This window comes from Nicotiana sylvestris, chromosome 11, assembly GCF_000393655.2.
Source record: "Nicotiana sylvestris chromosome 11, ASM39365v2, whole genome shotgun sequence".
In the NCBI taxonomy this organism is placed as follows: Eukaryota; Viridiplantae; Streptophyta; class Magnoliopsida; order Solanales; family Solanaceae; genus Nicotiana; species Nicotiana sylvestris.
The window spans coordinates 152,334,077-152,405,196 of record NC_091067.1 but is presented as its reverse complement, the minus strand read 5'-3'; the positions used below and the strand labels follow the sequence as shown (position 1 = coordinate 152,405,196).

The 71,120-nt window shown below is 38.6% G+C and overlaps 7 protein-coding genes across 7 annotated transcripts; 5 read left to right on the top strand and 2 right to left on the bottom strand.

Annotated features, from left to right (window-relative positions):
* The first annotated feature begins 31,212 nt into the window (after window positions 1-31,212).
* On the top strand, window positions 31,213-31,863 carry LOC138881862 (uncharacterized). The gene has a single exon (XM_070162150.1). It carries the CDS (start codon window positions 31,213-31,215, stop codon window positions 31,861-31,863), a length of 651 nt encoding a protein of 216 aa, XP_070018251.1.
* Window positions 31,864-34,979: 3,116 nt separating this feature from the next.
* On the bottom strand, window positions 34,980-36,005 carry LOC138881861 (uncharacterized). The gene is made up of 4 exons (XM_070162149.1): window positions 35,922-36,005; window positions 35,628-35,819; window positions 35,238-35,456; window positions 34,980-35,132 (listed from the first exon to the last, which is right to left on the bottom strand). Exons 1-4 carry the CDS (start codon window positions 36,003-36,005, stop codon window positions 34,980-34,982), a joined length of 648 nt encoding a protein of 215 aa, XP_070018250.1.
* A 2,902-nt stretch (window positions 36,006-38,907) lies between these two features.
* On the top strand, window positions 38,908-44,377 carry LOC104244836 (uncharacterized). Its single transcript, XM_009800338.2, has 7 exons — window positions 38,908-39,031; window positions 39,133-39,249; window positions 41,467-41,955; window positions 42,458-42,597; window positions 42,713-42,833; window positions 43,204-43,344; window positions 44,020-44,377. The coding sequence occupies exons 1-7, from the start codon at window positions 38,957-38,959 to the stop codon at window positions 44,098-44,100; spliced, it is 1,164 nt and encodes a 387-aa protein (XP_009798640.1). The 5' UTR covers window positions 38,908-38,956; the 3' UTR covers window positions 44,101-44,377.
* Window positions 44,378-45,509: 1,132 nt separating this feature from the next.
* On the bottom strand, window positions 45,510-48,045 carry LOC104244837 (ubiquitin-conjugating enzyme E2 19-like). Its single transcript, XM_009800341.2, has 6 exons — window positions 47,745-48,045; window positions 46,597-46,624; window positions 46,279-46,506; window positions 45,971-46,034; window positions 45,808-45,867; window positions 45,510-45,725 (listed from the first exon to the last, which is right to left on the bottom strand). The coding sequence occupies exons 1-6, from the start codon at window positions 47,861-47,863 to the stop codon at window positions 45,682-45,684; spliced, it is 543 nt and encodes a 180-aa protein (XP_009798643.1). The 5' UTR covers window positions 47,864-48,045; the 3' UTR covers window positions 45,510-45,681.
* A 3,775-nt stretch (window positions 48,046-51,820) lies between these two features.
* LOC104244838 (ubiquitin carboxyl-terminal hydrolase 24) lies at window positions 51,821-58,189 on the top strand. The gene is made up of 7 exons (XM_009800342.2): window positions 51,821-52,113; window positions 54,707-55,327; window positions 55,416-55,603; window positions 55,848-56,107; window positions 56,325-56,470; window positions 57,369-57,545; window positions 57,628-58,189. The coding sequence occupies exons 1-7, from the start codon at window positions 52,099-52,101 to the stop codon at window positions 57,814-57,816; spliced, it is 1,596 nt and encodes a 531-aa protein (XP_009798644.1). The 5' UTR covers window positions 51,821-52,098; the 3' UTR covers window positions 57,817-58,189.
* Window positions 58,190-63,432: 5,243 nt separating this feature from the next.
* LOC138881860 (uncharacterized) lies at window positions 63,433-64,299 on the top strand. Its single transcript, XM_070162148.1, has one exon. The coding sequence runs from the start codon at window positions 63,433-63,435 to the stop codon at window positions 64,297-64,299; it is 867 nt and encodes a 288-aa protein (XP_070018249.1).
* A 329-nt stretch (window positions 64,300-64,628) lies between these two features.
* On the top strand, window positions 64,629-65,921 carry LOC138881859 (uncharacterized). Its single transcript, XM_070162147.1, has 2 exons — window positions 64,629-65,214; window positions 65,683-65,921. The coding sequence occupies exons 1-2, from the start codon at window positions 64,629-64,631 to the stop codon at window positions 65,919-65,921; spliced, it is 825 nt and encodes a 274-aa protein (XP_070018248.1).
* The last annotated feature ends 5,199 nt before the right edge of the window (window positions 65,922-71,120 follow it).

The following is a 71,120-nucleotide window of genomic DNA, read 5'->3' as shown; positions in this document are numbered from 1 at the left end:
TAGAGACGAACTTAATAGAAAATATAGTCATTGTAGGTTTATCCTGTAAAAATAAAAATGAGACGAGCCTCGCCAAATAAAACGTATAGATTGCGGGGCCCTCACAAAATGTATGGTTTAATTAGAATTCGGAAGGACCGTTTAGCGAATTTCACGGTCTTCCCCAAAATAATAACGCGATAGTCTCTTTAGGCGCGTGTTTAATATTTTACTTTCTTAAGCCTGGGTGTGCATTTCATGCGACCCGAATCCAAATCCCAAAACATCAAATAAAACGTGTTCCGGATTGTGGGTGCATTTCATGTAACGCAGTCCAAAGACGTGTTTTAAGCGATGTTCATATTTCTTTTAAAAACAATAATAATAAAGCGGTTAAAAGATAAAATTTGCACATAAGTTCATATTTGTATAAAATCAGACAATCAAGCCGAATATAACAGTTGAGCGACCGTGCTAGAACCACGGAACTCGGGAATGCCTAACACCTTCTCCCGGGTTAACAGAATTCCTTATCCGGATTTCTGGTACGCAGACTGTAATATGGAGTCATTCTTTTCCTCGATTCGGGATTAAAATTGGTGACTTGGGACACCCTAAATCTCCCAAGTGGCGACTCTGAAATAAATAAACCAATCCCGTCTCGATTGTCCTTTAATTGGAAAAACTCCCTTGCACCCTCGCGGGTGCGGAAAAAGGAGGTGCGACAGCTCTGGCGACTCTGCTGGGGAATTTACCCAGAACCACTGGTTCAGGGTTCAAGAATTCGAGCTTAAAATAACTGTTATGGTTGGCTTTATTTATTATCTGATTTTTACATGATATATGCTTAATGTGCTAAATGATGCTTTTACCGCTTTAATATTATCTGAATTGTGTATATAAAACTGCTACGAAACCCTTCTTCTTTCTGAGTCTTCTAAATTTATGGTGTACACGTGCGCGTGGCCCACCTTTCTGTTAGAAGTCATACCAAATAAGACGAAGTTGGGACAAGTAACTAGGCCGGGCAGACTTTCGTGCTCCCGGTACGTTGCCCCCATTTCGGCTCAAGCTGTCCACTTGGGTAAGCCAGGGTTAGAACATATGCCTCAGGTTTTTCACTTAGAATAACTCAGCTACATGCCGGATCCCTAGTAGGAACGTTTGTTTTCATCACGTGCATTTGACTTTGGAGGCTCAACAAAGGGGTTGGGTCTGTCTAGGACAGGTGTACCAAAAATGAAAATGACCATCCTGATGCATCTTACTTGCTCCTACTTGCGCATTTATTTGATTCGGACTTGTGTGTTGACTGTCTTTTGAATATCAAGAACAATATTTTGAAATGAAAAAAGAAATAGCGGTTAGGGAATTGATTGTTTATTTTTGAAAAAAAAAACTCAATGCCTAAATATTGTCAAACCTCTACCGAAATTTCGAGAAAATGAAAAAAAATGTTTTATTAGTTTGTTTTACTAAAAGCAAAGAAAAAAAGTCGTTGTTCTGTCTTATTTTTTTAAAAAAAAAAATATATAAAAAATATATAAAAAGGAAAATAGTTTGTCTTCCCCTGAAAATGACAATGAAAAAGAGTCTTACTTTTAAAATAGTTTTATTTATTTGTTTCTGAAAAATTCAAAATGAAAATGAAAAGAGTCGTGCTTTGAAAGTGGTTTTGTTATTTGTTGCTGAAAAAGAAAAAAAATCCTGTTTTAAAATAGTTCGGTTAATTAGCCCGAACTACGCGGGTTTGATTCTCACTGGATGTGAGATACGTAGGCAACCCTCATCGGGTCCAACCCCCATTTTTGCTAAAATAGCCAAAAACCAATAAATAAATAAAAAACATGTTAAAATTTTAATTTTTTTTCATAAATAAGTCGGGCAGTGTCCAGCCTCCACTTTTTGCTAAAACAAAATAGCCAAAAAAAATATGTCAAATTTTAAGAGTCATAAAGAAGTCGGGTGACGTTGTTTTATCAAGACATAGCCGAATGTTTCCGAATGGGACGCCAGAAGGCCGACTTTGCATAAACAACCACCTTTTGGGTCATGTTTAGGATTTTGGTCTAGTTGACCCACACAGCCTTAAAAATCTTCGTCCCCGAGGCGCTGAAAGGCCGTGTTTGCAACACCAGGTTTTTATTGTAATTTTAAAAAAAATAAAAATAAATAGTCGGCGGTCAGGTGAATACCGTTTGAATTTTGTCATAATAAGCCGAGCCAGCTTCGGCCGCGTCTTAAACCGTTCTTGCCGAAATAGCCTCAGAGTATCTTTCAGTTGTCGAAAGGCTATTTTCGTAAAAGAACGGACAAGTGTGTAAAGTGTCATAAAATAATCCTCTCCGGCCTCAAAATTTGGACGGGGCCACATTTGCAAAAATAACCGTTTGGTTGCATTTGTCAAACGGAGAAAGGAAGCTGGCCGTTTGTTTTGGAGTTTGTAAAACTTTTGATTATAATATGTGGGTCGTTTGATTTTCTAGTTTGTAGGTCATTTTTAAACCTTTGAAACCCAATATGAAAATTGAAAAAAAAATGATTAGTATTGCTTATCTTTTATTGGTCCGAACTACGCAAGGTCTGATTCATGCGGGGGCATGATACGTAGGCAATCTCTATAAGATTCGACCACCACAATAAAATATATATAATAAAATAAAATAAAATATAAGTGAATAAAATTTTCAAGAAAACTGGGACGACACAAGCAGTCGAGCAAATGCATAATAGAAAGGGGATATTTGTCTAGGAGCATTGCATCTCAACGTGTAATTATATATGTGTTAAATTCTCAAAACTAACAAGTTTGTTCATTTCCAGAATTCAAGCAGTTAGTTTCTCTAAAGAGTATACTGGCATATTATCATTATCACACGAGATCAAAAGGACGAATACCCGAAAGTATGTCTATCCCAGATGTTGACACAGGTATTGAGCTAGAGGAGATGGATGTCGGGAAAATGAAAGAAGAGATGTTTAAACTCAAACAGCAAATGGCTGAAATGTACCAGGCTTGGTCTACAGGGCAGTTACCCCTATCTTACCCAACTAACCCTGCTCCATCAATGACCCAAACTCAGGATAATATTACCACTGAATTATCCCCAAATTTCCCCATTTACCAACACTACCGAGGAACCACCTCTCAAACACCGCAGTCTCCACCTCCAAAACCAGTTTCATACTTTCCTCCACATGTGACTCCTGTTTTCGTAGCACCTCCCCCGGCTACATTCCACAAATCTCCTAGTGAGCCTACATTCCAGGCCCAGGACAACCAATATTACCCCCCGGAGCCCACCCTCAAAGCCTCCGAAATCCATTCAACTGCTCCTCGTTTTGATATCCCAACCGAAATTGACAAGCCAGCCAAAAATGCTGAACAAGAAGAAATGTTCAGGAAGGTCAAAAGTCTAGAACAATCATTCCGAGACATGCAGGGATTAGGTGGGCAAGTCAGTGTAGCTTACAAGGATTTGTGCTTGTTCCCAAATGTACAATTACCAGTTGGTTTCAAGATGCCTAAATTTGACCTATACAATGGGCACGGCGACCCAGTAGCCCACTTAAGGGGTTTCTGTAGCAAGATGCGAGGAGCTGGGGGAAAGGATGAATTATTGATGGCTTACTTCAGTCAAAGTCTAAGCGGATCAGCTTTGGAGTGGTATACACGCCAGGACCATGGGAGATGGTACACCTGGGATGACCTGGCACAGGCATTCGCATACCATTTCCAATACAATCTGGAAATCATCCCAGATAGATTATCTTTGACAAAATTTGAGAAGAAACATAATGAAAGTTTCAGAGAGTATGGTTTTCGGTGGAGAGAACAGGCAGCAAGAGTGGATCCTCCTATGAAGGAGAGTGAAATGGTAGACTACTTCCTCCAAGCCTTGGAACCAACTTACTATGCCCATTTGGTTTCAGCGGTAGGGAAATCATTCAACGAGGTAGTGAAGATGGGAGGTATGGTGGAAGAAGGCCTCAAGACAAATAAAATTATGAGCTATTCAGCAATTAAGGCAGCTACTCAAGCTATTCAAGGCAGGGTAGGAGAAATCGGAAGAAAGAAGAGAGAGGAAGCAGCGGTAGTTGGTTCAGGAATTTGGTCGGGACCCAGAGGTTCACCGCCTTACTATAATCAACAACGACCTCGCCAATCAACTTACCACCACAATTCATCCCAACACTACTATCACCTTACAGAGCCCCATTCTTCCATTAACCAAGCCCAAACATATACTCAGCCTCCGGTTCGCTCGCAATGGCGCGCACCGGCTCCCCAGAACACACATACACCACTGCAAAACACCTATTCACCACCAAGAGCCTACAAGAACCCTCCAGGGGTAGGTTTCCGGGGAAATCAGGCTTTCAGAAATGAAAAAATACAAAGAACATTCACTGAGTTAGGGGAAACCTATACTGCCGTGTTCCACAAATTAAGGCAGTTAGGCTTGTTGAGTCCTGTTGAGCCCAGATTGCCAAATCCCTTTCCCAAAAATATGGACCACTCGGTAAGCTGTGAGTATTGTTCGGGGGCTCTCGGTCATGATACCGAGAAATGTTGGAAGTTGAAACATGCAGTACAAAATCTTATTGACACCAACAAGATTGAGGTTCAGACACCAGAGGCACCCAACATCAATCAGAACCCGTTGCCGGCACACCTTGAAACCCACATGATTGAGCTAATGCACGAAGGAGGGAAGCTAAAGAAACCCTCACAAACAGTGATGATGATCCGTGTCGGTTCAAAATAAATGTTAACCAGTGGGAAAACGGTGGTATAGTTGGAAAAGGTGGATAACAAGCCAGTTATGGTGTTGGGAAAAGGGTCCAATGAGGCAGATGTACAGTTTGTGGGGTTGAAAGCAAAAATCAACAATTGAATGGCTACTCCTCTTCCTATACGAAGGGAGTCTTGGTAGTGGGCTCTGATTTTCTTTTTTGTTGTCTGGATTATTCCAGGGTTGTAATCCAAATCTTTCTTGTGCTCGCCAAAGTGTGAAACCTTGCTATCCCATATTTTAATAAAGTGAAAGTTTTTTTCCTCATTCCTTATTTTGTTTTAATTTTTCTTCTTATTTTTCTCTTCTGAACAGTTCTCTTTCTACTGGTTCTAATGACATGGCATGCACGACGGATCTTCAACCTAGTCTAAAAAAAATCAATCTGATTTCGAACTTATAGTACAAGATTGTGATGATAAGTCGGAATACGATAAGGATGAAGCCTTCGAAGAAATTAACAGAGAGTTGAGCCAATTTGAAAAAAAGAGCCCAACTCAAATGACACGGAAGCCGTCAATCTAGGGGATGCAGATGACATCAGGGAAGCTAAGATAAGCATCCACATGGAACCAAACATCAGGGAAGAACTAATCAAAGCACTTACTGAATTCAAAACATTTTGCATGGTCATACGACGACATGCCGGGCTTAAGCACCAATCTAGTGGTTCAAAAATTGCCCACTGACCCGGCATTACCCCCCGTCCAGCAAAATTGAGGAAGTTCAAAACCAACGTGAGTGGGAAGATTAAGGAAGAAGTGACCAAACAGCTGAATACTAAGGTTATTCGGGCCGCTCGATATCCTGATTGGTGGGCTAATGTGGTGCCAATGAAAAAAAAGAAGAAGAAGAAAACGACGGAAAATCCGAGGTGTGTGTTGATTATCGCAATCTAAACAGAGCAAGCCCGATGACGCTTTATGATCAACAGATATCGAAGGGAAATGCGTCGACATGGCTATCAATTCTGACGCAGTTAAGATATATTATGATTTCTTGTAATTATAATTGTTGTTTGTTTGTACTTAGCATTTATCAGAGAATGAAATGACGGAGGCAATTCTTTCTTCTATCCAAACACTTTGACCTTTGCTTCCCCTTTTGAGCCTTATTTACTCTTTCATACCCCTCTTTTGGAATCAGTAATGAAAACGAAAAAAGTAATGATAATAAGAACAAAGAAAAGTCAAAAAAAAAACAAAGGAATGGGAACTACGTTTGACCTGATTCCTCAAAGAAGGATACGTAGGCGCCTCACGGCTCGGTCATAGTGTAACATAGTGTGCATAAGGTAACATATTGTGACAAAATAAAAATCCCCAAGCAAGAAAAACTGGGGCAGAAGTTGGCGCTTGTAATTTTGGCAAGAAAGTTTGATTCCAAGAGTTGTACTATTTTACCCCTAAAAATTATTTTTGAACTTTTGATACCCCCTTCTCCTTTCAGCCATACACAAAAATCCCTATTGATGTCCAAAAAAGACCTCCCGATCAGTATCTGAGAAGTGCTAAGTCAATGCAAATGGAAGTCGGGAATAACACTCTGATCCCCAGCAAAGAAGAAGATCATAAGCTGGAACTGAATTGATAGCCGAAAGAATCCCCAACAGAGAGAGTCATATCGGCAACACTCCAATTCCCAGCTGAAAAATAAAATAAAATGAGAGAGTCTTATCGGTGAAAACCTTCACAGGCACCATAAGGCGACAGGAGTTGAGAGAAATGAGAGAGTCTTATTAGTGAAAACCCCTCGAAGGGCACTATGAGGCGACAAAACAAGATTGGCGGGAAGGATCCGCAAAGAGTTGAGTGCCTGTTTATCCCCAGCAACATGAGGCCGTCTGGAAGGTTGATTGATACAAATAGACTGGGTTGATTAATCCGGAATGCGCGACATGATCGTTGGAATCGGTTATATCATTCAGATAAGTTCTTTTCTTTCCTTTTCCCTAGCATTTGTTCAGAAAGACTTCTTCTTTTTTCTATTTTTTGAAATCATCACTTTTTCATTTCTTGGTTTAAAAGACTTACCTTCCCAGCAGTTTGTTTTTGAAAAGGATTTTCAGAGCTTACTACCAGTTGCCAAAATGATGCAAAGCAAAATGCGAATAGGACACGCCAAAGATAAGGCGATAAAGAGAAAAGAAGTTGGTCGCAAGACCAAATGATGAAAGGGGCCTAGATCCCAATAGGACCAAATTTCCAGGGGAAGTTGGAGAAAAACAGGAAAACAACAGTTGAGAAAATTGTGGACCTAATTCCAAGAGGGCCCCCGACAGATCATCGAGATGTAGGAGCATCCCCAACAGATTTTCGACCAAGTTCCAAGAGGGTCGGACAACATAGAGTGGGGAAGGGAGAAAGGGAAAAAACCATCCCAGTAGGAGTATCATAACCAACCACCGGGTTTTTAAACTAACAAATTTTGTTTGGTTTGAAACAGGTAAATGGAATGGCAGTGAAGACCATAAGGGAAAATGCAAACTGGGGCAGAAAATTTTCTTTTCAGTTAGAAAATTTTCTGGAAATCAGGTACCCATTTGGGGAAGAATAAAGATAGCACCAAGGAAGTGGTCTTTGAACCAGGGTTTCCCCCAACATAATAAGCTTCCAATGGAGGAAGTTGATCCCCAGCAGACAAAACAAAGAGATGACATTTGTGCTCAGAAAAGCAAAGAGCCATTATCCTCCCCAGCAACTTCCAGAAGAATGAAGCATCGATTTGAAGGGATAAAATTCCCCAGCAGCGTTATCCTCAACAACGTTATCCCAAGAAGATAACACTTTTATCCCCAGCAGTGTTAAGAAAGAAAAAAAAAGAAAAAAGAAAAAAAAATTGAATTTGAAGGAAGGAAAGAAAGGAGACTCCCCCAGTGGTATTATCCCCAGCAATCAGGCATCCACCTGGAGAACAAGGATGAGTAGTTGAAGTATTAGTAATCAGGCATCCACCTGGAGAACAAGGAAGAGCAATGAAATATCAGAAATCAGGCGTCCACCTGGAGAACAAGGAAGAGCAATGAAAGAAACAGCAATCAGGCATCCACCTGGAGAACAAGGATGAGTAGTTGAAGTATTAGTAATCAGGCATCCACCTGGAGAACAAGGAAGAGCAATGAAATATCAGAAATCAGGCGTCCACCTGGAGAACAAGGAAGAGCAATGAAAGAAACAACAATCAGGCGTCCACCTGGAGAACAAGGATGAAGAAAAGAAATAGCAATCATCTAGAGAACAAGGATGAAGAATTGAATTAACAGTCAGGCGTCCACGTGGAGAACAAGGAAGAACAGTTGAAATATCAGAAGTCAGGCGTCCACCTGGAGAACAAGGAAAAGCATCAAAACTGGGGCAGAAGATTTTCTGCCATGGTCGAAAATTTTCTCAGAAGAACAAGGAAATCAATTCAAGTTTTAAGAGATAGCAAGACAACAAGATTTGGAGAAAAACAGTCGGAGGTAAGACAATTCCAAGATGTTGAAAATGGGATCATCCGCCCTCGAATAGGATATTTTGGGATCATCCGCCCTCGAATAGGATATTTTGGGATCATCCGCCCTCGAATAGGATATTCTGGGTTCATCCGCCCTCGAATAGGATATTCTGGGTTCATCCGCCCTCGAATAGGATATTCTGGGTTCATCCGCCCTCGAATAGGATATTCTGGGTTCATCCGCCCTCGAATAGGATATTCTGGGTTCATCCGCCCTCGAATAGGATATTTTGGGTTCATCCGCCCTCGAATAGGATATTTTGGGTTCATCCGCCCTCGAATAGGATATTTTGGGTTCATCCGCCCTCGAATAGGATATTTTGGATTCATCCGCCCTCGAATAGGATATTTTGGGTTCATCCGCCCTCGAATAGGATATTTTGGGTTCATCCGCCCTCGAATAGGATATTTTGGGTTCATCCGCCCTCGAATAGGATTATTTGGGTTCATCCGCCCTCGAATAGGATATTTGGGTTCATCCGCCCTCGAATAGGATATTTGGGTTCATCCGCCCTCGAATAGGATATTTTGGGTTCATCCGCCCTCGAATAGGATATTTGGGGTTCATCCGCCCTCGAATAGGATATTTGGGTTCATCCGCCCTCGAATAGGATATTTGGGTTCATCCGCCCTCGAATAGGATATTTGGGTTCATCCGCCCTCGAATAGGATATTTGGGTTCATCCGCCCTCGAACATGATATTTTGGGTTCATCCGCCCTCGAATAGGATATTTTGGGTTCATCCGCCCTCGAATAGGATATATGGGTTCATCCGCCCTCGAATAGGATATTTTGGGTTCATCCGCCCTCGAATAGGATATTTTGGGTTCATCCGCCCTCGAATAGGATATTTTGGGTTCATCCGCCCTCGAATAGGATATTTTGGGTTCATCCGCCCTCGAATAGGATATTTGGGTTCATCCGCCCTCGAATAGGATATTTTGGGTTCATCCGCCCTCGAATAGGATATTTCGGGTTCATCCGCCCTCGAATAGGATTTTATTTTTTAAAGTTGTTGAAATCAGGAGCCCCCTCTGAAGAACAGAATGGCGATGTATTGGTTGAAGAGAGGAATGACATTCATTTTTAAAGTTGTTGTTGAAGTTGGGAGCCCGCCCATAGAACAGAGGCATACATTTCAGTCTTTAATTTTCAAGCATTGAACTTGGGAGCCCGCCCAGATAACAGAGGCATACATTTCAAGTCTTTAATTTTCAAGTATTAAAATTGGGAGCCCGCCCAGATAACAGAGGCATACATTTCAAAATCAAGTCAGAGGACAATAAAACAGAGGGTTACAATAGGAATCCCCAGCAGGAAACAATAAAATTCCCCGGCACCGGGAAACAGAAGGTTGCAACAAGAGGTCACAGTACAAACTCAAGTACATGTGTCAAAAGAAGTAAAGCACCGAAAGAAATGCAAGCAGACAAGGAAGCAAGGCAACAAAAACAAATTGTACTCTAGCCTAGCTTCTTGTTTTTTTAAGCACGGTGTAACAAGGAGATCGGTAAGCAGTAGTAATAGCATGCAACAACAGTAACATTGCAGTCCAACGGTAGTCCCAGCTACCAAAATTTCTCGAACTACATTGACCTGATTCCTGTTTAGCCCAGGATATGTAGGAAACCTTTGAAGCAAAGGTTCGGTCAAATCTTTTTCAAAAAAATGCTTCAACGGAGTACTCGGATGGGCAAAAATCGCTCGCTTTATCTTTGCACGAAAACCCTTCGTGTCTCCGGGCAAAGAGGGGCAGCTGTAAGCACGTGATTTTTGCCCTATATGAGAATTACTCCCAAAAAATTCAAAAATAAAATGATTTTTCTTTGGTGTACAATTTTGTGATATTTTGAAGAATTATTTGTATTTGTCTGTGCGTGTTTATTCGCTAAATTAATAAAAAATACAAAAATATGTCGCATTTTGCATGTAGGATTTAATTCTACAATTGTTAGTAATTAAAATTGTTTTACAAAAATTAAAAATTACAAAAATAGGCATCGTTTGCATTTTTAGCATTTAATGTCCAAATATACAATTTTATGCTTAATTAATACTTAATTGTGCGTTAATTGTTATTGGGAGTTAATTTGCGCCTTTATAACTTAATTTAGTTCTTAATAATAGTTTAAGTATTTTTATAATTTAGTTTTAGAAAAATAAAAGAAGAAAAGAGAGCGAAAATATAAAGAAAGTCGGAATTGGGCCTCTTCTTCAATTTCAAGCTATAGGCCCAAAAAATGGCCCAATCTTCCCTACGACCCAGTCCATTTCGAACTGGGTCGACCCAGTCCATTAACCCAACACCCCTTCTTCATTTTTGTCCAACACAAAACAAAACCAAAAAAAAAAAAAAAGTGAATTATCACTATTAATAGTTTTATTTTTTGTTTTTTTATATATATAAAAAAATCCGAAAATATTTTATTTTATTTATTATTTTTATTTAAAAAAAAAATATATATATATATATATATATATATATATATATATATAGTAATTTCGGAAATGATTTTAAAAAAATAAAAAATAAAAAAATAAAAAAAAGTAAAAGAATGTAGAAAATTTAAAAAAAAAAGTAAAAAGTTTTAAAAAATTTAAAAGTAAAAGAAGGTTGGAATTAAAAAATAAATATAAAGATATCTGAAAATTTAAAAAATTTAAAGTAATTGAAAGTAGCATTTTTAAAAGAAAAAGAAAAGATAGTGGTTTATTTTTTAAAGAAAAGTTAAATAAAGTGAGATTCTCTTTTAAAAAAATAAAAAGTGGGATTTTAAATAAGATAAAGTAATTAAAGTTGGAATTTTAAAAATAAAAGTAAATAAAGGTGGGATTTCTTTTTCTAAAAAAATAAAAGCAATTTGTAAGTGGGATTTCTTTTAATTAAAAAAATAATAAAATAATAAAAAACAAATCTGAAAATTTCGAAAATTTTGCTATAAATAGAAGAGAAAATTTAGGAAGAAGGGTGGAAAAAAGAGAGGAAAAACTAGATAGAGAGAAGAAAAAAAAGGGGGCGGAGTGAGAAGTATACACCCGATATACATTCTGTATACACTGAATATACAGGGGCAGAATTCATTTTGGAGAGTTTTGAAGTTGAAAAAGAATAGTTACTGCTTCATTGCCTCGCTTAAGATCTGAAATAGTCAGAACCTTCCTGCCTTTTACTTCTTCACTATACTTGGAGTCGTTTATAGTCTCCTGGGTTTTCTGCTATTCCTACTGTACTGGTTTGCGATGTTGCTGAATCTGCTGTTGCTGTGTTATTACTGCTGCTGACTTCTCCTTCTTTTGTTCTTGTACTGCTGTTTCCAGGTACACATTTGTACAATCTCGGCTTGAAGCAAAAAATGAAATATTAATCAGGCTTTGTTCCTGTTGAATTCCTCCTGTTTAGATTTGTGGTTGAATATAATTTTTCTTTCTTCGTATAAAGATGTAGTTGAATGATTAATGAATAATGAGGTTGCATATGTATACTTTCTTCATCTAATAATGTTATTTTAAATTACGGAGAATAATTAATCTGTTTTTGATATTATGGTCAATCTCATGTTCTAGTATTATTGAATAACAGAATATAAAATGAAAGCAGTTTTTCTTTGTACAAACTCGATCGCAATTTTCCATTCGCATTAGCCGTAAACTAATAACTAATAAGTTACGTTTTTCAGCATGTAAATAATTAAGAGATTTTCTTTTAGTTTAGAGACGAACTTAATAGAAAATATAGTCATTGTAGGTTTATCCTGTAAAAATAAAAATGAGACGAGCCTCGCCAAATAAAACGTATAGATTGCGGGGCCCTCACAAAATGTATGGTTTAATTAGAATTCGGAAGGACCGTTTAGCGAATTTCACGGTCTTCCCCAAAATAATAACGCGATAGTCTCTTTAGGCGCGTGTTTAATATTTTACTTTCTTAAGCCTGGGTGTGCATTTCATGCGACCCGAATCCAAATCCCAAAACATCAAATAAAACGTGTTCCGGATTGTGGGTGCATTTCATGTAACGCAGTCCAAAGACGTGTTTTAAGCGATGTTCATATTTCTTTTAAAAACAATAATAATAAAGCGGTTAAAAGATAAAATTTGCACATAAGTTCATATTTGTATAAAATCAGACAATCAAGCCGAATATAACAGTTGAGCGACCGTGCTAGAACCACGGAACTCGGGAATGCCTAACACCTTCTCCCGGGTTAACAGAATTCCTTATCCGGATTTCTGGTACGCAGACTGTAATATGGAGTCATTCTTTTCCTCGATTCGGGATTAAAATTGGTGACTTGGGACACCCTAAATCTCCCAAGTGGCGACTCTGAAATAAATAAACCAATCCCGTCTCGATTGTCCTTTAATTGGAAAAACTCCCTTGCACCCTCGCGGGTGCGGAAAAAGGAGGTGCGACAGGGTCTCACTTCCCATTTTGCAAAAACGACCAGGAAAAAATGACAAAATATTGCTACTTTCATAAAAGAGTCAGGCGATGCCATTTTGCAAAAATAGCCGAATGTTCCCTAAAGGGACGCCGGAAGGCTGTCTTTGCATAAACAGCCGCCTTTGGCCATTCTTCTTACCTTTTGGCCAGTTAAATCCCCACAGCCTTAAAATCTTCATCCTTGAAGAGTTGAAAGGCCGTATTTGGAAAATCAGTCTTTCTTTTCTCAAAATTAGGGAAAATGGGAAAATTAGTTTTTGAGTCAAATAAAGATTTTGCTTTTGTCTAAATCACCTTAACAAATGTGAAGAATGAGCACGAGTAGGAATTCATATGGGACCATTATAAACAGGATCCCTTTGGGCTTACGCATGTGGTGGAACGACTTGGAAGAATCAGGGCGAAATACAGTCAAGATATACTTAGGAAACTTGGTTGGATTACTGGACATTGATCCACGAGGGGACATTATAAGGGCGTTAATTTCATTTTGGGACCCATCACACAATGTATTTCATTTCTCAGACTTTGAGCTCACACCGACACTAGAGGAACTGGCAGGGTACATCGGATGTCCTAAAATCCCTATGAGAGAGCAATATCTTATTGCACCAAAGACCGTGACCATACACAGGTTCTTAGACACCGTGAAGATCCGCAGAATTATACACAACCCAGAATTATCAGAGGGTTTTTGTAGTTTGGCATTCCTGTACGACAGGTACGGTCATCTTGGAGGGTTCAACAATCCCGAGGGCAAGATCTGCAGCGGGGAAAACCGGCTGAAATGGGAAAGACATAGGTGTATTGCTTTTATGGTGGCCTTTCTGGGTTTTCTGGTATTCCCTTGAAAGGATGGGAAAATTAACATAGAAGTAGCTGGGGTCATCAGCACTTTGCTCAAACAAGACAACAACACTCTGGCACCGATGATAATAGCAGACATCTTCCGCGCTCTCACTGTTTGCAAAACCGGAGGAGGTTTCTTTGAGGGTTGCAATATACTACTGCAAATGTGGATGATAGAACACCTATGTCATCGCCCTCAGTTTCTGAAATATGGGTCATCACAAAAGACTTGTATAAAAAAGTTTTCCACAAGGGTTGACGGGTTCAGCCTGCCAGAAGGGGTCGCTGAATGGGTCACTCTGCTGCGTTCCGTCTCGGCAAACCAGATAGAATGGGCATTTGGGTGGCTACCCATAGATGAGATCATACACATGTCAGCCGCCGAATCTCATTTGTTGTTGATGGGTCTCCAAAGTATCCAGCCCTATGCGCCATACAGAGTATTGAGGCAGTTGGGGCGATGCCAAATAGTCCCAAAGGAAGAGGATCTTAGTGGCCAGGTGGTCGAAATCGGGCCTGGTGGGCAGTTCCCTGAAGCAGTCGTTCGGAGAATCTGGAATGAATGTCAAACCCTGAAAGAAGATACTCGTGTACAAGACCGGGCAAAAGGTGAAGTGTCGCCAAAATACCTCACATGGTACAGAAGAGAGCTTGAGCACCAGAGACCAACTAAGAGAGCTCACGTCCAAGACTTTGTAGAATCATCGCAAGCACAATGGGGTTGGCTAGCAAAAGAGAAAGAATATCGGATCGAGATTGGCAAGCTAAAACAACAAATTGAGGGGCTAAAATACCAAAGCAGGGTGCAAATTGATGCTGATACAGGAGAGAAAAGCAAGTTGACTCAAGAAAATAAGGCCCTGAGAGCCCGAATCCGCCAAGACAGAAAGAATGCTGGTGACCAACAGAAAAGTCGGTCCAACAAGAGGTTGATAGCAGAGCTGAGGAGTCAGGTCAGCAAAAGCCGAGAGGACTTGGAGAGATCCGAGGCTTGCATAGCGAGAATGCAGGTCAGATGGGCAAAAGGTACAATGGCACGGAGAAAGCATCTACAACAAGTCATAAGGGATTATGAAATGAGCATTGGACTATTAAGAGAAACAAACTCCACTCTTCAGGAGCGGGTCTTTAAACAAGCCCGAGATACCCAAGCTGACAGAAGGCGCTGTTATGATGTGATGGCCAGAATGGAAAAACAAATGGAGAGGTTCCAGGATCGACTCGCCGATAATGCTCAAGCACTGGGACTAAAAAACCGGCGAATAAAGCAATTATTCAGGGAAAGGGACAACATCCGAGGTAGGATTGACGAGATTGGGCACTACATCTACATAAGATGCTTAGCATGTGAGCAAATGCCTCGTGATACCCTACTTGCCTCCGTCATGGGATACGTCCACCGGATCATGAATGAGTTGAAAAACTTACAAAGGGTTCTTACACCAAAGCCCGCGGAAAGGCCGAACGATGCCTCGCGAGCACCAAAGTTGAAATCTTTAATGTATCCCTAGTTCGAGTCTTTTTTGTTGACTTTATGGGTCCGTTATCTTTTCATATGCTGTTTTTTTTTCTTTTCATCGAGTCAGGTTAAGAATTTTGGAATTTGTATTTTGCTGTTCTTTGTTTAAAATAAGTAGTTTGTAATAGCAAATTTTGGTGATGAATTGAATGATTCCAAAAAAAAATTGTGTCTTTACTTTGTGGCAGAACTATGCCCGGTCTGATTCACGCGGGGACGTGATATGTAGGCAATCCACATAAGATTCGACCACCACTAAAAAGAAAGAAAAGAAAAAAAAAAGAAAAAAAGAAAGAAAAGAAAAAGAGGAAAAAAGGAAAGAAGAAAAGAAAAATAATAGAGAGGAAATCGAAGGGTTCCCAAAACACTTTAAAGGCACAAATAAAGCAAGCCGGGATGACGCATGCGGTTGAAGCAAAAACATGTTAGAAATGGTTAACTGCTTAGGAACATTGCATCCCCAACGTGCAATTACCAAATCTGTTAAACTCTAACGCTAACAAGTTTGTTGTTTTCCAAAAATACCAGACAGTTAGTTGTTAAAGCGTTCTGGCATCACATCATTATCAAACCAGATCCAAGGGACCTGTACCAATAATCATGACTACTTCAGAAAATAGTGTCGAGGAAGAAAGTCCAGTGAGCTAGTTGATGAAAGAGGCAATGGAGAAGATAGAGAGGATCGGATTGGAAATGAACGCGATGCAGTTAGCCTTGGCTAAAGTACAAAAGAGCCCTGAACCACCCGTTACTCCTACACTAGGGCATATGCCGGAATACCCTCACCCCGGCCCTTCAACAAGCCTCCCGAATCACCACTATTATCAGGGGAGAAGCCCCTATGATTCCCAAGCTCCACCACCCCATCAACATTTCCCACCACCAAATGTTCCCGCTTTTATGGGACCCACACCAGCCACACTGCAAAGATCAACTAGCGAGCCGTTGTTTCAAGCTCACGATGCGCAATACTATCCCCCTGAACCCACATTCAATGCACCAGAACCCCATACCTATAATACACACTTGGAGGTCCCGGCGGAGATTGAAAAGCCAGCTAAGGTTCTAGAGCAGGATGAGGTAATGAGGAAGTTCAAAAGCCTGGAGCAATCCTTCAGGAGCATGCACGGATTGGGCAACCAGGTCAGCGTGGCCTACAAGGATCTATGCCCTTTTTCGGACGTCCAACTCCCTGCAGGATTCAAGATGCCCAAGTTTGACTTATACGAAGGGCACGGTGATCCTATGACACATTTATGGGGCTTTTGTAGAAAAATAAGAGAAGCAAGCGGCAAAGATGAGCTACTGATAGCTTACTTTGGTCAAAGCTTAAGTGGATCAGCATTGGAATGGTATACCAGACAAGATCCCAGCAGGTGGTACACTTGGGATGATCTAGCTCAGGCTTTCGTAGGTCACTTCCAATACAATCTCGAGATAGTCCCTGACCGTCTCACATTACTGAGGACTGGAAAGAAGCATGGGGAGAGCTTTCCTGAGTTCGGTTTCCGCTGGAGAGAATAGGCAGCCAGGGTTGATCCTTCCATGAGAGAGGGGGAAATGGTGGACTACTTCCTGCAAACGCTGGATCCAACTTACTTTGGTCACTTGGTGACGACGGTTGGAAAATCCTTCAATAAAGTAGTAAAGATAGGGGTTATGATAGAGGAGGGGCTGAGGTCCGATAAAATCCTGAATTACTCAGCGCTCAAGGCAACGACCCAGGCTATTCAGAGCGGCACGAGAGGTGCATTGGGGAGGAAAAAGAAAGAAGAAGTTTCCACGGTTGAGGCAGGCAGTTGGTCCAGGTCCGGCAAACCATACTACAACCAACCCAGACTCCACAATCCAAATTATCCATACAGCCCGCCACAACACTACTATCCACCTCAAGAACCACACTTCTCTGTGCACCAAGCCCAAACATACACTCAGCCTCTGGTTCGCCTGCAATGGCACGCGCCGGCTCCCCAAAACGCATATACACCTCCACAGAACACATACCCTCCACCGCAAAATGTCTATCCTCCACCAAGGGCCTACAGGAACCCTCCAGGGGTAGGCTTTCGAGGAAATCAGGCTTCTAGAAATGAAAGGCTACAGAGGCAGAAAGCCTTTACTGTGTTGGGAGAAACCTATATCGCCTTGTTCCACAAGTTGAGGCAGTTATGTTTGTTGAGTCCTGTCGAGCTTAGGTGGCCAAACCCCCTACCCCAAAATGTGGACCAATCGATAAGCTGCGAGTACTGCTCAGGAATGCTAGGGCATGATACCGAAAAATGTAGGTTGAAGCGTGAAAACAAGATCTTATTGACGCCAACAAGATCGAGGTCAGACGTCAGAGGCACCCAACATCAACCAAAACCCATTGCCAGTGCACCACGAAGCTTACATGATCGAGCTGGTGCACAAAGGAAGGGAGCCCAAGAAACCCTCACAGACAGTGATGATGATTCGTGCCACTCCAAAATAAAAATCGACCGGTGGGGAAGCAGGGGTACAGTTGAAGGGGGAAGATGTCAAGCCAGTGGTGATATTAGGGAAGAATCCATCCACCACAACAAAGAAACCAGAGCCAGCCAAATTGGTAGTATCGGGAGCATCATCTGCACCCGTAGTTGTTGTGAAGGGGGTCTGTAGGGAACCAGTCATTATAAAGCCGGTAGTCCAATTGCCAGTGATTGATAGCAAGGCTGTGCCTTGGAAGTATGAAAAGGCAGTGGTAGTGTACAAGGGAAAGCAAGTGGAGGAGGATAGTTGTGAGGCGCATGGACTGACTCGATCGGGACGGTGTTTTACTCCCGTGGAGTTGAGAAGGTCCAACCCAGCAGTAACAAAGAAACCCGTGTCAGAAGAAGAGGCGAAGGAATTCTTGAAAAAGATGAAAGTGCAGGATTACTCCGTGGTCGAACAATTGAAGAAAACACCGGCCTAGATCTCGTTGTTATCACTATTGATCCATTCGGATGAGCATCGCCGGGCCCTGATGAAGATACTGAATGAAGCTCATGTGCCCAATGAAATTTCAGTGAACCACCTTGAAACGATTGCCAACAAAATTTTTGAGGTAAACAGGGTAACGTTCTCTGATGACGATCTGCCAGTGGAGGGCACGGAACATAATTAAGCTCTCTACTTGGCGGTCAAATGTGAAGATTCGGCAGTTACTCGGGCATTGGTGGATAACGGTTAAAGTGCCAATATTTGTCCATTATCCACACTGAACCAGTTGAAGATTGACCATGGTAGAATCCATAAGAACAACATTTGCGTTCGAGGATTTGACGGAAGTGGAACGGACACCGTGGGGGATATTATACTCGAGTTAACCATCGGCCCGGTCAAGTTTACTATAGAGTTCCAGGTATTAGATGCCGCGGTATCTTATAACCTGTTGTTGGGATGACCGTGGATCCACGCGGCCAAAGCAGTACCATCCACATTGCATCAAATGGTCAAGTTTGAATGGGACAGACAAGATGTCGTGCTGCATGGGGAAGACACTGCGTGCACCATGGGAGGTGCCATTGTACCATTCATAGAAACCAACGGTGACAAAGGTCCATGGGTTTACCAGATTTTTGATGCAGTATCAACAAACAAAATTCCCGAGGGTAAAAGAATTCCACACCCCAGGGTAGCTTCCACAACCGTCATGATGGTTTCATAGATGTTGGGTAATGGGTTTGTGCCAGGAAAAGGCCTGGGGTGAGCTTCAGGAGATTGTTCAACCTGTCTCCTTGCCCAAGAATTTAGAGACCTTTGGACTGGGGTTCAAACCTACTGCGGAAGATGTAAAGCGAGCGCGGAAAATGAAGAGGAGAGTTTGGGTTCTTCCCAAACCAATTCCGCGTCTCTCCAGATCCTTTGTCAGAGCAAGTGCCAAGGGGTCACCGGTCCCGAAAATTCTCGGACCATTGATTGGGACGGACGGGGATTTGAATCAGAACTTCAAGAGGTTGTTCGCTGATGTCAATGTGATAGAAGTTGGAGAGGGTTCTAGCAGAGTAGACATACAGTTTGTGGGGCCTGAGGCCAATACCAACAATTGGACGGTTACTCCTCTTCCTACCCGGGGAGTCCTGGTAGTAGGCTTTGATTTTTCTTTCTTGTTTTTCGGATTATTCCAGGGTGTAATCCAAATCTCATTTTATTTTGTAAAGTGTGAACCCTGTTATCCCGCATTTTAATAAAATTCTCTATTCTTGTTTTGTTTTAATTTTGTTTTATTCTTTTCTTTTCTGAACAGTTCTCTTTTTACTGGTTCTAATGACATGGCATGCACAACGGATCTTCGACCTAGTCTAAAAAATCAATCTGACTCTGACTTAATTGTACAAGAGATCGGTTATGATGATGAGTCCGAATACGATGAGGATGAATCCTTCGAAGAAATAAATAGAGAATTGTGCTAGTTTGAAGAGAAACCCAAGCCTAATCTGAATGACACTGAAGCTGTCAATCTAGGGGATGCAGATGACATCAGAGAAATCAAAATCAACATTCACATTGAGCCAAACATCAGGGAGGAATTAATCAAAGCCCTCATTGAGTTCAAATATGTTTTTGCGTGGTCATATGATGATATGCCGGGATTAAATACCGATCTAGTGGTTCACAAATTGCCCATGGACCCGGCATACCCCCCTGTCAAGCAAAAAATGAAGAAGTTTAAGACGGATATGAGTGTGAAAATCAAAGAAGAAGTGACCAAGCAGCTGCAGGAAAAAGTTATTCGGGTCACTCGATATCCCAATTGCTTGGCCAATGTGGTGCCAGTGCCGAAGAAGGATGGGAAAATCAGGGTATGTGTCGACTACCGCAATCTCAACAAGGCAAGTCCTAAGGATAATTTTCCATTGCCCAATATCCATATCTTGATCGATAATTGCGCTGGGCGTGAGATCGGATCCTTTGTGGACTGCTATGCAGGATATCATCAGATCTTAATGGACGAAGAAGATGCGGAAAATACGGCTTTCATTACGCCATGTGGAACTTACTACTACCGGGTAATGCCACTTGGATTGAAGAATGCTGGGGCAACATACATGAGAGCAATGACTACTGTGTTTCATGACATAATACACAAAGAAATTGAAGTGTACGTAGATGATGTGATCATAAAGTCCTGGCATCAGGAAGACCATGTAGCAGACCTAAGGAAGTTCTTTCAAAGACTCCGAAGGTATGATATTAAGCTCAACCCGGCCAAATGTGCCTTTGGGGTTCCATCAGGAAAGTTATTAGGATTCATCGTCAGTCGACGGGGTATTGAGTTAGACCCGTCCAAGATCAAATCCATCCAGGATTTTCCACCACCAAAGAACAAAACGGAGGTGATGAGTCTGTTGGGAAGACTAAATTACATCAGCAGGTTCATCGCTCAACTCACGGCGACTTGTAAGCCCATATTTCGGCTGCTGAAGAAAGATGTTGCGGTAGAATGGATAGTTGAATGTCAAGAAGCGTTTGACCAAATCAAGGTGTATCTGTCAAATCCACCTGTGTTGGTCCCGCCTGAGCCGGGGAGACCATTAATTCTTTATCTAACAGTCTTGGAGAATTCGTTTGGCTGCGTGTTGGGGCAATACGACATTACAGGAAGGAAAGAGCAAGCCATCTATTATCTTAGCAAGAAGTTTGCAGTATATGAGGTCAAGTACACTCAACTCGAAAGGACATGTTGCGCCCTAACTTGGGTGGCTCAGAAATTGAAGCACTATTTGTCCTCGTATACTACTTACCTCATTTCCCGTTTGGATCCATTAAAGTACATTTTCCAGAAGCCTATGCCTACAAGGAGGTTAGTAAAATGGCAAATTTTACTCACAGAGTTTGATATCGTCTATGTGACGAGGACGACCATGAAAGCCCAAGCGCTGGCCGATCACTTGGCTGAGAATCCTGTTGATGAAGAATACGAGCCATTGAGGACGTATTTTCTGGATGAGGAAGTAATGCATGTTGGTGAGCTGGAATTACCCGAGGAATCAGGTTGGAAGCTTTTCTTTGATGGAGCCGCAAACGCGAAGGGAGTTGGAATAGGAGCGGTACTTATTTCTGAAACAGGACGTCATTATCCTGTTACAGCCCAGCTGCGTTTCTATTGTACCAATAACATGGCTGAGTATGAGGCATGCATTTTGGGTTTGCGACTAGATGCAGGCATGGATGTCCAGGACGTTTTGGTCTTGGGAGACTCGGACCTCCTGGTGCATCAGATTTAGGGTGAATGGGAAACACGGGATTTGAAACTCATACCATATCGACAATGTTTGCACGATTTGAGCAAGCGATTTCGATCAGTGGAATTCAGACACAACCCAAGAGTTCATAATGAGGTTGCCGATGCATTGTCCACCTTAGCATCAATGCTACACTACCCCGATAAAATTCATGTTGACCCATTACACATTCAGGTTCGAGATCAGCATGCTTATTGCAACATGGTAGAGTAAGAAGTGGATTGCGAGCCATGGTTTCATGACGTAAAGGAGTACCTCAGGATGGGGATATACCCGGAGTAGGCCACCGGAGAACAAAAAAGAGCCATTTGGCGATTGTCAAATGGGTTCTTCCTCAGTGGAGGAGTGTTGTACAAAAAAACCCCAAATTTGGGATTGTTGAGATGCGTAGACGCCGGTCAAGCCACGACAGTTATGGCGGAGGTGCACGCTGGAGTCTGTGGGCCACATATGAGCGGATATGTATTGGCAAAGAAGATCATTCGAGCAGGGTATTACTGGCTCACTATGGAGCGTGATTGTATCAATTTCTTGCGGAAATGCCATCAATGTCAGATACACGGAGATTTGATTCATTCTCCGCCAATAGAATTGCATACAATGTCAGCGCCATGGCCATTTGTTGCATGAGGCATGTATGTCATTGGGCCTATTGAGCCGGCAGCGACCAACGGCCATAGGTTCATTCTAGTGACCATCGACTACTTCACTAAGTGGGTTGAAGCTAAAACTTTCAAGTCGGTAACCAAGAAGGCAGTGGTGGATTTTGTTCACTCCCATATCATCTGTAGATTTGGGGTCCCAAAAGTGATCATCACGGATAATGGTGCAAATCTTAACAACAATTTGATGAGGGAGGTATGTCAACAGTTTAAGATTACACACCGCAATTCCACCCCATATCGTCCCAAGGCGAATGGAGCAGTTGAAGCAGCCAATAAGAACATCAAGAAGATACTAAGGAATATGGTAGAAGGATCTAGACAATGGCATGAGAAATTACCCTTTGCCTTGTTGGGTTATCGCACTACAGTTCGAACTTCAGTAGGTGCAACTCCTTATTTATTGGTATACGGAACTGAAGTAGTGATACCATCAGAGGTCGAAATTCCGTCCCTCCGGATTGTCACTGAAGCCGGGATTGACGACGATGAATGGGTCAAAGCTCGACAGGAGCAGTTGAACTTAATAGATGAAAAAAGATTGGCAGCAGTGTGTCATGGCCAGTTGTATCAGAAGAGAATGGCAAGAGCATACAATAAGAATGTGCGCCCCAGAAAATTTGAAGTAGGGCAGCAAGTATTGAAATGGATCCTCCCACACCAGATCAAAGCAAAAGGCAAGTTCGCCCCAAATTGGCAAGGGCCTTATGTTGTGACCAGAGTGTTATCCAACGGCGCTTTATGTCTGACAGATATCGAAGGAAGGTGCGTCGACATGGCTATCAATTCTGATGTAGTCAAGAGATATTATGCGTAATTTCTTTGATTATAATAGTTATTTGTTCGTTTGTTTGTACTTGGAACTTATTGGATAATGAAATGACGGAGGCAATTCTTTCTTCTATCCAAACACTTTTAACCTTTGCTTCCCCCTTTAAGCCTTATTATTCTTTCATACCCCTCTTTTGGAGTCACTAATGAAAAAATAATAATAATGAAAAATGAAACAAGAGAAAAGTCACAAGAAAAACAAAGGAATCGGTGGGAACTATGTTTGACCTGATTCCTCAAAGAAGGATACGTAGGCGCCTCACGGCTCGGTCATAGTGTAACAAAAAATAAAAATCCCCCAAGCAAAGAAAACTGGGGCAGAAGTTATGTTTAAAGTTTCAAAAGAGTTTTGATTCCAAGAGTTGTAATGTTTCACCCATCAAAGTTATTTTTTTGAATTTTTGATAGCTTTTCTTTTAACCCCACACAAAACCAATATCGATGTCCAAAAAAAGGACCTTCCGATTAGTATCCGAGAAGTGCCAAGTCATGCAAACAGAAGTCGGGAACAACACTCTGATCCCCAGCAAAAGAAGAGGATCATAAACTGGAAATGAATTGACAGCCGAAAAGAATCCCCAGCAGAGAGAGTCATATCGGAAACACTCCAATCCCCAGCTGAAAAATAAAATAAAATGAGAGATTCTTATCGGTGAAAAACTTCACAGGCACCATAAGGCGACGAAAGATGAGAGAAATAAAACGAGAGAGTCTTATCAGTGAAAACCTTCACAGGCACCATAAGGCGACGGGAGCTGAGAGAAAGGAGAGTCTTATTAGTGAAAACCCCTCGAAGGGCACAATGAGGCGACAAGATGAGATCGGCAGAAAGAATCCGCATATGGCAAAAGTTAGGCGTCGGGTTATTCCCGGCAAATGAGGCCATCAGGAAGATTGATTGATACAAATAGACTGGGTCGATTAATCCGGAATGCACGACATGATCGTTGGGACCAGTCATACCATCCAGATAAGTTCTTTCCTTTTCTTCTCCCCCAACATTTGTTCAGAAAGATTTTTCTCTTTTTCTATCTTTTCATTTCTTTGTCTAAAAAGACTTTTTCCATAAATTTGTTTTGAGAAGGATTTTTCAGAGTTTACTACCAGTGGCCAAAATGGTACAAAGCAAAATGCGAAGGGGACAGGCCAAAGACAAGGCAATAAGACAAAAGGCGTTTGTTGCAAGACCGAATGACAAACTGGCCTAGAAAGTTAAGGGGAACATGGAGAAAAGCGGAAAACAACAGTTGAGGAACTTATGGACCAAGTTCTAAGAGGATCCCCAGCAGAACTTCGATAGATCACTGACCAAGTTCCAAGGTGGTCAGACAACACAGAAGGGGAGAAGGAGAAAGAGAGAATTGATCCGCAGCAAAATAACCCCAACAGTCCTATCCTCAATAACGTTATCCCCAGATGATAACATTTTACCCCCTGCAGTACTGAGGGAAAATAAAATTTTGAAGGGAGTAGTTTTGGAGTCGAAGAAGACTCCCCCAGCATGTTTTGAAACAAAAAAGCAGGGAAGGGATAAATGGAAAAACCATCCCCAGCAAAAATAGTATCCCCAGCAAGTAACGTTATCCCCAACCAGTTTCGGGAGCGCAGAGCAAGGGAGAAGGAATGAAAAAAAAAACCATCCCCAGCGGGAGTGACACGATCACTCACCGTGTTTTAAACTAACAAGATTTTCTTTGATTTCTACAGGAAAATAAAGGTTGATGATGGCAGAAAGACACGCCACAAGGAAGATCACCAAAACGGGGGCAGAAAATTTTCTGCCATTTGTCAAAATTTCTCAGAGGAACGAGGAAACAAACTCAAATATTTTCATGTTTTAGATAGATAGGTGCTCACCTGTATAACTAGAGGAATACTGTCATGTTTTAGATAGATAGGCGCCCACCTGTATAACGAGAGGAATACTTTCATGTTTTTAGGTAAATAGGCGCTCACCTGTATAACTAGAGGAATACTTTCATGTTTTAGATAGATAGGCGTCCACCTGTATAACGAGAGGAATACTTTCATGTTTTAAGGTAAATAGGTGCCCACCTGTATAACTAGAGGAATACTTTCATGTTTTAGATAGATAGGCGCCCACCTGTATAACTAGAGGAATACTTTTTCATGTCTGAGATAAATAGGCGCCCACCTGTATAATGAGAGGAATACTTTTATGTTTTTAGATAAATAGGCGCCCACCTGTATAACTAGAGGGATACTTTTCATGTTTTAGATAAGCGCCCACCTGTATAACGAGAGGAATATTTTCATGTTTTTAGATAAATAGGCGCCCACCTGTATAACGAAAGGAATATTTTCATGTTTTTAGATAAATAGGCGCCCACCTGTATAACGAGAGGAATACTTTCATGTTTTTAGATAAATAGGCGCCCACCTGTATAACGAGAGGAATATTTTCGTGTTTTTAGATAAATAGGCGCCCACCTGTATAACGAGAGGAATATTTTCATGTTTTTAGATAAATAGGCGTCCACCTGTATAACGAGAGAAATATTTTCATGTTTTTATATAAATAGGCGCCCACCTGTATAACGAGAGGAATATTTTCATGTTTTTAGATAAATAGGTGCCCACCTGTATAACGAGAGGAATATTTTCATGTTTTTAGATAAATAGGCGCCCACCTATATAACGAGAGGAATATTTTCATGTTCTTAGATAAATAGGCGCCCACCTGTATAACTAGAGGGATACTTTCATGTCTTAGATAAATAGGTGCCCACCTGTATAACTAGAGGAATACTTTTCATGTTTCAGATAAATAGGTGCCCACCTGTATAACTAGAGGAATACTTTTCATGTTTTAGATAGATAGGCGCCCACCTGTATAACGAGAGGAATACTTTCATATTTTTAGGTAAATAGGCGCCCACCTGTATAACGAGAGAAATACTTTTCATGTCTTAGATAAATAGGCGCCCACCTGTATAACGAGAGGAATATTTTCATGTTTTTAGATAAATAGGCGCCCACCTGTATAACAAGCAGAATATTTTTCAGTCCTTACATTTCAGGTCTTGAAACCAGCAACTCACCGGAAAGCAGAAGTTTGCAACAAGAGATCCTAACGCAAATTCAAGCGCATGAACCAAAAAGAAGATAAGACAAATCGCGAGAGAAACGGCCTTTGAACATCAAATTATGCCCAGCATAACAAATCTGATGAAGAAAGCCGTATCCCCAGAGAAACCACCGAAAAGCTTAATGAAGGAAGCCATATCCCCAGCGGACCGAACCTGACAGTGAGAACTGACATTCAGAAAAGCAAAAGGCCAGCGCCATCCCCAAGTTTATGAAAAGGAAAAGCGGCGAAAGATGCACAAGCCGACAAAGAAGCAAAGCAGCAAAAACAAGTTGAAGATAGATAAGATCTTATGATTCATAGTCTAGCCTAACTTCTTGTTTTCTTTTGACACGGTGTAACAAGGAGATCGGTAAGGCAGTGGTAACAACACACAACGGCAGTAACAGCAGAACCACAATTCCCCGGTAGCCCCAGTTACCAAAACTTCCCGAACTACATTAACATGATTCCCTTTTAGCCAGGGATATGTAGGAAACCTTTGAAGCAAAGGTTCGGTTAAACCTTTTTCAAAAAATGCTTCACAAGGAGTATTCGGATGGGCAAAAAATCGCTCACTTTATCTTTGCACGAAAACACTTTGTGGCTTCGGACAAAGAGTGGAAGCTGTAAGCACGTGATTTTTGCCCTATGAAAGAATTACTCCCAAAAAAATGAAAATAAAACGATTCTTCCTTTGGGTAAAATTTTTGAGAATTTGCGTGACATTTTGGTAATTATTTTTGTCCGTAAATGCTTACCCTTGTTATAGTTAATTGAAAAATATAAAAATATGTGGTGCATGCATATTTAGGATTTAATCATGCATTTAGGAATTAATTAAACCATCATTTTGCCCTAAAAAGGAAAAATCAGAAATACATAAATATATATACCTTTTTATTCTATTTGTTGTCTTTGAGTGATTTTGTTTTTAAGGTTTTAACTTGGGTATTAATTATTGTAAGTGTTAATTAACATTTGTGTAGTTTTATTTTTAATTTTAGGAATTGTGTTTAAATTAAATTAAAAGAAGAAAAGAGTTGGGGGAAAAAGAAAACTCGGATTGGGCCCAAAAATCAGGCCCAAAACCAAGACACATACCCAGTCCAAACGCCTGGTGCCCGGTCCATTCCCATAATCACTGGAACGACATCGTTCTGTGGCAATCAATCCCAGTCGTCGACCTTACATGATCCAATGCCTCAGAATCCGTCCCCCTTACCCGTTCCCTGAACCCGACCCATTGCCCGGTTCGAACTGACCCCCTACTTAAACCAAACGACGCCGTGTTGGTTAACCCCTCTAATCCTAGCCTTTGATCTTGATTGATCTAGCGGCCAGGATTGAACCACCCACCCCGTATAAGAACCCCAATCCATCACCCCACGCCCCCAAACCAAACCCCCCTCACCTACTGTTCACTATCGTCCCAGAGACGACCCTTACAAACCCTAGCCGCCTTAGGATACCCCCACCGTAAACCCGGCAACCACGATGTCGATGACCACCAGACTAACACCCCTGAATCACCACGACCCCCTCTCTCCAAATCCATACTCAGTTTACTTCAAATCTTCCCCAAACGTCTCGAATCTTCATTCAAAGGTTTGGGCAAAAACCATATCTATACCCACCGACCCCAAATTCATACCACAACACCTCATGACCTCCCTCACACCCTAAACGCCATTGGTTCCGTTCGAATCTGACCGGAGCTGAACGAATCCCAAATCGAACCACAAAGAACCCTAAAAAGACCAAAAGTTGACGTCTGTCCAAATTAAAAGACGATGTGGGGTCTAATCGACATTAGTCGAAGTGTTCTCAGTTGAGAACACTCGATTAAGGTCCATTCGACCTCAAAAATGGTCAAGTCCGAGTTCGATCCTGGGTCAGTTTTGATTTCGAATCCCTGAGGTAATTTTTCCCTTTATTTTGTTCTCCTATGAATTTTATGTTTTTCATGTTTAGTTTGGTTTGTTTTTTATTTTTCTGTCAAGTCTGTGAATCCTGAGGTAATGTTTAGTTTGTTTTATGTGTTTTATTGATTGTTTGCTGTCTATTATAGCTTGTATAGTCATTTAAATAAGTGTCGTCAATTAATCTGTTTAAAATTTAGAGGAAACAGGATAGTAGTTCATTAATGTCCTCCATGTATGTTTGCCAGCCCTACATCTGTATGCTAACTTGTAATGAACCTGTTGAATATGTTCAGTTTTGTCTTTGAACTAGACTGCTCATTCATTCAGTAACCCCATGATCTTCATAGTTTGCCATGGAAGCCTGTTCATTACTGCTTTGATCTTAGCCTATTGGTTGTTGCCTGTTTGCATTTTGACTCTGAGTTGGTCAGGTTTGGCTCCCAATATGACCAACTCATTTGGTCTGATTGACACCTCTTTGTGATCTGATTTTAAGTTGAACTTAGGTTGAGTATTGGATATAGCTGTAGAAATCTAGGAGATCAATTAGAAATCAGTGTTAAGTTCAAGCTTATATAGTTGGTAAGTTTAGACAAGTAAGGCTTAGGGTAATACAGTAATATGCCAGAGTTAACGGGTAATTTTGGGAGTTTAGTAGGATTTTAACAGGTTGTAAAGCTAAGGTCTGCCTAGGGGTCATTTGTTAAACTTAGTTTAATTGTCAGTGGGGTACATAACATGAGGGCATGGGTTTATTTGAATACTATAACCCCTCCCATGACTCTTGATTAAAACAAATAGGACAAGCATGGGGAACAATATAGTGGGCATCAATAAAAGACATTTAGGCATGGGGAATTAAGGGGTATGGGCAGAATAAAGGCTGAAGGTATCAAGGCAACTTGGTTGGCCTGCTTTGCTTATAAATAGGCTGATTTAGGACAAAAAGGGGGTTGGACATTAAGTTTTCAGAGAGTGAAAAAAAAAAACAAGGCTGCTCTTTAAACCTTTAGTAGGTCAGTCTATCTTCAGAGTGATATAGAGTGAGATTGTGCTGGAATTTGAACATAATTTCTAGAGGCTACTGTTTTCTTGCATCTGGTCCCTTCTCTGCTTTGCCTGTACTTGTTTTGGTATTGTTGGGCTGCAAACTGAATTTCTTGCTTGGGTTTTAAAAATCTGTTGCTGGGTTTTGTTGCTGCTGATTGCTGTTTTTCTATTGTTGCTGTTTGCTGTGAATGCTACTGCTCAACTGATCATTCCCTTTCTTCTTTTGGCTTTCCCAATACCAGGTACACCACTGATAGTCTGATACACTGTCAATGTAAGCTGAAAGTTGAAACATGAATATAGAAATGAAGAGCTGAAGTTGCCTCTTTTCGAATTTGCTTCAGTTGTATATTGAACCTTGAGTTGTATATATAGTAGTTCATATCTTCTATTAGGATAATGAAAGCAGTCATCATGCATAACTAGACATCCACATATGGCAACTTAATGTCTCATTATCTATGTATGTCAGTAGCGAGAAAAGAAGTGATGGTGTAGTAAGCAATATCCTGATTTTTCAGTTGTGTTTGTGGTTAAAATATCTTCTAAACGCATGTTAAGTGTTAAACTGTCCATTGCTAGATAATCTCACCTTATTTAGCAGGCTGCCTCTTTATAACTTGCAACAATACCATTAGAGTATATAGCACCAGTTTACATTTCTGTCTTATAAATGTTGGGCCTGAGTCGAATGAACTAACCAGACCCTTATCGGAAAAGAAGTGGCCCAGGTCCAGTCAATACAGTATGCGCTGGGCCTGGGCCGATAATATCCAAACAACTGCCCATATACGCGTTCATGTTTCGGATTTTGCGAATCATATTCGGAGCCCAACTATAACTAACTTGTAAGCATGTAAATAAAGTTGGACCCTTTCTCTTCTTTCATTATTAGAGACAAACTTAATAGAAAACATAGCCACTATAGGACGACTTTTTAAAATAAAATGAAGCGCGCCTCGCCAAATAAATCACACATCGCTGGGGCCCTCAATAAATACATAACCATTGGTTAGACTTTGGAGTTGGCCGTTTAGTGAATTTTCACGGTCCTACCAAAAATAATGATACGCTAGTCACTTTAGGCGCGTATTTAATAATGTTATCTTTTCAAACTCGGGTGCGCATTTATGTGACCCAAATCCAAATCTCAACGAAGTCGAAATGTGTCGCTAATCACGGGTGCATTGATTGTGACGTGGTTCGAGATGCATGTCCATGACGTTGCAAATTCCTTTAAAAATAATGAATGAGACAAGCCTCGACAAACAAGAATACACAAGTTGCGGGGCCCTCAATGGATAATTATTTCGAATGCTTAGATTTTGAAACAGGCCGCATAACGAACTTTACGACTTTTTCTCAAAATAACAACGCGTTAGTCTTTAGGCGCGTATTTAATAATGTTATCTTCTTAAACTCGGGTGCACATTTATGTGACCCAAATCCAAATCTCAACAGAATTGAAATGTGCCAACAACCACGGGTGCATTTATTGTGATGTGGTTCGAGATGTATTTCCACGATGTTGCAATTCTCGATAAAAATAATAATAATGACAAAAACGGTTAAAAGTTAAAATTCGCACATAGGTTCAACATGTATTAAATCAGATAATCAAGCCGAATATGACAGTTGAGCGACCGTGCTAGAACCACGGAACTCGGGAATTCCTAACACCTTCTCCCGGGTTAACAGAATTCCTTATCCGGATTTCTGGTTCGTGGGCTGTTAAACAGAGTCATTCTTTTCCTCGATTCGGGATTAAACCGGTGACTTGGGACACCCTAAATCTCCTAAGTGGCGACTCTGAAATAAATAAACAAATCCCGTTTCGATTGTCCTTTAATTGAAAAAACTCTTTCACCCCTTGTTGGGGCGGAAAAAGGAGGTGTGACACATGGTAGTGTCAGAAATAACGGTAAGTGGTGTACTAGTTCAAGAAGAACAAGATACGCAATTTCCTGTCTATTACGTAAGTCGGACCTTAGGGGATGCTGAAACTAGGTATCCACACTTAGAAAAATTGGCACTTGCATTAATAAGCGCATCAAGAAATTAAAGCGATATTTCCAGTGTCACCCCATATGTCTGATAACCACTTATCCACTCCAAAATATTTTGCACAAGCCTGAGTTATCGGGCCGATTGGCCAAATGGGTCGTCGAACTTGGCGGGTACGATATCGAATATCAAACCCGAACAACCATCAAGTCTCAAATTTTAGCAGACTTCATGGTCAATTTTACACCAACCCTCGTACCCAAAGTGGAAAATGAACTTCTGTTAAAATCGGGTACATCATCGGGGGTATGTACCCTCTTTATGGATGGTGCCTCAAATGTGAAGGGGTTCGGGCTTGGTATTGTTTTGAAGCCACCCACGGGTAACACTATTAGGCAATCTATCAAAACTTCTAGGTTGACTAACAATGAGGCCGAGTATGAGGCCATAATTGCAGGTCTCGAGCTAGCTAAAATATTGGGGGCAGAACTCATTGAAGCCAAATGCGATTCTTTATTAGTGGTGAACCAAGTAAACAAAAGCTTTGAAGTTCGAGAAGATAGGATGCAAAGATATTTGAACAAGCTACAAGTAACATTGCATCGCTTCAAGGAGTGGACTCTAGACCATGTACCTCAAGAACAAAGTAGTGAGGCAGATGCGCTTGCAAACTTGGGGTCATCAGTCGAGGAAGATGATATTGTCCCGGGGACTGTCGTCCAATTGTCGAGATATGTGGTCAAGGAGGGTCATGCCGAGATAAATTCTACAAGTTTGAGATGGGATTGGAGGAATAAATACACTGAATATTTGAAAAATGGGAAGCTCCCATCAGACCATAAAGAATCAAGGGCTCTACGAACCAAGGTTGCTCGGTTCACATTGGATGAAGATGGAACATTATACAGAAGGACGTTCGATGGACCACTGGTGGTATGTTTAGGGCCGGGGGACACCGATTACATTCTATGAGAGATCCACGAAGGCACTTGTGTAAATCACTCCGGCGCCGAGTCTTTGATCCATAAAATTATTAGAGCGGGGTATTACTGGGATCGCATGGAAAAAGACACTAAGGAGTTTATTAGAATGTGATAAATGTCAAAGGTTTGCACCGATGATTCATCAGTCCGGAGAGCAACTTCACTCAGTCTTGTCCCTAGGGGCGGCCAGACCCTAAAGCAAGTGAACCCCAAGAATTTAAGGGCCCCAAAATTACTATTTCTCTATATATAGTATATTATTTATATAGTTATGTCCTATTATTGATAAATTTATTTCTTTATTGTCTTATAAATTTTTAATAACTTAATTTCTTCCTCTAATTAATATCACCAAACTAGTTTTTTGTCAATCTTATTTTACATTTTTACTGAATTATATTTCGCTATTCATTAGTTAGTCACATAACTATATCTAATAATTTAACTTATCATTTATTTTACTCACATAAATTATACTCTTTCAGTCCTAATTTATATGAAAATGTTTGACTGGGCATGGAGTTTATCAAATAAAGGAAAATTTTTGAAACTTGTGATCTAAAACAAATCATAGAAACTTGTGTGGGTAGAAATCATCTAATTAAGGGTAAAAAGAAAAATATAAATTTGGATTATTACAGAGATAGAAAGGGGGCGGACAAAAAAAAAGTAGTCACATAAGTTGTGAAGAAGGAAGTATGTTTTTTGGGTTCTCTCATTTAAAAAATGATGCTCATATATATTAAGGCCTCTTATTAAAGCTTTGCTTTAGACCTCGAATGTTGTTGAGCCACCCCTGTCTGTCCCCAAGGCTTTTCATGAAATAGGGAATGGACATCGTCGACCCTCTATCAACGGCCCCAGGTAAAGCTAAATTCATTTTGTTTATGACTGACTACTTTTCTAAATGGTTCGAAGCACAAGCCTTCGAGAAAGTCAGAGAATCTGGGACTACATCGTGTGTCGATTCGGGATACCTGCCGAAATCGTATGCAACAACAACAAGTAATTCATCGATAACAAGGTAACAGAGTTCCTCGAAGCACACAGAATAAAAAGAATTTTATCAACGTCGTATCATCCGAGCGGAAACAGATAGGCCAAATCGATGAAGAAGACTATCATTCAAAACTGAAGAAAAGGTTGAATGATGCTAAAGGGAAATGGAGAGAAATTCTTCCCGAAGTTCTTTGGGCATATCGAACGACATCGAAGTCTAGTACAAGGGCAACCCCGTTCTCTTTAGTATATGGCTCCAAGGCCTTGATTCCATCGGGGAACCCAACGCCAAATTTCGACATGCATTGGAGGAATCAAATCACGAAGCTATGAATACTAGCCTCGAGCTATTAGATGAAAGACGAGAAACTACACTTGTTCGGATGGCTGCACAGAAGTAAATAATCGAGAGATATTCTAATATAAGGACCAATTTTCAGCACTTCGAAATCGGGGACTTAGTTCTAAGGAAAGTCACCCTCAATACTCGAGACCCAAATAAAGGAAAACTAGGCCCGAATTGGGAAGGACCATATCGATTCATCGGAGTCATAGGGAAGGGATCCTACAAACTTGGCACAATCGGAGGCGAGAAATTGCCAAACAATTGGAAAGTATCGCTATTCAAACGATATTATTGCTAAGGAACGACCATTCGCTTTTTTCACGCTTGTGTTTAATACTAACTTATTGCAGGGTTTCGATCGAAGACATCGAAGAGAACCTTTCTACACAAAGACCTTAGGTTTTAAAGTACGCGTTGCACTCTTTTTTCCTTAGGTCAGGTTTTATCCCAAATGGGTTTTCCCGGCGAGATTTTTAACGAGGCAACAACTATGTGCTACCTAGGGAGAATTCAACAGTATCCAAGGCTTCTTTTCAATCAACCTCGAATACTGGGGGCATCACCCTCAAATGTTATATTTTTGAGAAAAATACTTCATGCCAAAGAGGGCCTTGATAGGAAAATCTTGTAATGGGCCAAACGGCCAGATGAACCTTGTCCATATAGAATAGTCGAGCCCCGAAGACAAAACATGTACGCATGTATGAATTATGCAAAGAAGCATTTTTTTCTATATCAAACACTTTGTGTCTAAAAAAATTTGTTATTATATGGGTTGCATACTTATGATTCTATGAGAAACGACTCAAGGGCCAAAACTCAAATATACCTCGAATACTCAGGGACTGTTATTAGCATTCAACACATTCGAACTATCTAAACTCATATTCATAAGACCTCAAAGAGGCACCCCTCGATGTAAAGGCCAAGGCCATCATACTCGGGGACTAACATTTTGAACAAGTTTGAAATATTATCAGGAAATAAGTCCAAGAGACACACCCAAAGGCTATGGTCATATTAAAGGCTACGGCCGAAATAACGCGGCTCGAAGACGTCTAAATTCCGCAATAAAAACAAGCCTTCAAATTCTCAAAAACCGGTTAAATAAAGCCTACCCTCGGCAAAATAGTCAAAGAGTTTCGATAAAACCAGTCCTCAAAAAACCTTAAAAGGCATCGAATTATTAAAATATAAACCTGTGCTAATGCACTAAAAACAAAGGGTTTTGATTGACACCGAACCCTTAAAAAACCCAATGGGTAAAAAAAATACATGCGAATGCATAAATAAATTTTTACTAAGTCTTTTGAGCCGAAAAGGAAAAATAATAGCCATCTCCTAAAGGCCATATCGACCCAGTCTAAAAGAGTCTAAAGGCCAAAACAAGTAGAGTTCGAAACGTCGCTCTCACTCAACTCAGACCAAAGGGTTTCGCCATTCCGAGCTCGAGTAAAATTGACTCGAGTATAGCTCGAGGATCCGTAATAAAACCTTAAGGGGTGTCCCAGTATAAGCTCGAAACTTTCCTATTGATTACTAAAAAGTCTAAGGGTTTATTTTACCCTGAGTCGATGCTCATTCAACTATCATAGTTATAACATCAAAAACTAATTCTTCACAAAACGAAAACAAAGTAAACTTTACAACAAATAGGAGGCAAGCGGAAAGGAAAGGAATTCTTTATATACATGAAGAATATTTACAATGCCCACATGGAGCCTTACATAAAATAAAAATAAAAATAAAATCTTAAAGGCCTACTCTATTTTAGGAGCTACATCTTCAGGAGCCACACCGTCAGGAACCTCCTCCTCGAGGGCTTCATCCTCGTCTCCTCTGCTCTCGGAACCAATAGCAGAGTTTTCATCATTGGAGAGCAAAGTTGTATCCTCATCCTCCAGAGCTTTTGCCTTTTTAATATTAGCTGAGAGGTCAAAGCCATGAGCATGCACTTCCTCGAGGGTCTCTCTCCGTGATTGTCACTTGGCATGATCGAGAACACGTGACAATTTGACTTCTGTAGCGATAGAGATTTCCTGTGCCCGAATGTTGGAAGCCTCGGTGTCAGCTCTATAGGAAGCCACAAACGCCTCCGCCTCGGATTTAGCCTTTGCAAGATCGGCAGCCGATTTAGCTTCGAGCTCATCAATCTTTTGGCTCCTGGCCAGGTTTTCCCCCTTCGAATTTCGAAGCTCACATTTGACCAAAGCCAACTGGTCCAGAAGCGTCTCTTTCTACATAGCAAGGCAGTCCATACTCTCTTTCCACCAATCACAGTCGGCTTTGACTTGATCGACCTCCCCTAGAAGAAGATCGATCCTCTACAGCTTTTGCTGTAACTGAGACATCGAAGTTTTAACCTCCACAGTTGGACCGTGACTGTACATTTACAAAAGGTTAGTTACCTTCTTGTCTAGCTCATCTCCTTTCTTATGATCCAAGGCTAATTCCGCTTGGAGATTTCGCAGTTCTTCTTCTTTCTGCACATAAAGGCGTTTAAGAGCCTCTATCTCCTCAATGAGCTTTTTGAGGTCAGCCTCACACCGACTTAGCTCGGCCTGGGATTTTTTGAACACCTCCCAATAAAGTTTCGTAGCCTAAGAAAAAAGGAAAGATATCAATAGAGAAGAAATGAAAACAAGCATAATAATGAGGATGAATTTTACCTAGTTCTGAAGACGGTGAGCCTCGTCAAAGACCATCAGCGGATCTAGATCAGAGACATCTTCGACCCCTACAAAACATTCATGAAAAATATCATTCCCTTCATGGGTCATCCCCATGTCGGGAGTCTTTATGGCCCGAGTATCTCGGAACTGCCCTTCGAAAAACACTGGGCCAGGCGGGGATTCATCTATGTTGATTATCCCAAGTGATTCACTTGGGACATTCTTTTCTCTTTGGGGCCTTGGAATTAGTCTCTTTGGGCTCGCCTGTCGGATGTCCTCCAAGGCGAGGAACGCTTCCGATGGCTCAAGGACTTTACTCGAACTCCCCTCCGAGATTTCTTCGGTCTGAGATTGAATCGCATCAACCACCACCGATTCGATGGCCTTTAAAGCTTCAGTGTTCCCCCTATTCCGAGCTACTAATGGGTAGTCGACGTCTTTTACCTCTTCCTCATTATCCTAAAAGTGTTGGACCGCTTCCGCAAATAGGGTTGTGGGATCGGCCCTTTGCTTTCGAGCCTTACTTTTCTTGGGCTTCAAGGAGCTTGCTAGCAAAGCCCTTTTCCTTTTCTTCTCCTTGGCTGGCTTTGGGATTTCCTCTTTACCAGGCGGAGGGCGACCTCATAGCAACAGTGTCTCCGAGGCTTGTGTAAGAGGAAAGTAAGTATTTTACAGAAAAACATCAACATAGAGACAAGGGAACTTACCATGATTTTTAGCCTCCCACGACCCCTGGCCAATTTATGCCAACAACGTTCTGCATGTGAAAAAGTAAAGGCCAACTGTGGAACCCAACCTGCGAGGTGCGGGACCGCAGCAGGAAACCAAGGAGATGTTATACCATCGAAAAGGAATTAGATTGAGGAAGAATAGAGAAATAAGAGTAATAAGCGTCATCAAAAGGACTTACGCTTCGTGTTCCATTCCTCGGGGAATGGCATCCTTTCGGCAGGAATTAAGTCAGAGGTCTTGATTCAGACAAACCAGCGCATCCATCCCCGGTCCTTCTCCTCATCAATACTAGAGAATAGCGATTTTGAGGATCGATGCTGGAGATTTATCAAACCACATCGATAGAGGCGAGGGCTGTATAGCCTGATCAGATGGTCAAGGGTAAAAGGCAACCCCTCGACCTTGCCCGAGAAGAAGCTGAGCAATTTAACGATGCACCAGAAAAAGGGTAGATCTGGCCAAGGGTCACCCAATATTGGTGGCAGAAATCGAGAATGACTGGATCTACATGACCCAGTATTGGATCTACAGGACCCAGTGTGAAAGGATAAGTATATACACGCTTAAGTATCCTTCCACATGAGTGGTGATATCCTCCTCGGGGGAGGGAATCACCACCTCCTTATCCTCCCAATGGTAGTCCTTTTTCACTTGCTTGAGATTGGCTTCAGATATCGAGCAGATGTATCGGATATAGGCTCGCATCGGCCTGGAACTGATGAAGGCTTATCGATTTTGAAATCGAAGGACAACTCACATGTCCCAGGAATACATTCCTCGATACGAAGTGGCGCCGTCGTTCTACCGCTGGCTGGCCGTGATGATGAGGAGGCTTTTTCTTTCTAAGGTATGATTTTAGATGTTTTAGCCAATTCTGTTCAGAAATTTAAGAGAAGAGAAAAAGTTGTTGTTGCAGCATGAACAAATTAAAGTTGGATTTAGAGAAGATGAAGAATATCATTGGCCCAACACCTGAAAAGAAACCCACCAGCGATATTATTCTCAACGAATATCCTATGTATTTTTAATTCGTTCGTCCTTTAGTTTCTATTTCCTATGGTCTCACAAGCATTTCTGGTTCGCCATGTGTTAATTTTTTTCTTCTAATAAGTCGATAAAAAAACTCGAAGAAGAATTGGTGAAAAATTTTATTTGGTAACTACCAAATTAAAGCACCGTCTATTTTTTGATCTGAAATAACTCCAGTAAAAATTAAATTATTTAATTTCATTGAACGATAGGAATATGTGCTATTAGAAAATAATTATAATAGGTCGACAAAATAGATTATTGCAAATGACTAAGTATTAGAAACTACTTAGTCAGTGTATACTGACTAAGTATATTCTATTACAATAATTTTACATGATACACTTATTGAATTGTAGAAGTTTTATGATTGTTCTTTCTCAGGTAAATGCATAACGTTGAAATATATACAAAATAGACTTTTACTATACAATTTAAATATAATGGACGTCACTATACAAAATAGTCTCTCACTATACAAAATATATTAAATAAACTGTCATTATACAAAATAGACTGTCACTATACAAAAAATATACAAAATAGACTATCATTATACAATTTATATACTAGACCGTTACTATATAAAATAGACTGTCATTATACAAAAAATATACTAAATAGACTGTCATTATACAAAATATGTACAAAATAGACTATCACTATATAAAAATATACTAAATAGACTGCCACTATACAATTTATATACAATAAACTGTCACTAAATATATACAAAATAGATTGTCACTATATAAAATAGACTGTTACTATAAAAAAATATACAAAATAAACTGTCACTATGCAAAAAATATACAAAAATAGACTATTATTATACAAAAAATATACAAAATAGACATTTCGTATATGACCTGCATTACATATTTCATTCAATTCTTAGCTAATACTTATCATATCAAAATACAATTTAAAAAGGCAAAAAATGGCTGCTCTATCACGTAAGGGGGGGGGGGGTCAAACCTATGACCTTTAGCTTGGATGCCGACGCTCTATCCACTGAGCTACAGCCACTTGTGTTATAATGTTTATTACTTTCGGCCACTATATGCAATATGTTTGGGCCGAAGGGCCTTTTTTTTATAAGTGAGCTAAAATATGGGCTATTAAAATTTTGAGGGGCTATAGAGCGTAGTTTTCTCAATGTTCAACATTAATTGGTCCTTTATCTTTTGTTGGGCTTTGGCCCATTTCATCTCTAATTAAAATTCTTTAAAACCTCATACGATATTTTACTCAAGTCCCTCTCTTTCTCCTGCAGTCACTGTTTTAACTCTCTTTTCTCTTCAATGGCTACAGACAACAAATCAAAGCCAAAAGCTACCAACAAAACAAAGAACAAGCAACGTTATCGTCCCAACAATGTAACCCCTTGATCCTTTTCTATATATACATATTATAGTGCTGTAATTTTTTTAAATAAAAGTTAATTGGTGATAACCATGAGTTTTTGTGCATAAAATAGAAAGCAGTGAAGAAAGGTGGATACCCTTTAAGGCCAGGAGTACAAGGTTTCTATATAACATGTGATGGTGGAAGGGAAAGACAAGCCTCTCAAGAAGCTGTTAATGTTATTGACTCTGTATGTTCCAATTTCCCAAAAAGTTCATATCTTTTATAATTATCTTGAAGTTATTGTACCTCTTTTACTTTTGTGTGTGTGATGATATTCATTTCTGCATTACTATTAAAAAAAGATATTCTTTTTTTTTTTGGGTTTCTCACCTGGTATTAGTTACCTGGTTTGGGGCCTGACTCATCCAAATTCATTCCGTTATCGCCTAAATGAAATTGTAAAGTCCCTAGAGGAGCTTACGATTTCCTATTTGTAGTAGGAGCATTCGATTTATATGAATGATTTTTCCACAAAGGACTCTGGAATCGTGACCAAGGTAGTGGTACCTTCCTTTTTGTGGAATATCCTTCCATTCTTGGAGACAAGTCTACACTCTTTTCAATCTTAGTAGAAGTTTTAGCCGATGAGGAGAGCTCAGTGGGAGCTAGAGCACCACTCTCAGCTTCTGTCTTATCGAAATCATCGAAAAACCATAGCTCAGTGTGCGCGTACGACTTTTCATTTCCTGTTCGGTCTTTCAATAAGTAGTCAGCTGCGGGCGTAGTCAAACTTAACGTTGATTGAAGCAGCTATTTGAGAGAAGACACCAGTCAGACCTGCAAGCACTAGGTAGTATGATCCGGATTTCCCAGAGAGTGCCTTTTCGGGTCCTCACCCCTTCCTTTAGAAGAGAAAGCCTTCATACTATATTCGACTTGCATGTGTTAAGCTTATAACCTTTCATCACATTCAGTCCGGAAAGTCTCACATTGGAGGTAAAACGCTAACTATCAAAGACGACTCTATTCCTAGGACTCAAATCCGTGACCTTTGGTTGAGGATAGAGGGGTAGTTACCACCCTGCCACAACCTTTGATGGTAAAAGATATTCATTTCTGAATTCTTGGTAGTTAAACTTTTTGAAGTTCTGTTTTACTTGTGAGGGTTAATTTGACTAGTTTTGGCGGATAATTAAGACATGATGATTTATGTTGTTCAGAAATGAAATTTAAATTCTTTGAACTACACTACACTAGACTATTGGAAGTTGGTATTTTCTTTGAATGAACATCACACTTACCTCCTTTATTGACAAAGTACACATAACTACATATATCCAGACATTTGGCCGTTCATACATCCGTTTTCCAATTACTTTCTGTAAATATTTCTTCTAATTCCAACCAGTGTTATCAAAGGCGAAAAGCGCGAAAAAGCACTAAGGTCTATTAGGGCTTTAAGCGCAAAGCACAAATAAAGCGTGGGCTTTAATGAAGAAAGGCGCAAATGGAGAAAAACTACAAATATGTATGTGTAATCCAAGACTAATATCAATAAGCATGAATACCAAATATAAGGACAAAGAAATTGAAGAAAATTTACGATAAAGTAAAATATCAATTGCTTAGTTTTGCCTCCTCAAGATTACGCTCATTGGCAAGGAAAAGTATGCCTTAGAGCCTTGATGACAACATTCCTGCTAAGCGAGGCGAAGCGCTCAACATGTTTTGAGCCTCGCTTTAGGGCTTAAGCGCGCGTTTGATAACACCGATTCTAACTTTGAAGCTAGATTGAGAAAGAATAGAAAAAGTGAGTTATTGTGTAATAATGATTACTTCCTTTATTTTGGACTTCAGTATGTTGCAAGGGTTCCATGTTTGTTAGTAAGACAAATTTTAATGTTGAACACCAGAAAGGACAAGCTCATAAGGTAGTCAGCACACTTGTGCACTAGAAATTTTTGTTCATGAGACTTCCAATTCTTATGATTTACTTGTTATCTAACAATACGTACTACGCCTCAATTCCAAACAACTTATGATCGACTATATGAATCCTCGCTGGCCATGTTTCTCCATTTTAAGCTCAACTCATGTCATTATCATACCAAATAAAAATAAAAGTGAAAACTAAGTTAAATATATATAAATAATAGTAATAATAATAATTATAATATTAAAAGTTCTCTATATTTTTACTGGCATATAAATCTATGAGAAGGTCAAAATACTCCTAGAAAAGAAATAGGTTCAAAACCAGCATGCTAACAAGACAAACCTATTTCCAGAATATTTTTGGCCTCCAGTATGACTTCTGAAGCCTTTGTTCAGATTGGAAGCTTGTCTCATATCTTGATTCGTGGAGAAGGACAAAACAATAGAAAGCATCCGCCGCCTTCTTTCTTTGTTCGGTTTATGTAGGTTGTCGGAGGCGCGACCCATGAATTTTTCCCCTTTTGTGCAGTTTTACGATGAGCTGGTACAGGGGACAGGTTCAAGTTTAGGACATGGAGAATTATCAGAAGAACCTAAAAACAAAAAGATGGTTTTCACATATTCTGATTCTTCTAGTAGTGATGATGATGATGGTGGTGAAGGTGATGAAGACAAAGGAAATGATGAGAACCAAACCAAGGAAGAGACTTCAAAAATTGAGCAGAATCAGGAGAAAACTGATGAAGAAATAGGTAGCTTGAAAAATGGTGGATCAGGGCCTGAAAACAAGGACAACATCTCTGCCGATGAGCAAATACAAGGAGATGCTGATAAGAAAGAGGAACTAGAGATAACTCATGAACAGAAAGATAGTGAAGAGGGGGAGCCACCTGCAAAGAAACAATGTGTGGAAAGAGAAGCACCAAAAACTGGAAATAATGTTGTTGGTAAGACAGAGGAGAAATCTGTAGATAAACTAATTGAAGCTGAGCTTGCTGAGTTGGGAGACAAAAGTAAGGTAACTAGATATAATTATTTCTGATTTTTTCAACTAAGCTACTACTTTAGTTCCTGTGCTAGGTAAGTATATTACTCATGGCTATTTAGTTTATTTATGTGTGAACAAGTATCTATGTTGCATGTCTCCTGCTCATCCATGATAGATGTTTGTTAGGGCCATTTCTGTTTGAGCACAATGGAATAAAATGCCTTTATAATCTCACACTGAAAGGGTGAGATTTTTTCCCTCCCCTTTGAATTGTGTTTGACATAGGTTTATTTACTGGTATAAGAACTGTGTCTGTCTGAATGCTGTTGTACCTTACTTGTGTCCAAATTTACTCTCTCAGTGCAACATTTTTACTTACCTTCTCGAAAAGAAGAAAAAGACACTTTCTGTCATGATTTTAATGTTGCTTCTCATTTGAGTTAATGTAAAAGCACCAACTCTAGTGGATATAGTTCTTCCTACTTGTTTCTGGAGATATTTTCGTAATACATTGTTTTCTTTCTGAAAACAGAGGCGTTTTAACTACCTAGACTCGGGTTGCAATGGTGTTGTTTTTGTTCAAATGCGAAAAAAAGATGGAGATCCCAACCCTAAGGAAATCATTCAACATATGATGTCCTCGCTTGCCTCGACGAAGAGACACGTATCGAGGTTCTTTCATCTGCTAAAATTTATTCTTTGACAGATCTATAAATACATTCACTTTATGCGATATAGGTTATTTTCCTTAATATCTCTTGCTCAAGAATGTCATAGCCTTCAACAGGTTCATATTGAGAGTGTTACCAGTTGAAGTAACATGTTATGCATCAGAGGAGGAAATTGGAAGAGCAATAAAGCCTCTTGTTGAACAGTACTTACCTGCTGAAACCGACACTCCAAAGAAGGTCATCTTCATACTTCCAAGTCCATTGTTTTCACTATAAAGCTTCTTCTCTTGGCATGTGATTGAAACTCTATCTAATGTTTGAATGCATACCTAGCAATGATAGTGAAACTTTATAAAATACCACATTTGCAAGAGATCTTGCACTAAATTGATCCAGGATCTTTCAGCTATATGATATCCTCTTTGGACATGTTTTGGTTTCAATGTATTTTGTGAAATATAATTATCTGCAACTTTTGTTGACTCAAGTGTCAGAGATGTGAAAATAGGATGAAATTATGTTTTGTGAAATGCATTTATGTTGCAGTCAACTCATATTTTTTGGGAGAGTGAATTAAGGCTCTAGCCTAATCAATTTTCTCTCACAGTTTGCAGTGCTTTATGAAGCTCGAGCAAATACTGGAATCAATAAGATGAAAATCATTGATACAGTGGCTAAATCTGTTCCTTCACCTCACAAAGTTGATCTTAGCAACCCTGAGATAAACATAGTGGTTCAAATAGTCAAGGTACACATCTTTGCTTATAAATGTGTTCTATATTTTTTATTTTTTTTTGCATTTCTCTATCATACAAACAACTCGGTTCTTTTGGCCCTGGTTGTACTACTTCTATTTTCTCTTTTTATTGATATGTGGAAAGCATTCAGCATTAGATACTCTACGAGTCAGCTAAACCAAGGAAGAAGAAACTGTCAAAGGAGTGTCTAATAATCCCAGAAATTCCTCAAGAGAGTTTAGCTTTACTATGTGCAACCGAATGTTGTGCCAGAAAGCTAGATCCGTATAGTCCATGACTTGGGGTTTTGTTGAAGGTATACTAGCCTTCTTCCTACCCTGTAATGGCGTCGTCGATGAAGCCTCTTTTGCTCAAGGCATTATAGCCATTCAGGTGGAAAGAAGAGTATAATTTACATTCCAGCAATAGCATTATATATCATTAACTAGGTGTTTAATCTGTTCATCTATCCTGATGCACATGCGGAACCTATTCGCGAGGTTTAAATTCAATAATGTTGAGATTGAATCGTATCAAGAATCTTTGATAGGAGATAACTGGATATATCATTAGAGAAAAAGCTACTCCTAATAATTAGTTCTTTACACCCTTGATGTCCATTACTTCTGGTTGAAATGTTAAAGAAAAATGACTTGTCTGATCGTTGTTTTCTTCATATTTTGCAGACTGTGTGCTTGCTTGGAGTTGTTGAAAAGTACAAGGAATTGTCCAAGTATAACTTGAGGCAGCTTACCTCTAAGAATTAATTCTACTCAAACATCATATAGTCTTTTGGGTTAAATCTGTTAGGTGCTTTTCAACTCCTTGGTTCTCTCTTGAGGAGATTTATGCATTCAACGATCGATGTATTAGGCCAGGTTTATAGTCTTATATGTTAGAATTCGAATGCTGAGGTCTTTTGAAGTCTTGTTGGAACTGCCTTTTAGAGAGTTATCATGTTTTTAGCTTTAACTTCTGGCAATAACATCGTGGTTTTCGCATTTGCTGGCTTTACTGTATTAATCAAAGTAATGTTTTTAACTATGTTCCTCTTGTCAAATTTTGGCTGAAATAGTACTAATGCAAGCTAATTTATAAGGATTATTGTTCCTATATTCACTTGGTTTGACCAAAGTTGGACGAAGCTACAATTATGGGCAGATTCCTCCATAGCAATTGGCATAACCATCCATGTACCTATTATTTTGTTTAACCGTACGTCTGTTACTGTTACGCATCAATTTCAAGTAAGTGGGGTTGACTATCAATTCTCGATTTGGATATCGCTCAATTTAAGCTTGTCTCAGTCCAATAGTTGGCTATATCAATTCTCAATTTGGATGTCGCTCAATTTAAGCGCATCCTCCAAAAAAAAAAAAAAGGTTATTATACACCCCAACAAAGGTAGCATTGAAGATGGTGGTTTTTGTCTCGGTCCAATAGTGAATGCCTTGAGACAATATGGATATATGAATTCTCAATGTGGATGTCGCTCACAAAAAGCCTTCCTCGTCATTAAATACCTTTGCTCGCGGCAATTGTGACCTCTCGGCAAAATCGATGATTGCATCTTTGATGCAGTGCTAGTACATCTGAGATTTCTTAATTGGCTAAAATAGCCCCAGGCCTAAGGAAAAAAGGATTATCTCGGACCTAGACGGAGGTATTGTCGATATGCTACCGCCTGTTTGCGGGCATTCCATTATCGTGAAATATTCTCCCCCATGGCACACCCAAAATATGGGGCCAAAAATTGCAGAGGAGCAGGTTTGAAAAAATAGCCAAACTGAACTAGTTGAAGCTAGGCAATCGAAGACCAGATGATGGGTAAGAGAGACTCTGTGGCTGATCCAAAATTAGAGGGTGTAGTGACCTTGCATTCCCTATTACACAATACTTCCTTTTGTGCTCATTTCAAATCTAATTCCGGTTGGCAGAGGTTTGGCGCAAAGACATGCCTAAATCAAAACTCGATTGCACGGTGATTCCAAGATGGAGTTGAGTAAACCGTCTCAGGTCGCTATAGAAGATCAAAAGAATCTTAGTGAAACTTCAGTCCATTGATCAGATAGAAGAAGGGCCATGGTAGACAAAGAGGATATGTGCAAATTGCAATAGTAATGTGCGATCTGTTAACAATATTGTCTTGTCACCAAGGAATTGGAGAAAGAAGAGATAAAAATTGAAATGATGCTCTATATCTCATATTTTTTTTGTAAAAGTACAGCTTTTCCTCTTTCTCATAAGAGAGGATTATCCAACATCAACAGGAAAAAAATAGCAATGAAACAGTTCCAACTAAATTTGCTCCATATGAAGAAAAATGGAATCCTGCACTAATAAGCTAGCTACGCACTAGGCTTGTATAGCTTCTCAACCATCTTTCTGTATTCTGCAGAAAGAAAAAAAGGACTTGTTTTAACATTGACAAGTTATACTCATAATTTCAACTTACAAGAAGTTTAAGGATTTACCTTCTTGATTGCACCAAAGAGCAGCAGCTTGAGTGTTTAGAGGTGAGCTTATGTTTGGCTCTGATATATTCAAAACAGGATATCAAGAAAAAGATATTAGAGAATGTTTAAGATGAGATAAGATCAAATTGGAAAATGTCTGGAAAATTGCATAGTACTTTACCTCCAAGCAAACTCTGAATGGAAATCAGTATAGTCCTCACATCATAAGCAGATGACCACTTATCCTGCAATACATTGTTTTCCACACATCAGATCAGATGTTATAACATATGCTAAGCCAAACAACATCTCGATGCACGAGATGAGTCATAGATTTGAGGCTGATTCAGAATTTAAATTGGAAGGTTTTTAGCATACTCATTGTACTCATTGTATATCTATGTTTTGTGTAGAAAATACTAAGTTCAGATCAAACAAATTAAACACAAAGGCTGCATCTGGCTATGAATGAGACAGTCGAGACGTTACCTGAAGAATGTCTAAGCATATGTTGCCATAGACATCAACATTGGGATGAAAGCAACCAGTCTCAAATTTAACCTTTGGTGCTTTGAAAGGGTAATCAGCAGGAAATGAAAGAGAGAGCTTGTATTCTGTTCCTTCAAAAACAGTATCTTTGCTACCAGTTATTGTCCCTTTCCAAACAAATATGTTGTCTTCTTCAGGAAATGCAGATATCCCAGAATCACCACTCATCTAAAATATGAATTGAAACTCCTTTAAGTTAAAAGGATATTTCTCATAAAGAAGTAAAAATCAAAAGTATAGATATCTTAGATTCCTTACCATTAGAGCCATCAATTCAGACTGCAACCTGATTATATACAACAACAAACACCTCTGTCAGAATACTTAACATGAAATATAAACACTGAAACATTAAAATAAGTAGTCAGAAATCTAACTATTGTATACAAGAAATATGAGAAACAAGGAATATTGATATCCCAACTTGTGCAACATAGGCTTGAGAATCATGAGTTGGAACATTGACAAATCAATCAGCCTAAACACATCGATTCTTCTCAGGAACTACTTGGACACCGCCCTTTCCCAACATTGACATATCAAAAAATCAAGTACTAGAAACACCACCCTTTCCCAATAACGACAATAACGACAACGATTCCTCAGTCTCAAACAAATGAATCCTCACTTCTTCATTTAAGCTCAACTCATATCATGCTATTCCCCTAGAAATGGTATTCATAACCTAAGAACTTCATATGAAGAAACCAGTAGCTCAATATCAAAGGAAAACCCGCACTTATAATCTATGCTGCTCGGACTCTCCGAAAATGTTGCCGGATGCGTGTCAGATTCTTCAAAAGTAGTGCATTTTTGGAGAATCCGACATGGGTGCGGCAACATTCTGGAGAGTCCGCGCAACATAGCTTATAATATATCTTGTGAGTAAAACCCCTTAAAAATCTTAGCCAATTTACCTACTAACTGAATCAATCACCCTCCACACAGATCAAAAACATCCCCAAAACCCCAGATCAAGAGAGCAAAATACATGAGCACTAAAAACCACATCAAAAATACGGGTATACATAACCAAAATCCACTATTTCAAGAAATCACTAAAAAAAAAATCAAAAAAAAAAAAACAGATTTTAAAAATCGATATGACTGATCCACATACGTATCAAATCAGTAATAATATTAAAATCCAAATAAGGGAAATTGGAAATGCTATAAACACGAGAACCACATCACAAACATACCCAGATACATAAATCATCAAACCCTAATTGCAGAAATGGCACAGTTTGAAGATCAAACTGAACGATTTACACAGGGGATTCAAAACTATACTAAAACCAACCCCAGATCAAGAAATTTAAACACATAACAACAAATATCACATCCCTAACATACCCAGATGCATAAAATTAATTTTACACCAAAAAAAAAACTTAAATATATACCTTTTAAGAACAGACTGGGTATCAACAGTTTTTGCAGTCGGCAAAGTCTGTTTAGGAGAAGGCATAACTTGAGCAGTTGCTTGAGTATTGCTGTTGTTTCCACTGTTCATTGTAGCCATGTGAATTTTTAATTCTTTCTAATTTCAAGTTTTTTTTTTTTTTTTTTTTTTTGTAGAACAGAAAAAGGAGACGTTTTTCTTTCTTTCTTCTTCTTCTTGAGAATTTTTGAGAAACTGAAGGGGAAGAAGAAGAGAGAAGGGTTGAGATAGATTTTGATTGAGAAGATGAAGGGATTTTGTGAAGAATATATATAGAGATTTTGGAAAATAGAGTTTTTTGAACGTTAGGGTGGGCGGCGCAAAAAATGAGTGTTTTTATTCTAACGGCTAGTTTTATAACCTAATTCCTTTATTAGGAGAAAAAAGGAATAAATTTATAATGTTTATTCACTTAATCTAGTTTGCCTAAAATGCAAATTTGAAATCAAAATTGTCTAGGTTTTAAAAAATTAGTATGGCATAATCTCTCATTTCTGAAATTGTATTGCAGAGTCTTGACAATTTAAAGCAGGTTGAGATCAATTATATAAATTATTATCGAGTTTTATGCTTAAGGTCGGATATATTAATCTTTATTGTTCATGCCGCTTTAGTTAAACCCCTTTTGATGCAAGACTATAAAGATGATTTCAGTAGAATTTGAAATTCTCTACATTTTCTATTGGCATATAATATTTAGCAAAATTAAAGGCTCATGAAAAGCATTAGATTCAAAGTAAATATATTAGCATGACTAAATTCACGTGTCCAGGTGAATACGTCCCGACTTATTTTGTATTGTACGGATTCATCATAAATTAACTAGTTTTACGTTGGCTATCAACCTATCACAACTCTCGTACTTTATTCTAGACTTGAGACCAACAATGTGAGCAAACTCACACCGTCATACAAACCTAGTTAGTTTTTTGGCCAAATACATATACAACCCATTCAACTTGGCACCATTTTTCATTTTGGCACTTTGTCTCTGCCTTATTCCATTTTGGTCATTCAACTCTATTTTATATGTTCCATTTTGGCCCTCCAACTCTATTTCTTATGTTCCACTTTAACACAAAAGCTAAAATCAGTGCAAAAAATATAGCACGTGTGTATACACAAATCTGAGGTGTAATAAATATCCAATTAAATGTTGTCACCTGGTTTTTTCATCCATATCAAACGGGTCAATACTAAAATACCTTAACCTGACCATATTTTCTATAGGTTTATTTCATCTAAACGGGTCAGGTATAAAATCGGCAGATGAAAGGTTTGGAACTTAGAGAATGAAGATGGGGCAACAGTGGATGAAAAAATACGGTCGGGTTCGGGTATTTTAGTATTGACCCAGTTGACATGGATGAAAATATTAGGTGACAACATTTAATTGGATATTTATTACACCTCATATTTGTGTATACACGTGCACTATATTTTTTGCACTGATTTCAACTTTTGTGTTAAAGTGGAACATAAGAAATAGAGTTGGATGGTCAAAATGGAACATATAAAATAGAGTTAAAGAGCCAAAATGGAACAAGACAGAGATAGAGTGCCAAAATGAAAAATAGTGCCAAATTGAGTAGGTTGTATATGTATTTGATATATTGGGAACATTGTATAAATTTTTCACATAAAACTTTTACATAGATTCATATATTGGGAACATTGTATAAATTTTTCTTATCAGTGAAAATATGTCGATTTGCTCCTACAAGGTTCAAAATTGTAAGTTTAAGACATACTTTGATGTTGTATCTAGTTATGACTGAATAAATCAATAAACTCGGAACCAAAAAAATAAAAAAATCAATAAACTCAAATAATTATCTCAAATCTCATACATTACATTTACCATGGGTAGAAAGTGACTAGTATAGGTTTAGACTAACGTTATCGATACTTATGATTAGTATATATAACTTAAACCAATTTCAAGAATTTAAGAACTTCCAATTTAGATAACTTTAATTAAACCAAATATTTTCTAATTGTTCCTTTTTGGAGCTAATTTTGCCAAAAATCCAATTTCAAGAGACATGCAAATTTAGAACCAAATATGTAATTGAGTATGATTCAAAACGTAAAGTTGTTGAAGGGAATGACATGATCAAGTTTTGGCATGATTTATTGATCCCAGTACCAAATACCACTTAGTTTTAAGGTTATTCTCTACTTTTAATCAATGCCTTAATTGCCAATAAGTTACTAATTTAATTCACATTAGTACCCTGGAATCAAGTTTTAGTATAATACAAGTTGTTTGTAATGGAAAACAATAGAAGGACTGAGTAGCTATATTTGGGATAGTTGAAAGGGGTTAACTACTGCACAAAGATAATTGGAGGTGGAGAGTTGACACAAATAAATAGTTGAAAGACCTCTTTGACACTTTTCCTTTAAAACAAGGGCGGAGCTAGGAATGGCAATAAGGTGGGGTAGGATGCGGGGCGGGTTGGAGCTTAACCGGCAAAATTTCAACCCCTTCCGCCTTGCATAGCAGTTTTTTCTATTTTCAATCCACTCCGCCCTTAAAAGAAAAAAAAATTGCTAAAAAATACAAGTTTAATATTTCACTTTTTTTTAGTTTCTTAAATCCCTCGTATGGATTAAATAATTGCAGAGTCATATTCTCCAGCCACACTATATTTTTTGCTTGCCTTATTTTGTACCGTCTATAGTGTTTTCATGGAATAATCCGCAACGAAACCCGCCCTGCCCCGCATTAGTCTTTGAAAAAATAGTTTTAATCCGCTCCGCTGCCACTGCCTCATTGTCATCCCTAGGCGAACCTAGAATATAGCTTAATGGTTTTATCGAACTTTGTTCCAATATTTAAATTGTACAAATTACTAATTTAGAATACAATAACTTCAAAGAACTACTATTTTAAACCCATAATTTTTAAATTCTAACTTCACATCCGCTAAAATATAACCCCTGTTGATACATGTATAACTGCATAGGAAGTGTAAATTATAGTAGCAATTGTATTGAAGTTTAATTATTAGCTAAAGAATAGTATTATTCATTTCAAGGAAAAAAATTGTTTCTTGCAACAATTTAGAGCACGTAATATTTTATGCATCAAGTATCGATGAAAATAAAGTATTCACAGTATCATATAATAACATATTAATTCTAAGTGATAATACATAATTGATAATACACTATTGATGCAATAAATATTAATAGATCTTTTTGCCTTTAAACATTCGGTATGTGAAAACTTAATGGCTCGATTTATTCAAATTAATGTTGCAAGAGTATTACTTTCACTTTTACTTCCCAATTTATATGATACTTTTTGCTTCCGAAATTCAAACTATATAGAGCTTGTTTGGACATAAGAATTTTTTCATTTTTTTTCCCGAATTTTTTCACTTTTTCCGAAATTCATGTTTGGCCATAATTTTTTTTTCCACTTGAAGATGAATTTTGGATTTTTTCGAAAATTTGAAAAACTTCAAAAAACTATTTTTCAAAATTTTTACCCAGATCACTCACAAAAATTCAAAAATAACCCAAAATCATATTCATGTCCAACACAACTCTAATTTTTAAATACCATTTTCACTTGAAAAAAATTTCACCTTTTTTTTTTTAAAATTTTACAATTCTTATGTCCAAACTCCAAACGCCCACATAGTAATTTCTTATCAATATTTTTTTTAATTATATTGACACGAGAATAATTGTAATTTATAATAGACTTTTTGTATAGTTTTTGAATATTCAAATTTAAAATTTTAAAATGTTGAATTATTAGTTCAAATATTAATTTAACTTAATTTCAGAGATGAAAAATATCACATAAATTGAGACACATTATATGTTGTCATCATTTGCTTCATTTATCCTTTTTCATTTTTTTACCCACAATTTTCTTTTTTCACCAACTTTCCAAATACATGCTTTAACCCCCAATTATTTTTTACATAATTGTCCACTTTCTGTCATTTTTTTCCTTTTCCTCAAAAAAACCTCTGCAAGATTTCCTATTTTGCATCTCTGAGTCTCTGACCAGACCCCACCCACCCCCCTCCACTCCACTCTCTTCCTTAGAGAGCCAAACCCTAAAACTCCCGCCACCCCCACTAGCCCCCCCACCCCCTAAACCCACCCACCCATCTCACTCTGTGAGCTGAAATTACTGTTTTTCTCTGTATTTTCATGTCTTCTTCCATTTTTGCTGCTGCCTTGCTCTGTTCTACTCATTTTTCATGTGCTCTGCTTCACCAGATTCAACCACTCTTCTCTGATTGCTTACACTATGGATTCCATTTGAGGGTTTTGTCCAATCTTGGAAGATGAATGATCAAAAGGTACTCAAAGACTTGACCTTTTTTGCATTAACTCTTCATTTTGAGGTGTGATTTTTCTACCCTTTTAAGGGTTTTTAAGAATTGGGAAATTTGATGCCCTTTTTACTGCAAATGTTTCCAAAAGGTACTCAAAGACTTGGCCTTTTCTTGACATAATTCCACATTTTGTTGTGTGATTCTTTAATCCTTTTAAGGGTTTTTCAAGAGTTGGGAGCTTTGATGCTATTTTAGTACGATGATTCCAAACACCCCAAAAAAAAGTAACCCAGTACACTAAGCTCCCATCCCGATAATAGACAAGGGTCTATTGTACTCAGTTTTACCCTGCATTTTTGCAAGAGTCTGTTTCCATGGCCCGAGCCTTGGCCTCCTGGTCACATAGCAACAATTTTACAAGTTATGCCGAAAACAAGAATTAATAAAAAAAAGATCTGCTTGGTGGGTTATGTGCTGTTTGTTGGGGTTTGGTAATCTTGACTAGCTAGGAGACTTTGATGCTAATTTTCAGAAGAAAAGGAAAAAGATAAAATTTTGCTGATTTTCTTTTGGGTTTTATATGGTCGTGCTTGGTGTTATTGAAATGAAGAGAAATTGAGGAAATCTTGAGTAGCTAGAAATGATGCTAACAGTATATTTTAAAGGAAAGAACAAAAAGATTTGGAGATCCCCACTTCGAATCCCCAGCTACAGCACTGAGTGATGCTGCATCTACTCTGGCATTGGTGGACTTGCTTGTGAGTTGTAGCAGGCTGTACGATGCATTAGTCAAGTGCACGCGAGCTGGTCAGGACACCACTATATAAAAAATAGAAGCTAGAAAAAAAATGAGTAGCGGAGGATTTATTGGAAAAGTCTTGTTTTTCATTTCTACCTTGATTCTGTATGGTAGCTTCATGTGTTATGGAAATGGTAGGAAATCTGTGAAAAAGCTTACACTACTCCTTTGCTTGTGTGCTTGTTGGCTATAGGAGGCTGTCTTGTGGAGTAATTGAGGTGCGCATAAGGACACCACTGTCGTAAAAAGGGGTAAAAAGCAACCAAAAAAAAAAAAAGCAAAAAGAGAAACAAAAGTTCAATGACAAATTCTTTTTCCCCCCTTAACCTAGGTTCTCTATGGATATGGTAGCTTCGTCGTGTTAGAGAAATGATAAAAATTTGTAAAAAGCTAGAAGTTAATGGTGCATTTGCAGTCATCTGGTGTCTATTTCTGAGAAATGTCTCAACAAATAGCAAAGTTTAATTTAAAACGACACAGGTTCTTGCATAGGTAATCTATTTGATAATGAGCTGGTTTGCTGCTGGTGAATACCGAATGGACATAACCAACCATTTGTTTTAGATTTTAGATGAACTTAATAGTTGTTCTTCTTCTTTTTTTTTTCTGTTCAATGGAGCTTTGCTTTTATATTATTTGAATTACTTTTATGATTTTAGGTGACAAAAGCTATGACTGTATGGAATAAATAACTCTGAGCAAATCTTCTACAATTGGTGAATACTTAACTAGTTCATTATATACTTGGACAATTAGGCTTATTTAAAAACGTTAGAGATTGTTTAGCAGTGTAATCTTGATTCTGGATTATTGTTAATTATGTTTTGTTGTCTGGAGGAATTAGGATTCGAACAATGTAGAAAGACATTTTTTTCATTTTTGCCATGAACTATTAAGACTAAGTTGCAAAATTGTTCTGTCCATTTTATGTTCCTTCCCCCTTTTATGCCTTCCAATTTCTTGGTAGATTAGGTGACAATTAACTCTCTATTCTGAAAATTCCTTCGACTACCAATGCGACATCTCTCTCGAAATCAACAGCTTCACAGTTTCTACAATATCTCCGACCTAATCTGTCATACTTGTGTGAGTAGTTTACTGGCTTGTTCTTTTTATCCTTTGGGAATCCACTAGTTTGTTTATTAGTTACTGATTTGATATGAAATTGCTTTGATGCTATTAGGACATCTTCGCACTAGCAAAAATTGTGTTCTGGTTATGTTGCTTTGCATGCTTTCTGTGATTCTGTGTTTATGGTTTTTAAATACATTAGAAAGTGTGTAGCAAGGTAATCTTGATTCTAGATAAGAGAATTTATTTTTATTGTTAATTAGGTTTTGTGTTGTCTGGAGCAATTAGGACGTGAACAATGTAGAAAGACAATTTCTCGTTTTTGTCATAAACTATTAAGACTGGATTGCACAATTGTTCTGTCCATCATATATTCCTCCGTTTTTTCTTCTCTCTTTCATGCCTTCCAATTTGTTTGTAGATTGGGTGACAATTAATTTTCTATTCTGAAAACATCTCTCTTGAAATCAACAGCTTCCCAGTTCTACAATATCTCTGACCTAAAGTTCTTCGTAGTCATACTTATGTGAGTAGTTTACTGGCTTGTGCCTTTTCTCTCTTTTTTTCCTTTTCGGTAATCCACTAGTTTGTTTATTAGCTACTGATTTGAGATGAAATTGCTTTGATGCTATTAGTACATCTTCTTCAAACTTAGCAAAATTGTGTTCTGGTTATGTTGCTTCTTGCATCTCTTCTCTGGTGCTGTGTATTTGTTTTTACCAACTTTTTTTCTCTTTTTTTCATTAGGTGTTAATTTTTGGGTCATTTACGGAAGATGAGATTAAAACTTTGCAAAGCCAGCCAACAACAACTGATGTAGGGATCACATTTGGTTCTTTGGATTCTGCAACTCTGAAATCTGTGGGCCTTTTCAACGCTAAATTGACCGACCTTGATCATTCTAAGAAACCTCAGCCACCAGAGCTTGCTCATAAAGAGAATGTCGCCGAGGGTCATAGCAATATAGTGAAAACCATAAAGTCAGCAGGCAAAACTATAAAGGAATATGGTAGTTCTAGTTTTACAAATCCTGATTACAATAGGAGTGTGACAGATTCGAAAACTTTCCATGAATTACATCCAACAGTAAACACCCGAAGTGCTTATTCATCAGAGAAATCAAGCTTATCTGAATTGTCTAACAGTGTGGAAGACGTTAATTTGACAAATCAACTCAAAAACTATAACTTGCTGAATGGTAGACATAAGTCTTTAAATGGGTCTGCTGTGGTTTTCAGAAGTTTGTTAGCTCGAGGGTTGGTCAACTTGGGGAACTTGTGCTTTCTTAATGCAACTCTTCAGGCTCTCCTCTCGTGCTCTCCTTTTGTTCATCTCCTGCAAGAACTCAAAACACGTGATATATCACAGGTATGGTGATAACCTACTTATTAAAAAATCTTCTTAGTTATAACCTATTACAACCTTAAATTTCAAATTTTGGTTTTGCTTATTACAGGCTGGGTATCCAACTTTACATGCCTTTATTCAGTTCATATCTGAGTTTGGCATATTCAGTGATTCTAGCATGAAGAAAAAGGAAACAATATTTCCAGAAATTGGGCAGCCTTTTCGACCTTTAATGTTTGAATCTGTCCTACAAAACTTTACTCCGGATGTCCCAAATAGCTTGACCGGTAGACCGAGGTATGTTACTGACAGCATAAAAGCTATATCTTGTTTCTTACTTGATTATTCTTAGGTGCTCTGAGCAACATTTCCAGTTTTTCTCAACTGGATTCATTTATAAAGATGTTCAAATGAGTTTTTTTAAGTTGAATTGCACGTAGCAACTGCTGTTTGAAGAGAAATTTGATTGATACAATAATTTGATGGAGCGGTGGCCTGTATTTAATTTTCTGTATTTTTACGGTGGAATGGCTAATTACAGGCAGGAAGATGCTCAGGAGTTCCTCAGTTTTCTCATGCATCAGATGCATGATGAATTGCTAAAGTTAGAGGGTCAAGTACCAAATGGTATCGGGAGAAACTCCTCTGTGGTTTCATCAACAGATGATGAGGAAGAGGATGATGATTGGGAGACTGTTGGCCCAAGGAATAGGACTGCAGTTACTAGAACACAGAGCTTTGTCCCGTCAAAATTGAGTGAAATTTTTGGAGGCCAATTGAAGAGTGTAGTGAAGGCTAAAGGTAAACCGAACGCATGGCATTAGATCAGAATACCTTCGTATTTATTTAGTTATATATCTGCTTATGTGTTTGGATTTCATCTTGGTTGAGTGAAATGACACTGGTGATCATTGATCCACTACATTTTCTTATTTCTCTTTTGTTCATGTAAGTTGTTTACTGTTGGGGGACTCTCTTATCCATTTGTCTAATAGCTCTTATTCATTGCTTTAACAAGGTAACAAAGCCTCAGCAACAGTACAACCATTTCTTCTGCTCCACCTTAACATTTTTCCAGAGCCTATTTGCTCAATAGAAGATGCACTTCGGATGTTTTCTGCACCAGAGGCACTTGAAGGATATCGAACATCAGGAGCTGGAAAGGTACTCTATCATGTTATATGAATTTTAGAATCTCTAGATGATTAAGCATACAGGTATGTACTCATTCTGTGGGATTCACCCTTTTTAGTATACAAGAATATGAACATACTCTGGGATATACTTTTTTCCCCTAAAAGGGTTAAAAAGAAGAAAATTTATTTATTTTCTTCTGTTTTTAAGTGACATAAAGAAAACATATTAGTGCTTACTTTTTCTGGAAAAGTCAACTAGGAAATAATTATGCTTATGGTACTTTTGTTCTGCCATTTTCAAGAAATTCGGACTGTCGAGGTGGTGAAAAGCTACAAAAGTGTCCCTAAACATGCTATGTTTTTCGATAATGTAACAAATCTCAGGAGCACAAATGGTGAGCATTAGATGCACAATTGAGATTAGGACGTGTCTAGGAGGTGCGCTTGTGTGGGTTCTTTGTTTTGTTTTTCCCTTTAGATGTCTGGTATGTTCTCCGCAAAATTTAAGACTAAAAGGTGCGGTGATTATCTTATACGACAAAACAAGTGAATCATTACAATTTGAGATCTGGTTATATTTATGCTTGAGTATGTTATAGACAGTATAAACCAGAGTTCATGATGTAAGTATTATTAAGGTTTTCAGTAAGTGTAATACCTTTAGAAAGATAACGACAGTTTTTCTTACCATCATGAAGCAGCCAGCATTCAAAAATGTGATTTTTTTCAGATGGCTATGCTTTCCTTTTTTTCTGACATTGCTGTTAAATTCAAGTTATTTGTGGCTAGTTATTTCCAATTTTCGCAGATTGCTTTTTACGTGTTGGGGACTTAGACCCCTGACTGAAGTGTCTTTTCTTTGGACGTTAAATCTTGCAAATATCTTAGAGAATACTTAATGATTTTCTCAATTAATCATATCTCAGGCCGAAGTAGTCAGTGCCAGCAAGTCTGTTAAGATTCTGGAGCTTTCTGATATAATGGTGTTGCATTTAATGCGCTTTAGCTACGGAAGTGAAGGGAGCACCAAGTTGCATAAACCCGTGCACTTCCCTTTGGAGCTTGTGTTTGGACGTGAATTACTTGCCTCTCCCTCTTCCGAGGTGAGATTATCTCCTTGTTCTTAGAAGCGTGGCGTTGATGAGTGTATCTATTAAAGCGGATATTTCCATTTTATTACTACAGGTTAAGAGGTATGAACTCGTTGCGACGATCACTCATCATGGAAGGGACCCTTCAAAGGGTCATTATACAGCCGATGCCCGTCATCCAAGTGGCAAGTGGCTGCGTTACGATGATGTGTCAGTCACAGTCATCCCCAAAAGCTCGGTGCTGCATGATCAAGCGTACGTTCTCTTCTACAAACAGTTGTAACTTGTATTTGGTACTTTCAAGTTGCACTAAATTGGTTCAACAATGAAAAAAGAGAGATTAGGGAATATATTCTTGTACATGTATAAGAAAAGTTCAATAGATAACAGATGCAAATATAGGAGCAAAAGATGTAGAGGAAGAGAACCTATAATCAGTCACAACTCAGAAGAGCAATTTTGTGTTCGAGTTGATGTTCGAAAAAAAAGTAGATGTAGATGTTCGAAAATCCCCTCACCCCCGCCCCACCCTCGAGCACCCCCTTTTTTTTTACTCGGTTTTTACAGGACTGAAGATTGTATTCTATATTCTTGATGTGAATTACACTGGGAAAAGAAAAACGAGAAAAAATTATCGATTTTATTTTGCCTTTGAATGGAGGTTTAGTATATTTGGAATGGCCTAGTGATGGTGGATTTAAAGAAAGAAACTGTCTTGTGTTAGCTGCAGAATGATTGTATCATACTAATTATGCTAATTTGTTGTTGGTGAATAGCCTTGATGAATTGCAAACTATAAAAATCAGAGTAAATTCTGGGGAAAAACTAGTTCTTCTCAATTGTTACAGATTGCTCTTGGTTTGATATTAGAAAGGCTAGTTCTTCTCAATTGTTGAACTCAATCTACCCCTGAAATCATTATTATTTTCTGAAAATAAGTACATAGAGTAGAAGACAAAATACTGTCATTTTTTTTGGCAAGATAACACAATTAAGGTTTTAATAATGAAAGTAAATATTATTAGTGATACAAAAAACAATGAAAGTAATATTACGAATAGTAATTATTACTCTCTGTTTCAACTTAGATGAAGTAGTTTGGCTCGGTATGGAGTTTAAGAGAAAAAAGGGAGATTTTTGAAATTTGGGGTCTTAAAAGCTTAAGGGGTAAAAGCTTTGTGGCTCCATGACATTTGTGTGGTTATAAGTGTTTCTTGTTAAGGGTAAAATGAAAAGTTTCAAGTTGAATTATTTCCAATAATAGAAATATGTTATTCTTTGTGGAACAATTTAAATGTGTCATCTAAATTGAAACGAAGAGAGTACTAGATTATAATTTATCTATGAGTTTCGAAGTCCCTGTTACCTTTATGCTGATCTTTTTTTGTTGTTCATTGGTCAATCATGCCAATTATTTGAAAAAGAAAAAAGGGATTGTTACACAAATATTCGGTTATTTTCAATATTTATTTTTTTAACTGGTATACATAGATTATACATTGGTTATACATATATTATACATAAAGCCGTAGGTGAGAGTCTATTTGATTTAATTCTTCAAGAAAGAAGTCGGACCAAGTAAACTTTGCACAATGTAACTGAAACTAGCATACAAAAATGGTAAAAAAATAAATCAGGCCAAGTAAACTTACAAAATGTAATTGAAACTAGCGTACAAAATGGTAATCTAATGGACATAAATGTTCGTAAAAAGTTGGGAAACTTTTAGAAACCACTATGTTTTAGTGGTTATTAGCTAGTTGTAGCTATTATTTACTATATTATTTTTTATAGCTATGTTTTCAGAGTTTTTAGAGTGTATTCCATTTATTTAAGCTACTGTATTCATGAATACAGTAGCATTTCTAGGCGTGAAACATGGGATTACAGCTAGACAGATTATTGTATTCGACTATATTCACGATATGTATTTGTGAATACATTAACGTAAATAGCGCAATTCATGGTCTATTCAGCTGTTTTTAAACGGAAAGTGAATCAATCAACGTAATAGACTCCTAATATAACTCAACAAACTCAATTATAACACACAAAATTTATATTTTCAGTTATAAAAAAGATTCTCAACCGAAAAATACCCCAAAAACATAGCAATCTTCAGAGAAAATATGCTGAATATTTTTTCCAGCCGATAAATACAACAAAAACAGAGCAATTTGAATACATATATACATCTGAATACATAAATTATACTCCCTCCATTTCAATTTATGTGAACCTATTTCCTTTTTAGTCCGTGCCAAAAAGAATGACCCCTTTCCTTATTTGGAAACAATTTACCTTTACACAAAGATTTATAGCCACACATAATATATGTGCCTCATTTTAGACCACAAGATCAAAAGTCTTCTCTCTTTCCTTAAACTCCGTGCCCAGTCAAATGAGTTCACATAAATTGAAACGGAGGGAGTATTAATTAAAAAAATATATTAATACATTCATTCATGGAATACAACGAGATAGTGAATACAATGAAATACATGGAATACAGCGAGATACATTGAAATACAATGAAAAAAAAAGACAATGAATATAATGAAATACATGGAAATACAACGAGATACATTGAAATACAATGAAAAAAAGACAATGAATACAATGAAATACATGGAAATACAACGAGATACATTGAGTTATATTAACAGGAAATTCAAGTTGCTCAGACCCAAACTCCATCATCTTTGTTCAAGAATAACCCTAATGTCGTATCGTCAAGAAGACCACGATTCTGACTCGAAACGCCACTGTTCCTGTTACCATAATACCCTCAAATGCGCTTCAAAAAACCTATTCTTTACAATTGAATTTGAATGACGCTTGTGGATTGGGACGGAAAACTCCAGATTGAACAGAACCCTAGAACAACAAAGAGAAGAGGACACAACATAGCACATTGAGTTAATTCAACTTAATAGGCTGTAATAAATCATAAATTACAAATTAAATCATCACACCTGTGGCATTTTCAACGTCCACATGAGTCTGTTTAGGGTTGTAAGGGTATTTTGGCGGCCTTTTCTGATTCATGGCCGTATCAAATATTGAAGCTTTTTGATTTTTGTCCATAGTTGTTGACTTCACTTCTCTCTCCATTCCAATCTTGCTAAAAAATTTCAGATTGAGAGTCAAAGCTGCTCGTTTCGATCTGTATTTGGGAGAATTGTGGGGTTATTCATGGAGAAAGACTGGAGTTGAGAGATAGAGGGTGGAGAAAAATCTGAAAAAATGAGAGAGAAAAATAATACAAGACATATTTTATGGCTTAAGAATAGGAGGTGACCATAAATAGATATTTGACTATAAAAATCAAGAGGTAGCTATGGAATATAATTTTTTAAAAGGGTATTTATTTAAAATAAATAAGGTATGAACCTTTGCTATAGGAGGTAACTATACCTAAAAGTTATCCTTGGGCCATCTTGCCCTGCTATTATATTCGGGCCAAAAAAGATAATAAATGAATCAATACTAATGAGTGTGTGGGATCCATGAAATCCTTCTTTAGTTAATTAAAGGTCTCGGGTTTGGGGTTTGGGAATAGATTCAAATAGAGAGCGTTCCCCTCTAATTATATGGTTCAAATCTAAATTAATAGTCTCTAACTTGTTTGGATTGAGGCATGGTTATTAGGGGTGTCAATGGATATTCGAAAACTGACTAAACCGATCGAACTGTACCGCACCGAACCGACTTTTAGGTTTCTTTTTAAGAAATCGTAGGTTCCTATATAAATCTATAACCGCACCGATAATAAGGGTAAGTTTTTTATTTTATAAAAATAAACCAAAAAAATACTGAATCGTACCGAATAAATTTTACATGTGGAAATATATTTATCTAGTAAGTTTAAAAATAATAATGCACTAAATTTTTCATTGGGCCTTTGAATTATGAAAACTATTACAAGCCAACAAGTAATTAAACTCAAAATACTAATTCCTAAAACATATTATGCTACTTCTACTTAAACTAAGTTATTTCAAGTATCTTTATTAGCAAGACACAAAGTATTCTAGCGATTATGAGTAGCAAACTACAATGTATTGAATATATTTTCTTTCATATAATTTAGATTTATCTTTTTGTATATTTAATATTCTATTGACTTTATTTGAGTCATATCTTGGTTAATATCTTTCTACTCGTGTGATTTATACTTTCTTTCCCTTTGCTTGGTTTCTTTTACGTTGTTGTAGAATAGTTGATGGATCTATACTCTAGCCATCTTTCATTTTTTTAACTCATCATCCTTTAAATAGTAAAAATGTGAGGTTTACTAAGTCATATAAAAGAACGTATGTTATTGCATTCTACTTCTACTGGTGAATTTTATATGATATTTAAAAAAATACCGAAATTAACCGAACCGTACCGATACCGAAGAGAAACCGACATGATGGGGACAGTTTCGAAAAGTCTAATTTTGGTTATGCATAATAGGATAACCGAAAAATTGGTATGATACAAATTTTATAAAATAACCGACCGAACAGAACCATTGACACCCCTAATGGTTATTGTATGCATAACAATCATATTCATTTATAAATATCCAACTATTTCGTAATATCCCTTCTTCAATCAATATCTAGATGTCAAATTTTAATACTGAAATATATATCTTTAAAGCACTATACCATACATGGTCATTCTTATACCATATTACTCCTTATACGATTACCACATGTCATTTATGTTTGACCAAAAAATATGAAGCTCTTTTTTAAACTAATTAAGTAAAAAGATAAGGGATTAATCCTAGTTAAAGAGAATAATCATAGGTCTAGAATTAGTTTATGTGGATAATGTGAGACCACGTTGAAATGGACTTAATGTAATACATAATAAATGTTGTTGTTATTAATGGGGTGAGAATAAGTAATAAATAACGATAAATAACACTAAATGTAAATAAAGATGATGATTCACCCAATAATGAAATAGGCGAATGATTCCTTCTTTTGGTAATGTTGAATGACAAGAATATGAGAGAATGTTATACACTTTCTCTGATCTGGTGGAAATGACAATGGATAGAATGTAAAGATCGAATCTCTCTCAGAAAGTTATTTTTTGTATTTATCTATAGAGCAGTTTCGTAAATAGTGAGCGCTACGTTGCTAATAGCGTGTAGCGACGCAAGGCGAGGCAGCTGCGCCTTTTTGGTCTGTTGCATTGCGAATCAGAAAAGCGAGCGCCTCTGCCTGTGTAGCGAGAGGAGCTGCGAGGCGTCGCTATTTGAAATAACAGAAGAAAAGTAAGCAATTATACTAAAACACAAAATTAGGGCTTGGGTTTCACTTCTTCTCCTTCAGTGACGAGCAGCGACCACTTCTTCTCCTTCAGCGACGAGCAGCGACCACTTCTTCTCCTTCAGCGACAAAATTAGGGCTTGGGCTTCATCTTCTTCTTCTTCCATCATCAGTCATCAACAGGTATGTTACTTTCTTTTCTTTTCTTCTTCTATTTCAGCTCTGGTCGACTTCACGTCTTCACCATTGCTGTCTTCTTTTTTCTTTTTCTTCTTTCTTTAGTGATCAGTTCTTTCTTCTTCTTGTCTTTTTTTTGCTATGTTTTTCTTCTTCTTTCTTTACTCTGTTTTTTTTCTTCTTTCTTTCTTTCTTTCTTTCTTTCTTTGTTCTGTTTTTTGACCGGATCTTTTTTTTGGGGTTCTGTTTTTTGAGATTCGACCAGAGGCAGAGCAGAGGGCCAGAGGCAGTAGCCTTTTTTTTCTCTGATTTGTTGCTCTGTTTTTTTAATTATAGACTTATAGTCTTATATAGTAGAATTAATTACATATTGACTTGATAATGTTTTTCTATAAAATAATATTGAAATGACGTCATCCGATAGTAGTAAAATGATATAGCTTGGAATTATGGTATACAAGGCTCAACAAGATCCGCAATTAAATGTATGTTTTGTGAAAAAAATATATTATTGTGGAATAACTCGTCATGACCAACATTTGATAGGTGGATTTAAAAATGTAGTACAATGTCCTTTTTGTCCGCCCGAGGTTAGGGAGGAAGTAAAAGCGTTTGTTGATAAGAAAAATGAAGCATCGGTGAATCTAATTGATGAAGGTGATGAAATGGATGAAGGTGGTGAAATGGGACCTCCCCCCCCACCCCAAACTCATAATATATCTTCAAATAGTTCTAGTGGGTCATCCACGACACGTGCAGTGACAAAAGGTCCTCTCAATCTTTATTTCTCGGCAAAACATCAAGAAAAGAGAAAAGGTGATTCTGGTTCAGGTTTAGAAGCCAAGAAGATTTTGAGGGGTCGTGGTGTAAGTGCCTTTGCAGTATGGATATACGATGCATGGCTTCCTTTCAACTGTGTTAACTATAAAACTTTTGATAAACTCATTGAGGCCGTAGGACAATATGGCCCAGGAATGAAACTTCCTAGCTATCATGAAGTTAGAGTAACTCATCTTAAAAAAGAGGTGAAGAAGGTAGACCAAGTTATTGAGGAGCATAAAGTGGAATGGAACAAGTTTGGATGTTCCATTATGATGGATAAATGGACAGCACAAAATGGAAAAATGATCATAAATGTGTTGGTGAACTCTCCAAGAGGAAGTGTTTTTCTTGAATATTACGATGCTAGCAACTCTTCTACGGATGGAAGCAAAATGTACAACTTGTCTAGAAAGACTATTGATAAAATAGAAAGGAAAATGTTGTACAAGTTGTTATCGATAATGCTAATGAGAATTTTAGTGCGGATAAGATGATGGAAGCTATATATCCACACATCTATTGGACTTCATGTATTTCTCATTGTATCAACTTGATGTTTGGTGACATATTCAAGGAAAAGCCATATTCTTCAGGTAACTTTAATATAGTTATCTTTAAAGCTTTAACTTTATTTATACCTATGTGACTATGTCCTATTAAGTATTAACTATAAAATTGTTATTATTACTTTACAATTTTCACTAAGGCCGTCAAGGTATATTCTTACATCAGTCAGAGGTTGTTGTTGTTGTTGTTGTTGAATTTGATGAGGAAATTCACAAATGAAAGAAATTTTGTTAGACCGGCCAAAATTAGATTTGCAATGACTTTCTTAACTTTGTATAGTTTTTACTTGCAAAAGAAAAACTTCAAAAATCTAGTTCTTTCACATGAATGGAAAGATAATAGATATGCAAAGGAATATGCGGAAAAAGAAACTGCCAAAGTTCTTATTTCTCCATCATTCTGGAATAACGTCGTTCGGGCTCTTAAATTTGGTGGTCCTTTGATTAGGGTGCTTCGTATGGTGGATGGGGAGAGAAAACCACCAATGGGCTATCTTTATGAAGTTATGGATAGAGCCAAAGAGACAATTGCAGCGTCATTTGAGGGAGATGTTAGGAAATATGAGATTTTTTTTGAGATTATTGATAACAGGTGGACGGATCAACTCCATCGACCTTTGCATGCAGCAGGTCATCTTCTGAACCCAGGATTATTTTACAAGAACACTAGAGATGACACTTTGGCTTTAGAGGTGTGGATTGGATACCATGAATTTCTTGAGAAGTTGGTCCCCAATTTAGCGACGGTAGATCAAATAGGGGCAGAGTTTGGTAGGTACTCACAAGTAGATGGCCTATTTGGTATACAGGCGACCATTAGAACAAGAGACATAAGGTCGCCAGGTAACTAACTTTAATATAGATATCCTTATAGATTTAATTTAATTTATTTGATTTATACTTATTAACTTTTAAAATATTTTTCTATAGTTGAATGGTGGATTCAATTTGGACATCAAACTCCAAACTTGCAAAAGTTTGCCATCAAAGTACTAAGCCTAACTTGTAGTGCATCCGGATGCGAGAGAAATTGGAGCGTACTTGAGCATGTAAGAAGCAGATTTATTATATTAATATATTGTATATTGTATTATTATTAGTATCTATTACTTAATCTAAACAACTTATGCGCAGATTCACTCCAAGAAAAGGAATAGGCTTGAGCTGTCGCATCGCAATGATCTACAGAATATTAAATACAATAAAACATTGAGGTGACGTTATGAAGATCGCGATACCATTGATCCAATTTTATTGGATAACATTGATGAGGCAAATGAACGGTTAACTGGAGCCCCCAAAATCATGAAGATGAACAAGTGTATGAAGGAAATGATCTTGATTGGGGTAGTATTTCTATGGCGGCTGGAGTTGAGGAGAATATCTATGGTCTTAGAGGGAGTTCTTCAAGTTCAAATTACAAGGGAAAGGGATTATCAAGTTCAAGCCGGTCCCTAATTGATGAAGACTCCGAGAATGAAGAATATGATAGCCAATATAATGCTAACATTCTTGAAGTTGTAGAATTTAAAAATCTTAAAGAAGAATAGATGTTGCTTGTTTAAGACTTTTTAGACTTTAGTTTATGAATCTACTATGACTATCTATTGAGTCTTTAATTTTTGAATTGATATATTATTAATATATTATTGTTATTGAGTTTTTAGTTATATGTATATAATATTTTGTGTTTTTGTATAAATTGTCGCTTCACATAAAAAAGGCGAGCACTTTGCTGCGTGCCTCTTGCCTCAGTGAAGCGGGCCCTCATCGCTATTTGTCGCCGCACTCTATCCAAAACACTGCTAGAGAGTTTACTTTTCAAAAGTGTTCTTATCAAATGGAATATCCCCATTTTTCTTTTGTCTTATCTCTCCTGCTATTTATATGGGATATTCCCAAAGAACCCTAAAAGGTACAACAGAAGGAATATTCAATGGAATATTCCCTTTGAAAGTTCCAAAGCTATACTAGCCATTATTTATGCACACGCTGCTCGACCTCGGCCCTGATGAACCACTCAGTGACTTGTTCTGTTGACCAATGATCGACCTCGGCCAAGTTGTCTATGATAAGTTACAAATCTAACGTTAATCACCTCTTCGTGCCGAATTTCTTCGGTCGGATTTTGACCCATGCAGTTAGTCCCTCAACTTATCGAGGTCGTCTTTTGGTCGAGCTCAATGAGTGGACTTCATCAATCACAGTTTGAGAAATTCCGATAGGGAGGTCGAGTGGTGAGAATCGCGACCGAGATGGTGATGTGGTATTTTGAGGGCCACACTTGATGACTTTGGTTCATAGTGACATTACAGCTTCACGCGTCCTCATTACGCATCTTTCCTATGTGTTGCATCCTTTCTCGTGTCCCTATCGTTTCGATCTTTGTGCATTTGACGGTTAATTGCCTCGACTTGGGCGCTGGTGTCCTCTATAAATAAATGGGGGAAACCTTTTGAATGAACCTTTACAGTTTCTAATCTTTTGAACCTGCACTTTTTCTTCTCTTCTTCTTCTTTCTGTGTTCCTACTTTCAGCAACTTTCACCATTATCATTTCTTTCGCACTTTCAGTTCATTCACATATACATAACAAAATATGACTAGTGCATCTTCCAATCCTGAGTTGACCTCTAACCCGGTTCCATTATTAGTGGTTATGCCCTCTTATGATGAAGGGGAAGCCATTGTTGCAGAGGATGAAAACTTTTCCACTGTGGAGGAAATCATTCCTCGTAATTCAGGCTCTAAGTCAGATTTCTCTGAGTTAGCTACGGATGAGCCTGTGCTTGTGAAGTCGGAGATGGAAGCGGCCCATCTTGCCGAGCTTAGGTCCAAGTACAACATCCCTGCTCACGTCGATCTGGTCCCAGCTGGGAATGACGTGGTCCAAATTCATCTCCCTAGGTATTGCACATTTTTACGTGTACCCATTCCAAGTGGGCTATTCTCTTTCTCTTTCCCCGTTGGCGGAGGAATTCTGCTGTTACTACGGCATCTGTCCGGCCCAGCTCTCCCCCTATATTTACAAACTCTTTCTTATGTTTATAAAGTACGCAGAGCTGGCTAACCGGGTGATTTCTATCCATTATCTACTGCATCTTTTTGAGTCAAGCTTTCACAGGGGTATGATGATACACCTGCGCCACTATGGGATCAAGGGACTGGTGTTGAAAATGGACGATAAGGCAAATCATCGATTTTGGTTCAACTTCTTCTGTATCAAGACCGAGCATGTGGTGGCAAACCTAGTGGATTACCTAAGACGTAGAACTTCGCCCGTAAGTATTTTGCTAACTGTTTTTTTGTAGTTTCTCATCGGTGACTTAATCGATCTTCTTCTTTTTTTGTGCAGCCGAGAAGGATCCTCCTAAGTTGGCCGCCGATATTCGCGACTGGGTGACTCAAATTTTACCCCAAACAGTGGGGATCCGTGAGTGGTCGTCGTTCAACAAGAAGTTTGGGCGTAAACCTTCTTCGACCGGTGAGTTAAGTTTTGATCTTCAGTTACATCGACCTTAATACCGTCTTCTTTTTCATTTCATGTAATTTTTCTTTGTTGTTAGGTCAGAGGGTTTCAAGGAAAGCGAAGGCTCCCTACCCCACTTTTCGTCAATCGGGTGCCTCGATCGAGTCTATGCTCGCTGCGACTGTAGGCGAGTCTGCACAGACTGTTGCTCTTTCTTAGGCCCCGACCTTACGTAGGTCTGGTCGTTGGGCGACTGCCCCATCAGCGAAGACTCTGTCTTCTTGTATATTGTATTTAGTGGACGAGTTGTCACCGAGTAACGAGGAAGCAGTTCCGCTAAAAAGGCGGAGAGTAGAGGTCGGCGGTGCGGCAGTAGGGAACGAAGAGCCAACGAGGGACAATACCAAACTGGACACAGTCATCCCCGAAGGTGGCATAGTTTTGGACGTAGAGACTGCGTCCCCTTCAAATGTGGAGATTGATCCCTTGTTAGAGGTCTCCGTTGAAAGAGGAGGGCGATCAAAGGCAGCGGAGGTCATTCCGAGGAGTGACCCATCGACGTTAGAGTGGGCCGACATTCCTTTCTCTGTCGAGGAAAGGGCAAAAGGTGTGGCTGTGGATGGCTATGAGTTTGGGTCCGACATCGACCACGAAGAGGAAAGGATGTTTGATGAGGGGTTTACCCAGGTAGAGGTTAGAACAGAGGGATCTACTCGTTCTAAAGTCATTCCCTTGGATTGCAACTTGTTAACGAACACAGAGAGCATAGTCCCTTCTTTGGTCCCTCTTTGCTTTGACACCGAGAACAGGACTTTACGGTCGTTTAAGGATGTCGATCTGTCATTAGGCATATACGTAATGGCTTTGAGGGTAAGTTTGTATTTTTGTTTTTGTTCTTGTACCTTACGTCCTTTCTCCTTTTTGTTTTTACTGACTCTTTTTGGATCTTCCTTTTTCTCTTAGACTCTCATTTTGGAGATCAAGGGCGCCCGTCGAGAGGAGAAACAGAATGTCGTTTTCAAGAAATTAGTTTTGAAGTATCGCAAGTACCGTGACAAGTACCGGGAGATGCGCGACCGGTAATTTCCAGTCCCTTAGAGATGAGTTGGGGCAGATGGACGATGAGCTCGTGAGGTTCATCAGAAGATGCAGTGAGCTCGAGGGAGTGCTTAGAGCCAAGGAGGACGAGCTCGAAGTGAGCAAGGGGGTCGTGCCAAGTGTGTCGACCTTCAAGCTCAAGTGGCATCCCTGCGGGCAGAGCTTGAACAGAGCTAACGACTTAAATGGTAAGTTGATCGAAAAAGTGACAGAGTTGGAGAGGACTGAGGAGGCCAGGGCGGCGACTTTGGCGAAGGTGGCGGCATTAGAGGATACTATCCGTGTCCTCAGATCTAAGTGGGCGAATAATGCGAAGATGGCCGCGCTCAAGGAGGCGAGGTTTTACGAACGGATTGGTGGTCTTGAGAAAGAGATTTCGGACCTAAATGGGCAGATCGTCGTTCTTGAGGCCGAAAAGGTGCAGCTACTAGCTCAACCGTCTTCATCTCATACTTCCACTTATCTCGATGTTCCACAGGATTTGTATGAGAAATGGATTCATGCCGACTATCAACTAGCCATATTCAGAGGCTTGATGTCGGCATGGAGGGCTTCTAAGGCTGAGTTTGAAGATGCTCGTGCTAAGGCGCGCGTAGCTCGGGTCGCTTGTGGTTACGATCCTGCTACACCGGGGCCTAGTGATGGTGAAGATGGCTTGGATGTGCTTGAGCCAAGTGCCTGGTATGATGACGAGTACTCTGATGGCGAGAACGATGGTGGGGACAATGTTGCCGAGTAGTACTTTTTGTAATCTTTTGTTTACTTTAGTGGACGTGAGTTTGGCCCTTGTAAGATACCTCTTGATTTGGAATGCTATTTTTGTTGTTTATTTCCGAGTCTTCCTTTTTTCCTTGACTATTTTTCTCAATTGATTGTTTTGATTAAAGGAATTGTGTCGGTAGGCGTTAGCTCGAATGTGATAGAGTGTCTTTGATTAGTTCGAGCAGAGTCACATGTTGACATAATTAGATTGAATGGGGTTAACTGTGAATCAAGTTCGAGCTAGACCGAATGTAGGTTGAATTCAAGCGAGGTCGAATATCACTCAACTAATTCAAACTAGATCGAATGTGTGTCTTAATTAATTCGAACGACATCGAATATGAGTTGATTCGAGCGAGGTCGAATGTTACTCGTAGTTAATTCGAACGAGGTCGAATGTGATTCGAGCGAGGTCGAATGTTACTCGTAGCTGATTCGGACGAGGTCGAATGTGAGTCAATTCGAGCGAGGTCGAATGTTGACTCTTAGTTAGTTTGAACAAGGTCGAATGTTACTTGCAGTTAATTCGAACGAGGTCGAATGTGAGTTGATTCGAGCGAGGTCTAATGTTACTTGTAGTTGATTTGAACGAGGTCGAACGTTTAACTCAATTATTTCAAATGAGGTCTAATGTGAGTTGATTCGAGCGAGGTCAAATGTTTAACTCTTAATTATTTCGAACGAGGTCGAATGTGAGTTGATTTGAGCGAGGTCTAATGTTTTAACTCTTAATTAATTCGAATGAGGTCGAATGTGATTCGAACGAGGTCGAATGTTTAACTCTTAATTAATTCGAATGAGGTCGAATGTGATTCGAACGAGGTCGAATGTTTAACTCTTAATTAATTCGAATGAGGTCGAATGTGAGTTTTTTGATTGGTGCCGAGTTAAAACTTGGTGGAGACACGCGAACATCATGTGTTTGTATGCTTTGCTTACATATATACATTGAAGAAGTTTACACATTTTTTGGGCTGGTATTCCAGTCCTAGTCTATCTAGTCCCTTTATTGTTCGACCTGGAGGACCATTCGAGGGGTCGATCAATGAACTTGCTAAGTAGTAATCTCACCTGCTCATGCTTAACTTCGAAATGTCCTCCTCGTCGCCTCATTAAAACCTCCCCGAGAAAACTCACTTGGGACAAAACTCAGGTGAGGGAAAAAGAGTATGGCTCGGAGAACAACTTTCCTTTGAAGTTGAAGTACTTGAGGTGGGCGATGTTCCAGTTGTTTGGTAATCGTTTTCCCTCCATTGTTTCAAGTTGGAATGGCCCTTTGCTTGTTGTCACCGTGATTTTGTATGGTCCATTCCAATTAGTCCCTAGCTTTCCTTCTCGTGGATCCTTGCTCGCCTGTGTTTTGACTTTGAGTACGTAGTCTTCGACTTTTGAGCAGTCTGATCTTGGCTTTTTTGTTGTAG

Coding starts and splice junctions, on each gene's coding strand:
- LOC104244837 (XM_009800341.2), bottom strand. CDS start 47,863: ATGGCTACAATGAACAGTGGAAACAACAGCAATACTCAAGCAACTGCT. Junction 46,035..46,278: donor TATGCTTAGACATTCTTCAG/GTAACGTCTCGA, acceptor AATGTATTGCAG/GATAAGTGGTCATCTGCTTA. Junction 45,726..45,807: donor TCTTTGGTGCAATCAAGAAG/GTAAATCCTTAA, acceptor TTCTTTCTGCAG/AATACAGAAAGATGGTTGAG.
- LOC138881862 (XM_070162150.1), top strand. CDS start 31,213: ATGGATGGTGCCTCAAATGTGAAGGGGTTCGGGCTTGGTATTGTTTTG.
- LOC138881861 (XM_070162149.1), bottom strand. CDS start 36,005: ATGGGGATGACCCATGAAGGGAATGATATTTTTCATGAATGTTTTGTA. Junction 35,820..35,921: donor CTGATCTAGATCCGCTGATG/GTCTTTGACGAG, acceptor CTTTTTTCTTAG/GCTACGAAACTTTATTGGGA. Junction 35,457..35,627: donor GAGATGAGCTAGACAAGAAG/GTAACTAACCTT, acceptor CTTGCTATGTAG/AAAGAGACGCTTCTGGACCA.
- LOC104244836 (XM_009800338.2), top strand. CDS start 38,957: ATGGCTACAGACAACAAATCAAAGCCAAAAGCTACCAACAAAACAAAG. Junction 42,598..42,712: donor ACGAAGAGACACGTATCGAG/GTTCTTTCATCT, acceptor AGCCTTCAACAG/GTTCATATTGAGAGTGTTAC. Junction 42,834..43,203: donor AAACCGACACTCCAAAGAAG/GTCATCTTCATA, acceptor TTTCTCTCACAG/TTTGCAGTGCTTTATGAAGC.
- LOC138881859 (XM_070162147.1), top strand. CDS start 64,629: ATGACTTTCTTAACTTTGTATAGTTTTTACTTGCAAAAGAAAAACTTC. Junction 65,215..65,682: donor AAGAGACATAAGGTCGCCAG/GTAACTAACTTT, acceptor AAAATCATGAAG/ATGAACAAGTGTATGAAGGA.
- LOC138881860 (XM_070162148.1), top strand. CDS start 63,433: ATGGTATACAAGGCTCAACAAGATCCGCAATTAAATGTATGTTTTGTG.
- LOC104244838 (XM_009800342.2), top strand. Junction 55,604..55,847: donor AGCTTGACCGGTAGACCGAG/GTATGTTACTGA, acceptor GGCTAATTACAG/GCAGGAAGATGCTCAGGAGT. Junction 56,108..56,324: donor GAGTGTAGTGAAGGCTAAAG/GTAAACCGAACG, acceptor TGCTTTAACAAG/GTAACAAAGCCTCAGCAACA.